Below are 71,882 nucleotides of genomic sequence, written 5' to 3'. Positions count from 1 at the left end.
GACAACGATGCTTCGATGGAGATCAAGGTGTCAAGCTGGTGACGATGGTGATCATGACGTTGCTTTGGAGATGGAGATCAAAGGCACAAGATAATGATGGCCATATCCTATCACTTATTTTGATTGCATGTGATGTTTATCTTTTATGCATCTTATTTTGCTTAGTACGGCAGTAGCATTATAAGATGATCTCTCACTAAAAATTTCAAGGTATAAGTGTTCTCCCTGAGTATGAACCGTTGCGGCAGTTCTTCGTGCTGAGACACCACATGATGATCGGGTGTGATAAGCTCTACGTTCATATACAATGGGTGCAAGCCAGTTTTGCACACGCGGAATACTCAGGTTAAACTTGACGAGCCTAGCATATACAGATATGGCATCGGAACACTGAGACCGAAAGGTCGAGCGTGAATCATATAGTAGATATGATCAACATAGTGATGTTCACCATTGAAAACTACTACATCTCACGTGATGATCGGACATGGTTTAGTTGATATGGATCACGTGATCATTTAGATGACTAGATGGATGTCTATCTAAGTGGGAGTTCTTAAGTAATATGATTAAATTGAACTTTAGTTTATCATGAACTTAGTCCTGATAGTATTTGCATAACTATGTTATGTTGTAGATCAATAGCTCGCGATGTAGCTCCCCGTTTATTTTTGATATGTTCCTAGAGAAAAATAAGTTGAAAGTGTTGGGGAACATAGTAATTTCAAAAAAATTCTACGCACACGCAAGATCATGGTGATGCATAGCAACGAGAGGGGAGAGTGTTGTCCACGTACCCTCGTAGACCGAAAGCGGAAGCGTTAACACAACGCGGTTGATGTAGTCGTACGTCTTGACGATCCGACCGATCAAGTACCGAACGTACGGCACCTCCGAGTTTAGCACACGTTCAGCTCGATGACGTCCCTCGAACTCCGATCCAGCCGAGTGTTGAGGGAGAGTTTCTTCAGCATGACGGCGTGGTGACGATGATGATGTTCTACCGACGCAGGGCTTCGCCTAAGCACCGCTACGATATTATCGAGGTGTAATATGTTGGAGGGGGGCACCGCACACGGCTAAGAGATCAATGATCAATTGTTGTGTCTATGGGGTGCCCCCTGCCCCCGTATATAAAGGAGCAAGGGGGAGGCCGCCGGCCAAGGAGGAGGGCGCGCCAAGGGGGGAGTCCTACTCCCACCGGGAGTAGGACTCCTCTTTCCTTGTTGGAATAGGAGAAGGGAAGGGAGAAGGAGAAAGAAGGAAGGGGGCGCCCCCCCTCCCTAGTCCAATTCGGACTAGTCCATGGGGAGGGGTGCGGCCACCCTTTGGGGCCTTTCTCTCCTTTCACATATGGCCCATTAAGGCCCAATACGAATTCCCGTAACTCTCCGGTACTCCGAAAAATACCCGAATCACTCGGAACCTTTCCGAAGTCCGAATATAGTCGTCCAATATATCGATCTTTACGTCTCGCCCATTTCGAGACTCCTCGTCATGTCCCCGATCTCATCCGGGACTCCGAACTCCTTCGGTACATCAAAACATAAACTCATAATATAACCGTCATCGTAACGTTAAGCGTGCGGACCCTACGGGTTCGAGAACTATGTAGACATGACCGAGACACCTCTCCGGTCAATAACCAATAGCGGAACCTAGATGCTCATATTGGCTCCCACATATTCTACGAAGATCTTTATCGGTCAGACCGCATAACAATATACGCTGTTCCCTTTGTCATCGGTATGTTACTTGCCCGAGATTCGATCGTCGGTATCTCGATACCTAGTTCAATCTCATTACCGGCAAGTCTCTTTACTCGTTCCGTAATACATCATCCCACAACTAACTCATTATTCACAATGCTTGCAAGGCTTAAAGTGATGTGTATTACTGAGTGGGCCCAGAGATACCTCTCCGACAATCGGAGTGACAAATCCTAATCTCGAAATACGCCAACCCAACAAGTACCTTTGGAGACACCTGTAGAGCACCTTTATAATCACCCGGTTACGTTGTGACGTTTGGTAGCACACAAAGTGTTCCTCCGGTAAACGGGAGTTGCATAATCTCATAGTCATAGGAACATGTATAAGTCATGAAGAAAGCAATAGCAGCATACTAAACGATCGAGTGCTAAGCTAACGGAATGGGTCAAGTCAATCACGTCATTCTCCTAATGAGGTGATCCCGTTAATCAAATCACAACTCATGTCTATGGCTAGGAAACATAACCATCTTTGATTAGCGAGCTAGTCAAGTAGAGGCATACTAGTGACACTCTGTTTGTCTATGTATTCACACATGTATTATGTTTCCGATTAATACAATTCTAGCATGAATAATAAACATTTATCATGATATAAAGAAATAAATAATACTTTATTATTGCCTCTAGGGCATATTTCCTTCAGTCTCCCACTTGCACTAGAGTCAATAATCTAGTTCACATCGCCATGTGATTTAACATCAATAGTTCACATCACCATGTGATTAACACCCATAGTTCACATCGTCATGTGACCAACACCCAAAGGGTTTACTAGAGTCAGTAATCTAGTTCACATCGCTATGTGATTAACACCCAAAGAGTACTAAGGTGATCATGTTTTGCTTGTGAGATAATTTTAGTCAACGGGTCTGTCACATTCAGATCCGTAAATATTTTGCAAATTTCTATGTCTACAATGCTCTGCACGGAGCTACTCTAGCTAATTGCTCCCACTTTCAATATGTATCTAGATCGAGACTTAGAGTCATCCAGATCTATGTCAAAACTTGCATCGACGTAACCCTTTACGACGAACCTTTTGTCACTTCCATAATCGAGAAACATATCCTTATTCCAGTAAGGATAATTTTGACCGTTGTCCAGTGATCTACTCCTAGATCACTATTGTACTCCCTTGCCAAAATCAGTGTAGGGTATACAATAGATCTGGTACACAGCATGGCATACTTTATAGAACCTATGGCCAAAGCATAGGGAATGACTTTCATTCTCTTTCTATCTTCTGCCGTGGTCGGGCTTTGAGTCTTACTCAATTTCACACCTTGTAACACAGGCAAGAACTTTTTCTTTGACTGTTCTATTTTGAACTACTTCAAAATCTTGTTAAGGTATGTACTCATTGAAAAAACTTATCAAGCGTCTTGATCTATCTCTATAGATCTTAATGCTCAATATGTAAGCAGCTTCACCGAGGTCTTTCTTTGAAAAACTCCTTTCAAACACTCCTTTATGCTTTGCAGAATAATTCTACATTATTTCCGATCAACAATATGTCATTCACATATACTTATCGGAAATGTTGTAGTGCTCCCACTCACTTTCTTGTAAATACAGGCTTCACCGCAAGTCTGTATAAAACTATTCCTTTGATCAACTTATCAAAGCGTATATTCCAACTCCGAGATGCTTGCACCAGTCCATAGATGGATCGCTGGAGCTTGCATATTTTGTTAGCACCTTTAGGATTGACAAAACCTTCTGGTTGCATCATATACAACTCTTCTTTAATGAATCCATGCAGTTTTGTTTATCCATTTGCCAGATTTCATAAAACGCGGCAATTGCTAACATGATTCGGACAGACTTAAGCATCGCTACGAGTGAGAAAATCTCATCGTATTCAACACTTTGAACTTTGTCAAAAACCTTTTTCCGACAAGTCTAGCTTTGTAGATAGTAACACTACTATCAGCGTCCGTCTTCCTCTTGAAGATCCATTTATTTTTTATGGCTCGCCGATCATTGGGCAAGTCAATCAAAGTCCATACTTTGTTCTCATACATGGATCCCATCTCAGATTTCATGGCCTCAAGCCATTTTGCGGAATCTAGGCTCACCATCGCTTCTTCATAGTTCGTAGGTTCGTCATGGTCTAGTAACATAACCTCCAGAACAGGATTACCGTACCACTCTGGTGCGGATCTTACTCTGGTTGACCTACGAGGTTCAGTAAAAACTTGATCTGAAGTTTCATGATCATCATCATTAACTTCCTCACTAATTGGTGTAGGTGTCACAGGAACCGGTTTTCTGTGATGAACTACTTTCCAATAAGCGATGAGGTACAGTTACCTCATCAAGTTCTACTTTCCTCCCACTCACTTCTTTCGAGAAAAACTCCTTCTCTAGAAAGGATCCATTCTTAGCAACGAATGTCTTGCCTTCGGATCTGTGATAGAAGGTGTACCCAACTGTCTCCTTTGGGTATCCTATGAAGACACATTTCTCCGATTTGGGTTTGAGCTTATCAGGATGAAACCTTTTCACATAAGCATCGCAACCCCAAACTTTAAGAAACGACAACTTTGGTTTCTTGCCAAACCACAGTTCATAAGATGTCGTCTCAACGGATTTAGATGGTACCCTATTTAACGTGAATGCAGTTGTCTCTAATGCATAACCCCAAAACGATAGTGGTAGATCGGTAAGAGACATCATATATCGCACCATATCTAATAAAGTACGATTACGATGTTCGGACACACCATTACTGTGGTGTTCCAGGTGGCGTGAGTAGTGAAACTATTTCACATTGTTTTTACTGAAGGCCAAACTCGTAACTCAAATACTCTTCTCCACGATCAGATCATAGAAACTTTATTTTCTTGTTACGATGATTTTTCGCTTCACTCTGAAATTATATTAACTTTTCAAATGTTTCAGACTTCCGTTTCATTAAGTAGATATACCCATATCTGCTCAAATCATCTGTGAAGGTCAGAAAATAATGATACCTGCTACGAGCCTCAATATTCATCAGACCACATACATCTGTATGTATGATTTCCAAAAAATCTGTTGCTCTCTCCATAGTTCCGGAGAACGGCGATTTAGTCATCTTGCCCATGAGGCACGGTTCGCAAGCATCAAGTGATTCATAATCAAGTGATTCCAAAATCCCATCAGTATGGAGTTTCTTCATGCGCTTTACACCAATATGACCTAAACGGCAGTGCCACAAATAAGTTGCACTATCATTATCAACTCTGCATCTTTTGGCTTCAATATTATGAATATGTGTATCACTACGATCGAGATCCAACAAACCATTTTATTGGGTGTATGACCATAGAAGGTTTTATTCATGTAAACAGAACAACAATTATTCTCTAATTTAAATGAATAACCGTATTGCAACAAACATGATCAAATCATATTCATGCTCAACGCAAACACCAAATAACACTTATTTAGTTTCAACACTAATCCCGAAAGTATAGGGAGTGTGCGATGATGATCATATCAATCTTGGAACTACTTCCAACACACATCGTCACCTCGCCTTTTACTAGTCTCTGTTTATTCTGCAACTCCCGTTTCGAGTTACTACTTTTAGCAACTGAACCAGTATCAAATACCGAGGGGTTGCTATAAACACTAGTAAAGTACACATCAATAACATGTATATCCAATATACCTTTGTTCACTGCCATCCTTCTTATCCACCAAATAGTTGGGGTAGTTCCGCTTCCAGTGACCAGTCCCTTTGCAGTAGAAGCACTTAGTCTCAGGCTTAGGTACAGACTTGGGCTTCTTCACTTGAGTAGCAACTTGCTTGCCGTTCTTTTTGAAGTTCCCCTTCTATCCCTTTGCCCTTTTCTTGAAACTAGTGGTCTCGTCAACCATCAACACTTGATGTTTTTCTTGATTTCTACCTTCGTCGATTTCATCATGAAGAGCTCGGGAATTACTTTTGTCATCCCTTGCATACTATAGTTCATCATGAAGTTCTACTAACTTGGTGATGGTGACTAGAGAATTCTGTCAATCACTATTTTATCTGGAAGATTAACTCCCACTTGATTCAAGCGATTGTAGTACCCAGACAATCTAAGCACATGCTCACTGCTTGAGCTATTCTCCTCCATCTTTTAGCTATAGAACTTGTTGGAGACTTCATATCTCTCAACTCGGGTATTTGCTTGAAATATTAACTTCAATTCCTGGAACATCTCATATGGTCCATGACGTTCAAAACGTCTTTGAAGTCCCGATTCTAAGCCGTTAAGCATGGTGCACTAAACTATCAAGTAGTCATCATATTGAGCTAGCCAAACATTCATAACGTCTGCATCTGCTCCTGCAATAGGTCTATCACCTAGCGGTGCATCAATGACATAATTCTTCTGTGCAGCAATGAGGATAATCCTCAGATCACGGATCCAATCCGCATCTTTGCTACTAACATCTTTCAACATAATTTTTTCTAGGAACATATCAAAAATAAACACAGGGAAGCAACAACGCGAGCTTTTGATCTACAACATAATTTGCAAAATACTATCAGGACTAAGTTCATGATAAATTTAAGTTCAATTAATCATATTACTTAAGAACTCCCACTTAGATAGACATCCCTCTAATCCTCTAAGTGATCATGTGATCCATATCAACTAAACCATGTCCGATCATCACGTGAGATGGATTAGTTTCAATGGTGAACATCACTATGTTGATCATATCTACTATATGATTCACGCTCGATCTTTCGGTCTCCGTGTTCCGAGGCCATATCTGCATATGCTAGGCTCGTCAAGTTTAACCTGAGTATTCTGCGTGTGCAACTGTTTTGCACCCGTTGTATTTGAACGTAGAGCCTATCACACCCGATCATCACGTGGTGTCTCAGCACGAAGAACTTTCGCAATGGTGCATACTCAGGGAGAACACTTTTATCTTGAAATTTTAGTGAGAGATCATCTTATAATGCTACCGTCAACCAAAGCAAGATAAGATGCATAAAAGTAAAACATCACATGCAATCAATATAAGTGATATGATATGGCCATCATCATCTTGTGCATGTGATCTCCATCTCTGAAGCACCGTCATGATCACCATCGTCATCGGCGCGACACCTTGATCTCCATCGTAGCATCGTTGTCGTCTCGCCAACTATTGCTTTTACGACTATCGCTACCGCTTAGTGATAAAGTAAAACAATTACATGCCGATTGCATTTCATACAATAAAGCGACAACCATATGGCTCCTGCCAGTTGCCGATAACTCGGTTACAAAACATGATCATCTCATACAATAAAATATGATCAATTGGAGTTGAACAAAGGTATATTGGATATACATGTTATTGATGTGTACTTTACTAGTGTTTATAGCAACCCCTCGGTATTTGATACTGGTTCAGTTGCTAAGAGTAGTAACTCGAAAGGGGAGTTGCAAAGTAAACATAGACTAGTTAAGGGCGAGGTGATGATGTGTGTTGGAAGTGATTCCAAGGTTGATAAGATCACCATCGCACACTCCCTTTACCTTCGGGATTAGTGTTGAACCTAAAATAAATGTTATTTGGTGTTTGCGTTGAGCATGAATATTATTGGATCATGTTTATTGCAATACGGTTATTCATTTAAGTCAAAGAATAATTGTTGTTCTATTTAAATGAATAAAACCTTCTATGGTCATACACTCAATATAAATGGTTTATTGAATCTCGATCATAGTGATACACATATATTGAAGCCAAAAGATGCAAAGTTAATAATGATAGTGCAACTTATTTGTGGCACTGCCGTTTAGGTCATATTGGTGTAAAGCGCATGAAGAAACTCCATGCTGATGGGCTTTTGGAATCACTTGATTATGAATCACTTGATGCTTGCGAACAATGCCTCATGGGCAAGATGACTAAGACTCCGTTCTCTGGAACAATGGAGCAAGCAACTGACTTATTGGAAATAGTACATACTGATGTATGCAGTCCGACGAGTGTTGAGGCTCGCGGCGGGTATCGTTATTTTCTGACCTTCACAGATGATTTGAGAAGATATGGGTATATCTACTTGATGAAACATAAGTCTGAAACATTTGAAAAGTTCAAAGAATTTCAGAGTGAAGTGGAAAATCATCGTAACAAGAAAATAAAGTTTCTACGATCTGATCGTGGAGGTGAATATTTGAGTTATGAGTTTGGTATTCATTTGAAACAATGTGGAATAGTTTCGCAACTCACGCCACCTGGAACACCACAGCGAAATGGTGTGTCCGAACGTCGTAACCGTACTTTATTAGGTATGGTGCGATCTATGATGTCTCTTACCGATTTACCACTATCGTTTTGGGGTTATGCATTAGAGACAACTGCATTCACGTTAAATAGGGCACCATCTAAATCCGTTGAGACGACACCATATGAACTGTGGTTTGGCAAGAAACCTAAGCTGTTGTGTCTTAAAGTTTGGGGCGGCGATGCTTATGTGAAAAAGTTTCAACGTGATAAGCTCGAACTCAAATCGGAGAAATGTGTCTTCATAGGATACCCAAAGGAGACTGTTGGGTACACCTTCTATCACAGATCCGAAGGCAAGATATTCGTTGCTAAGAATGGATCCTTTCTGGAGAAGAAGTTTCTCTCGAAAGAAGTGAGTGGGAGGAAAGTAGAACTTGAAGAGGTAATTGTACCTTCTCCCTAATTGGAAAGTAGTTCATCACAGAAATCAGTTCCAGTGATTCCTACACCAATTAGTGAGGAAGCTAATGATGCTAATCATGAAACTTCAGATCAAGTTACTGTCAAACCTCGTAGGTCAACCAGAGTACGGTCCGCACCAGAGTGGTATGGTAATCCTGTTCTGGAAGTCATGTTACTAGACCATGACGAACCTACGAACTATGAGGAAGCGATGATGAGCCTAGATTTCACGAAATGGCTTGAGGCCATGAAATCTGAGATAGGATCCATATATGAGAACGAAGTGTGGACTTTCGTGGACTTGCCCGATGATCGGCAAGCCATTAAGAATAAATGGATCTTCAAGAGGAAGACGGACGCTGATAGTAGTGATACTATCTACAAAGCTCAAATTGTCGAAAAAGGTTTTCGACAAGTTCAAGGTGTTGACTACGATGAGATTTTCTCACTTGTATCGATGCTTAAGTCTGTCAGAATCATGTTAGCAATTGTCGCATTTTATGGAAAATGGATGTCGAACCTGCATTCCTTAATGGATTTCTTAAAGAAGAGTTGTATATGATGTAACTAGAAGGTTTTGTCGATCCTAAAGGTGCTAACAAAGTGTACAAAGCTCCAGCGATCCATCTATGGACTGGTGCAAGCATCTCAGAGTTGGAATGTACGCTTTGATGAGTTGATCAAAGCATATAGTTTTATACAGACTTGCGGTGAAGCCTGTATTTACAACAAAGTGAGTGGGAGCACTACAACCTTTCTGATAAGTATATGTGAATGACATATTGTCGATCGGAAATGATGTAGAATTTTATGGAAAGCATAAAGGAGTGTTTGAAAGGAGTTTTTCAAAGAAAGACCTCGGTGAAGCTGCTTACATATTGAGCATCAAGATCTATAGAGATAGATCAAGACGCTTGATAAGTTTTGTCAATGAGTACATACCTTGAAAAGTTTTTGAAGTAGTTCAAAATGGAACAGTCAAAGAAAGAGTTATTGCCTGTGTTGCAAGGTGTGAAGTTGAGTAAGACTCAAAGCCCGACCACGGCAGAAGATAGAGAGAGAACGAGAGTCATTCCCTATGCCTCAGCCATAGGTTCTATAAAGTATGCCATGCTGTGTACCAGACCTATTGTATACCCTGCCCTGAGTTTGGCAAGGGGGGTACAATTTTGATCTAGGAGTAGATCATTGGACAGCGGTCAAAATTATCCTTAGAGGACTAAGGAAATGTTTCTCGGTTATGGAGGTGATAAAGAGTTCGTCGTAAAGAGTTACGTCCATGCAAGCTTTGACACTGATCTGGATGACTCTAAGTCACAATTTGGATACATATTGAAAGTGGGAGCAATTAGCTAAAGTAGCTCCGTGCAGAGCATTGTAGACATAGAAATTTGCAAAATACATACAGATCTGAATGTGGCAGGCCCATTGACTAAACTTCACTCACAAGCAAAACATGATCACACCTTAGTACTCTTTAGGTGTTAATCACATGGCGATGTGAACTAGATTATTGACTCTAGTAAACCCTTTGGGTATTGGTCACATGGCGATGTGAACTATAGAGTGTTAAATCACATGACGATGTGAACTATTGATGTTAAATCACATGGCGATGTGAACTAGATTATTGACTCTAGTGCAAGTGGGAGACTGAAGGAAATATGCCCTAGAGGCAATATTTAAGTTGTTATTTATATTTCCTTATATCATGATAAATGTTTATTATTCATGCTAGAATTGTATTAACCGGAAACTTGATACATGTGTGAATACATAGACAAAACAGAGTGTCCCTAGTATGCCTCTACTTGACTAGCTCGTTAATCAAAGATGGTTAAGTTTCCTAGCCATTGATACGTCTCCAACGTATCTATAATTTTTGATTGTTCCATGTTATTATATTATCTGTTTTGGATGTTTAATGGGCTTTAATATGCTCTTTTATATTATTTTTGGGACTAACCTATTAACCAAAGGCCCAGTGCCAGTTTTTTCCTATTTCAGTGTTTCGCAGAAAAGGAATATCAAACGGAATCCAAACGGAATGAAACCTTCACAATGATCTTTCTTGGACCGAAAGCAAACCAGGAGACTTGGAGATGAAGTCGGAGACGCAACGAGGCGGCCACGAGGCAGGAGGGCGCGCCCCCCACCCTCGTGGGCCCCTCGTAGCTCCACCGACGTACTTCTTTCGCCTATATATACTCTTATACCCTAAAAACATTAGGGGAGCCACGAAACCACTTTTCCACCGCCGCAACCTTCTGTACCCATGAGATCCTATCATGGGGCCTTTTCCGGTGATCTCCCGGAGGGGGAATCGATCATGGAGGGCTTCTACATCAACACCATAGCCTCTCCAATGATGTGTGAGTAGTTTACCACAGACCTTCGGGTCCATAGTTATTAGCTAGATGTCTTCTTCTCTCTTTTTGGTTCTCAATACAAAGTTCTCCTCGATGTTCTTGGAGATCTATTTGATGTAATACTTTTTGCGGTGTGTTTGCCGAGATCCGATGAATTGTGGATTTATGATCAAGATTATCTATGAATAATATTTGATTCTTCTCTGTATTCTTAGATGCATGATTTGATATCTTTGCAAGTCTCTTCGAATTATCGGTTTAGTTTGGCCTACTAGATTGATCTTTCTTGCAATGGGAGAAGTCTTTGGCTTTGGGTTCAATCTTGTTGTGTCCTTTCCCAGTGACAGTAGGGGCAGCAAGGCACATATTGTATTGTTTCCATCGAGGATAAAAAGATGGGGTTTATATCATATTGCTTGAGTTTATCCCTCTACATCATGTCATCTTACTTAATGCGTTACTTTGTTCTTATGAACTTAATACTCTAGATGCATGTTGGATAGCGGTCGATGTGTGGAGTAATAGTAGTAGATGCAAAATCGTTTCGGTCTACTTGACAAGGACGTGATGCCTATATTCATGATCATTGCCTAGATATTCTCATAACTATGCGCTTTTCTATCAATTGTTTGGCAGTAATTTGTTCACCCACCCTAATATATGCTATCATGAGAGAAGCCACTAGTGAAACCTATGGCCCCCGGGTCTATTTTACATCATATTAGTTTTCCGTCAACTTGCATCTAGAGTATTAAATACTATGAGAAGTTTGATTCCTTATGATTGTTTTAAGATATGAAGATGGTGATATTAGAGTCATGCTAGTTGAGTAGTTATGAATTTGAGAGATACTTGTGTTAAAGTTTGTGATTCCCGTAGCATGCATGTATGGTGAACTGTTATGTGATGAAGTCGGAGCATGATTTATTTATTGATTGTCTTCCTTATGAGTGGCGGTCGGGGACCAGCGATGGCCTTTTCCTACCAATCTATCCCCCTAGGAGGATGCGTGTAGTACTTCGTTTCGATAACTAATAGATTTTTGCAATAAGTATGTGAGTTCTTTATGACTAATGTTGAGTCCATGGATTATACGCACTCTTACCCTTCCACCATTGCTAGCCTCTCTAATACCGCGCACCTTTCACCGGTATCATACACCCACCATATACCTTCCTCAAAACAGCCACCATACCTACCTATTATGGCATTTCCATAGCCATTCCGAGATATATTGCCATGCAACTTTCCACCGTTCTGTTTATTATGACACGCTCCATCATTGTCATTTTGCTTTGCATGATCATGTAGTTGACATCGTATTTGTGGCAAAGCCACCGTTCATAATTTTTCATACATGTCACTCTTGAATCATTGCACATCCCGGTACACCGCCGGAGGCATTCACAGAGTCATATTTTGTTCTAAGTATTGAGTTGTAATTTTTGAGTTGTAAGTAAATAAAAGTGTGATGATCATCATTATTAGAGCATTGTCCGAGTGAGGAAAGGATGATGGAGACTATGATTCCTCCACAAGTCGGTACGAGACTCTGGACGGAGAAAAAAAATAAAAAAAAAGAGGCCATAAAAAAGAGAGAAAGGCCCAAATAAAAAAATGAGAGAAAAAGAGAGAAGGGACAATGTTACTATCCTTTTACCACACTTGTGCTTCAAAGTAGCACCATGATCTTCATGATAGAGAGTCTCCTATGTTGTCGCTTTCATATACTAGTGGGAATTTACATTATAGAACTTGGCTTGTATATTCCAATGATGGGCTTCCTCAAATTGCCCTAGGTCTTCATGAGCAAGCAAGTTGGATGCACACCCACTTAGTTTCTTTTGTTGAGCTTTCATACACTTATAGCTCTAGTGCATCCGTTGCATGGCAATCCCTACTCACTCACATTGATATCTATTGATGGGCATCTCCATAGCCCGTTGATACGCCTAGTTGATGTGAGATTATCTTCTCCTTTTTGTCTTCTCCACAACCACCATTCTATTCCACCTATAGTGCTATGTCCATGGCTCACGCTCATGTATTGCGTGAAGATTGAAAAAGTTTGAGAACATCAAAAGTATGAAACAATTGCTTGGCTTGTCATCGGGGTTGTGCATGATTAAATACTTTGTGTGATGAAGATAGAGCATAGCCAGACTATATGATTTTTTAAGGATAACTTTCTTTGGCCATGTTATTTTGAGAAGACATGATTGCTTTATTAGTATGCTTGAAGTATTATTGTTTTTATATCAATATTAAACTTTTATTTTGAATCTTATGGATCTGAATATTCATGCCACAATAAAGAGAATTACATTGAAAATTATGTTAGGTAGCATTCCACATCAAAAATTCTGTTTTTATCATTTACCTACTCGAGGACGAGCAGGAATTAAGCTTGGGGATGCTTGATACGTGTCCAACGTATCTATAATTTTTTATTGTTCCATGCTATTATATTATCTGTTTTGGATGTTTAATGGGCTTTAATATGCTCTTTTATATTATCTTTGGGACTAACCTATTAACCGAAGGCCCAGTGCCAGTTTCTGTTTTTTTTCCTATTTCAGTGTTTCGCAGAAAAGGAATATGAAACGGAATCCAAATGGAATGAAACCTTCGCGATGATCTTTCTTGGACCGAAAGCAAACCAGGAGACTTGGAGATGAAGTCGGAGACGCAATGAGGCGGCCACGAGGCAGGAGGGCGCGCCCCCACCCTCGTGGGCCCCTCGTAGCTCCACTGATGTACTTCTTTCGTCTATATATACTCTTATACCCTAAAAACATCAGGGGGAGCCACGAAACCACTTTTCCACCGCTGCAACCTTCTGTACCCGTGAGATCCCATCTTGGGGACTTTTCCGGCGATCTGCCGGAGGGGGAATCGATCACGGAGGGCTTCTACATCAAGACCATAGCCTCTCCGATGATGTGTGAGTAGTTTACCACAGACCTTCGGGTCCATAGTTATTAGCTAGATGGCTTCTTCTCTCTCTTTGGTTCTCAATACAATGTTCTCCTCGATGTTCTTGGAGATCTATTCGATGTAATACTTTTTGCGGTGTGTTTGCCGAGATCCGATGAATTGTGAATTTATGATCAAGATTATCTATGAATAATATTTGGTTCTTCTCTGAATTCTTATATGCATGATTTGATATCTTTGCAAGTCTCTTCGAACTATCGGTTTAGTTTGTCCTACTAGATTGATCTTTCTTGCAATGGGGGAAGTGCTTAGCTTTGGGTTCAATCTTGCGGCGTCCTTTCCCAGTGACAGTAGGGCCAGCAAGGCACGTATTGTATTGTTGCCATCGAGGATAAAAAGATGGGGTTTATATCATATTGCTTGAGTTTATCCCTCTATATCATGTCATCTTGCTTAATGTGTTACTCTGTTCTTATGAACTTAATACTCTAGATGCATGCTGGATAGCGGTCGATGTGTGGAGTAATAGTAGTAGATGCAGAATCGTTTCGGTCTACTTGACACGGACATGATGCCTATATTCATGATCATTGCCTAGATATTCTCATAACTATGCGCTTTTCAATCAATTGCTCGGCAGTAATTTGTTCACCCACCGTAATATATGCTATCATCAGAGAAGCCACTAGTGAAACCTATGGCCCCTGGGTCTATTTTACATCATATTAGTTTTCTGTCAACTTGCCAATTTCTTTCGCTGTTTATTTTGCAATCTTTACTTTCAAATTTATACAAAAAAATACCAAAAATATTTATCTTACTATCTTTATTAGATCTCACTTTTGCGAGTGACCGTGAAGGGATTGACAACCCCTTTATCGCGTTGGTTGCAAGGTTCTTGATTGTTTGTGCAGGTACTAGGTGACTTGCGTGTAATCTCCTACTGGATTGATACCTTGGTTCTCAAAAACCGAGGGAAATACTTACGCTACTTTGTTGCATCACCCATTCCTCTTCAAGGGAAAACAAACGCATGCTCAAGAGGTAGCACCATAGACATGTGTTGTCATTTGATGAACGGGATCACATCATTAAAGAATGATGTGATGAACAAGACCCATCCGTTAGCTTAGCATAATGATCGTTTAGTTTCATTGCTATTGCTTTATTCATGACTTATACATGTTCCTCTGACTATGAGATTATGCAACTCCCGAATACCGGAGGAACACCTTGTGTGCTATCAAACGTCACAACGTAACTGGGTGATTATAAAGATGCTCTACAGGTGTTTCCGATGGTGTTTGTTGAGTTGGCATAGATCGAGATTAGGATTTGTCACTCTGAGTATCGAAGAGGTATCTCTGGGCCCTCTCGGTAATGATCATCACTATAAGCCTTGCAAGCAATGTGACTAATGAGTTAGTTGCGGGATGATGCATTACGCGACGAGTAAAGAGACTTGCCGGTAACGAGATTGAACTAGGTATGATGATAGCGACGATCGAATCTCGGGCAAGTAACATACCAATGACAAAGGGAACAACGTATGTTGTTATGTGGTTTGACCGATAAAGATCTTCGTAGAATATGTAGGAGCCAATATGAGCATCCAGGTTCCTCTATTGGTTATTGACCGGAGATGTGTCTCGGTCATGTCTACATAGTTCTCGAACCCGTAGGGTCCGCACGCTTAACGTTCGATGACGATTTGTATTATGAGTTATGTGATTTGATGTACCGAAGTTTGTTCGGAGTCTCGGATGAGATCACGGACATGATGAGGAGTCTCGAAATGGTCGAGAGGTAAAGATTCATATATTGGAAGGTTGCATTCGTACATCGGAATGGTTCCGAGTGATTCGGGCATTTTTCCGGAGTACCGGGAGGTTACCGGAACCCCCGGGGAAAGATATGGGCCTTATGGGCCATAGGAGGGAGGCTAACCAGCCCACAAGGGGCTGGTGCGCCCCCCACAAGGGAGGAGGCCGAATTGGACTTGGGAAGGGGGCGCCACCCCCCTTTCCTTCTCCTACTCCCTCTCCTTCCCCTTTTTCCCCTCCGGTAGAAGGAAAAAAGGGTGGGGCCGAATCCTACTAGGACTGGAGTCCTAGTAGGACTCCCCTCTCCCTGGCGCGCCCCTTGTTGGTCGTCCTCCTCCTCCCCTCCTTTATATACGGGGGCAGGGGGCACCCCAAAGACACACCAAAGTTTCTCTTAGCCGTGTGCGGTGCCCCCCTCCACAGAAACACACCTCGGTCATATCGTTGCAGTGCTTAGGCGAAGCCCTGCGCCGGTAACTTCATCATCACCGTCACCATGCCGTCGTGCTGATGAAACTCTTCCTCGACCACAGCTGGATCAAGAGTTCGAGGGACGTCACCGAGCTGTACGTGTGCAGATCGCGGAGGTGCCGTGCGTTCGGTACTTGATCGGTTGGATCGTGAAGACGTTCGACTACATCAACCGCGTTACTTAACGCTTCCGCTTTCGGTCTACGAGGGTACGTGGACACACTCTCCCCGCTCGTTGCTATGCTTCTCCTAGATAAATCTTGCATGATTGTAGGAAAATTTTGAAATACTACGTTCCGTAACAGTATTAAATAGCATAATGGATCTGAACATATAATCTTTCACCAAATAAACCATATAGTAATCAACTACAAGATGTAATCAACACTACTAGTCACCCACAAGCACCAATCTATAGTTCCGGTAACAAGATTGAACACAAGAGATGAACTAGGGTTTGAGATGAGATGGTGTTGTTGAAGATGTTGATGGAGATAGCTCTCCCCAAGATGGGAGAATTGTTAGTGATGATGATGACGATGATTTCCCCCTCCGGGAGGGAAGTTCCCCCGGCGGAATCGCTCCGCCGAAGGGCAAAAGTGCTCCTGCACAAGTTCCGCCTCGAGACGGCGGCGCTCCGTCCCGAAAGTCCTCCCCTTATTTTTTTTCTAGGTCAAAATGATCTATATACCAGAAGATGGGCACCTGAGGTGGGCCTGGGTGAGCACAACCCACCAGGGCGCGCCCAGGTGGGTTGTGCCCACCTAGTGGGCCCTCTCTGGTAGTTATTTGCTCCAATATTCATCATATATTTGATAAAAAAATCTTCGTAAAGTTTCAGCTTGTTTGGAGTTGTGCAGAATAGATGGCCTGACGTAGCTTTTCCAGGTCCAGATTTCTAGCTGCCAGAATTCTCCCTCTTTGTGTGTATCTTACATATTATGAGAGAAAAGGCATTGGAATTACTCAAAAAATATTATTATGAATTAAAACATCATACATAATAGCAGAAAAACATGATGCAAACTAGACGTATCACTAAGTCCTTTGCGAAAAAGAAAAAGAAAACACTCCCGCTACTGAGAAATTCACGGGAGCACCAACGCGCGGGGGAACGCACCTGACTAGTCCTTTCCAACCGTCCGATTGCTTTCATATTCGTAAACGTTTTAAGTATTAGACATTTAATTAGTATAGGCTAGGTCCATCCATGCATGTGCATCCTATCTCTCATGCCTTTTCTGTTTCATCTTTTTACTTTTAATCTACTATTCTCTCCGTCTCAAAATAAGTATCTCAAATTTAGTATAATTTTATACTAAAGTTAATACAAAATTGAGACACTTATTTTGAGACGGAGGAAGTAGATTTTTCGTCCCTCAACTCTTTCGAGAGTATAGAAATGATCCATGAACTATAAAACCAGCAAAATTTGGTTCCTTAACTATTCAAACCGGATAAGTTTAGTCCCTCATACCGCTTTGACAGTTTTTTTCTGATGGGGAATAGTGTTGACTGAAACCAGATACATCGTACAGGCTGGACTGTCACATCAGCGTGTACAAATGTGCAGGGTCCCACCTGTCAGCCTCAGGGAAGAAATAAAATAGCTTAAAATAAAATGTGTCCCTGAGGTTTTGAACTTAAGACCAGAAAACGCCAGATCAGTAGGATATATGAAACTTTTAATGAAGCTGAATTCTATTTCTATCCACTTCATGTCAGGTGCGTTTTGATAAATAATAAATAAAATATATTTGTCCGCATCAAAAAAAGCTTAGGGTGTGTTTGGATGCAAAGTATTTTTGCAGTTTTTTGGGAATACTGTGGTTTAAGAAAAAACCTTGGTATTAAATACTTTGAGCTGTTTGGACGAAAGAAATATTGTAGTTTAAGATACCGTGGTATTTCTCATACCATGGTTTTCTTGCAGTATCTAAAAAAGAGGTCATGGTCTCTTTTTTAAAAACTGAACCGAGCGAAAAGTCAGCATCTCCGACTCCTCATCATTATCTGTTAATCGTAGTGTAATTTTATATCCTGATTCTTAGGCGTATTTGTTAGGTGATTAACTTGTGTTCCGTTGGTCTCTGGAGTCCATGTTCTTTTGGCCGTTGTTACCAGCGATTCCTCTGTCCGATCAGTGATCTAGCATGCATCTATTGAGTCGCGCTAGCAGCTAGAAGAGGCCGAGGGGACTTGGCTTGCATGGCATGACTGCGTGCACTGAACGACCGCTTTTACATGCTTAAGTGTAGTTGAGTTAGTTGCAGTCAGCCAAAAATTACAAGAAAACAACATTTGCCAAACGAGTGGGTGGTTTCGGCAAAACAGAAAAAAACATGGTTTAGACAAACCAAGGTATTCATTACCCTCGCGTTGAAAAGCTGAGGTTTTGGATTACCACGGTTTTAAAAAGACAGTGCTGCCAAACTAGGCTTTTACTCGCTGGGTAGCTAGCCCGTGCTTGCACTTAGCACGGCGTTCCCCGTTCGAGTCAGTCGACCAATGTTATATTTTTTGCATGTCTTTTACTTTTTTACAGCACATACGTTCAAATGATCCCACTGTTCCAAACAAAAATCAGTCCACGTCAGCAAAAATCAGCTAAAGTGATATGAGGGACTAAACTTATCCGGTTTTAAAAATTAAGGGACTACAGTTCGCTGGTTTTTAGAGTTGAGGGACCATTTCTATACTTCTGAAAAAAATTAAGGGACGAAAAATATACTTATCCCAAAGTCAAAATTAAGTTTCGCTCACATATTTGTGTTTGTCGAGAACTTTCGAACAAGACCAATTTTAAATACATTTCGACCTCTTTTCTTAGAAAAAAAATACTGAGTTTCAAATACTGAAACTTGATAATTGTAACATTAAGTTTTACCAAGTTTCGTATGCTTTTAGGGTTTTAGGGTTATGGGCTTAGGGCTTAGGTCTTTATTTATCAATTTTTAAACTTTTAATAGTTGAGACTTACCCGGCTGCCTGATTTGGCTCGCGATCCGCAAAGTCGTTGGATTCTAGAGGGCACACCAAGTTTTAAGTTTCAGTTTCTAAAACTTACGATTTTCTCATTTGCTCGTATCAAGTCTCGGTAGTTGAAACTTAACAATCTTTTAAAAACTTGTCAAAAATGTACTCCCTTCAGCCCATAATATAAGACGTGTCATATATTGTGGAATGGAGGAAGTATCCAAAATGGATCTTATTTGAAAGTCCTCGTCATAAAAAACACAAATATGCAAATGAAATATAAATTTGATTTTGGTTTAAAAGATATATAGATTCAAATTTGAATGCTAAAAGAAATAGCATGGGATGTGGAATGGGTGGAGTTCTCAAAAGCTGTATACATGGACCTCGTCTAAGGTAATTAAGGGCTAATAAAACACATGCAACACCAAACCAGTTTATGAATCACGAGGCAATCGGACAGCCGCAAATCTGTGTTCCACCGCAACTGCTTGCCACAAATCCTCTCCCTCCGCTACCGCCTGCTCCATCCGTCACGCACGATGTCATGACATTTCAGCGGAGCAAGTTGAACCTGCATATTCCGCTTCGAAAAGGAAAAATGCTTTCCGCCAGCATGCACGCGGGGTAGCGTAGTTGTTGCGAGCTTGAGGCCAACTCCACCACGCGACCTCATCCTGTCCGGCCCCGTCCGTTTAGGGTAAAAGGGACAAACGAGGTGGCCCAGCGCGCGACGGCCGGGACCCATCTGGTCCGTTTTGTGTCCGGACCGACCCATTTTGAGCTCAAACATGCGCGGGTTTGGATCGCGGCGGACAGCAAACAGACGCGTCGCTCGTCCGCGTCGGGGCCGCGTGGCAGGCGGCCACCTACCTCCCACCACCGGAGATCAATGCGCATGCGCGGCCGGCCTCGCCTGTCATCCGCCCATGCGAACGGTCGCGGTCGTTCTTAAATGGGGAAGCCGTGGACCGGTTGTCGTCCACACTTCCCCACTCCACCCCGCGGCCTCCTCGAAACCCGACAACCCCAAACCCCCAAACCCTAGCCTCGAACTCGCCGCCGGCCGCCCGCAGCCATGGGGCTATGGAACTACGGCCACCACGGGAAGCACGACCGCGAGGCTGGCTCCTCGTCGGGGCGCCGCCGCGGCTCCGTGAAGAAGGAGGAGCCCGCATCACCGCCGCGTCGGGCCCCCGTGCCGCCCGCGTTCTCCATCGCCCCCACGGTCGCCGGCGAGCGCGACCGCCACTACATCGAGGCAGCTGTATGCCGCCGCTATTGGGAGACGAGGACGCCGCTCCCTGGAGCGACGTCCACCTCCCCAATAATTGGCACTTGTCCGTCGACCGCGTGCCGATCCCGCCGGTCCCGTTGAGTGGCCGAGCTCGCCGCCAGGAGATCGAATGCCGCCGCCTCCTCCTCCCGGACGACCTGTACTACGACGACAGGTACGCCCCGGACTCGCCCCTGTGGGACACTGTTGGGGATCGTTGCAGAAATTTAAAATTTTCTACCCATCACCAAGATCCATCTATGGAGTTTACTAGCAACGAGAGGGAAGGAGTGCATCTACATACCCTTGTAGATCGCGAGCGGAAGCGTTCAAGAGAACGGGGTTGATGGAGTCGTACTCGTCGTGATCCAAATCACCGATGACCGAGTGCCGAACGGACGGCACCTCCGCGTTCAACACACGTACGGAGCGGCGATGTCTCCTCCTTCTTGATCCAGCAAGGGGGAAGGAGAGGTTGATGAAGATCCAGCAGCACGACGGCGTGGTGGTGGAAGTAGCGGGATTCCAACAGGGCTTCGCCAAGCACTGCGGGAGGAGGGAGATGTGTCACGGGAGGGAGAGGGAGGCGCCAGGGCTTGGGTACTGCTGCCCTCCCTCCCCCCTCTTTACCCTGGGGGGCGCCGGCCCTAGGAGATGCAATCTCCAAGGGGGGCGGCGGCCAAGGGGGTGGCTTGCCCCCCAAGCCAAGTGGGGCGCCCCCCACCCCTAGGGTTTCCAACTCTAGGCGCAGGGGGAGGCCCAAGGGGGCGCACCAGCCCACCAGGGGCTGGTTCCCCTCCCACTTCAGCCCATGGGGCCCTCCGGGATAGGTGGCCCCACCCGGTGGACCCCCGGGACCCTTCTGGTGGTCCCGGTACAATACCGGTGACCCCCGAAACTTTCCCGGTGGACTTCCTATATATAATTCTTCACCTCCGGACCATTCCGGAACTCCTCGTGACGTCCGGGATCTCATCCGGGACTCCGAACAACTTTCGGGTTACCACATACTAGTATCTCTACAACCCTAGCGTCACCGAACCTTAAGTGTGTAGACCCTACGGGTTCGGGAGACAGGCAGACATAACCGAGACGACTCTCCGGTCAATACCCAACAGCGGGATCTGGATACCCATGTTGGCTCCCACATGTTCCACGATGATCTCATCGGATGAACCACGATGTCGAGGATTCAATCAATCCCGTATACAATTCCCTTTGTCAATCGGTACGTTACTTGCCCGAGATTCGATCGTCGGTATCCCAATACCTTGTTCAATCTCGTTACCGGCAAGTCACTTTACTCGTACCGTAATGCATGATCCCGTAACCAAACACTTGGTCACATTGAGCTCATTATGATGATGCATTACCGAGTGGGCCCAGAGATACCTCTCCGTCATACGGAGTGACAAATCCCAGTCTCGATTCGTGCCAACCCAACAGACACTTTTGGAGATACCCGTAGTGCACCTTTATAGCCACCCAGTTACGTTGTGACGTTTGGCACACCCAAAGCACTCCTATGGTATCCGGGAGTTGCACAATCGCATGGTCTAAGGAAATGATACTTGACATTTGGAAAAGCTCTAGCAAACGAACTACACGATCTTGTGCTATGCTTAGGATTGGGTCTTGTCCATCACATCATTCTCCTAATGATGTGATCCCGTTATCAATGACATCCAATGTCCATAGTCAGGAAACCATGACTATCTGTTGATCAACGAGCTAGTCAACTAGAGGCTCACTAGGGACATGTTGTGGTCTATGTATTCACACATGTATTACGATTTCCGGATAACACAATTATAGCATGAACAATAGACAATTATCATGAACAAGGAAATATAATAATAACCATTTTATTATTGCCTCTAGGGCATATTTCCAACAGTCTCCCACTTGCACTAGAGTCAATAATCTAGTTACATTGTGATGAATCAAACACCCATAGAGTTCTGGTGTTGATCATGTTTTGCTCTAGGGAGAGGTTTAGTCAACGGATCTGCTACATTCAGGTCCGTATGTACTTTACAAATATCTATGTCTCCATTTTGAACACTTTCACGAATGGAGTTGAAGCGACGCTTGATATGCCTGGTCTTCCTGTGAAACCTGGGCTCCTTGGCAAGGGCAATAGCTCCAGTGTTGTCACAGAAGAGAGTCATCGGGCCCGACGCATTGGGAATAACTCCTAGGTCGGTAATGAACTCCTTCACCCAGATTGCTTCTTGTGCTGCCTCTGAGGCCGCCATGTATTCCGCTTCACATGTAGATCCCGCCACAACGCTTTGCTTGCAACTGCACCAGCTTACTGCCCCACCATTCAAAATATACACGTATCCGATTTGTGACTTAGAGTCATCCAGATCTGTGTCGAAGCTAGCATCGACGTAACCCTTTACGACGAGCTCTTCGTCACCTCCATAAACGAGAAACATATCCTTAGTCCTCTTCAGGTACTTCAGGATATTCTTGACCGCTCTCCAGTGTTCCATGCCGGGATTACTTTGGTACCTACCTACCAAACTTACGGCAAGGTTTACATCAGGTCTGGTACACAGCATGGCATACATAATAGACCCTATGGCCGAGGCATAGGGGACGACACTCATCTTTTCTCTATCTTCTGCCGTGGTCGGGCATTGAGCCGTGCTCAATTGCACACCTTTCAATACAGGCAAGAACCCCTTCTTGGACTGATCCATATTGAACTTCTTCAATATCTTGTCAAGGTACGTACTTTGTGAAAGACCAATGAGGCGTCTTGATCTATCTCTATAGATTTTGATGCCTAATATATAAGCAGCTTCTCCAAGGTCCTTCATTGAAAAACACTTGTTCAAGTAGGCCTTTATGCTTCCCAAGAATTCTATATCATTTCCCATCAACAGTATGTCATCCACATATAATATGAGAAATGCTACAGAGCTCCCACTCACTTTCTTGTAAACACAGGCTTCTCCATAAGTCTGTGTAAACCCAAACGCTTTGATCATCTCATCAAATCGAATGTTCCAACTCCGAGATGCTTGCACCAGCCCATAGATGGAGCGCTGGAGCTTGCATACCTTGTTAGCATTCTTAGGATCGACAAAACCTTCCGGCTGCATCATATACAATTCTTCCTTAAGAAAGCCGTTAAGGAATGCCGTTTTGTCGTCCATTTGCCATATCTCATAATCATAGGATGCGGCAATTGCTAACATGATTCGGACGGACTTCAGCTTCGCTACGGGTGAGAAAGTCTCATCGTAGTCAACCCCTTGAACTTGTCGATAACCCTTAGCGACAAGTCGAGCCTTATAGACGGTCACATTACCATCCGCGTCTGTCTTCTTCTTAAAGATCCATTTATTTTCTATGGCTCGCCGATCATCGGGCAAGTCAGTCAAAGTCCATACTTCGTTTTCATACATGGATCCTATCTCGGATTGCATGGCTTCAAGCCATTTGTTGGAATCTGGGCCCGCCATTGCTTCTTCATAGTTCGAAGGATCACCGTTGTCTAACAACATGATTCCCAGGACAGGGTTGCCATACCACTCTGGTGTGGAACGTGTCCTCGTGGACCTACGAAGTTCAGTAGTAACTTGATCCGAAGTACCTTGATCATCATCATTAGCTTCATCTCTAGTCAGTGCAGGCACCACAGGAACATCTTCCTGAGCTGCGCTACTTTCCGGTTCAAGAGGTAGTACTTCATCAAGTTCCACTTTCCTCCCACTTACTTCTTTCGAGAGAAACTCTTTCTCCAGAAAGGACCCGTTCTTGGCAACAAAGATCTTTCCTTCGGATCTGAGGTAGAAGGTATATCCAATGGTTTCCTTAGGGTATCCTATGAAGATGCATTTTTCCGACTTGGGTTCGAGCTTTTCAGGTTGAAGTTTCTTGACATAAGCATCGCATCCCCAAATTTTAGAAACGACAGCTTAGGTTTCTTCCCAAACCATAGTTCATACGGTGTCGTCTCAACGGATTTCGACGGAGCCCTATTTAAAGTGAATGCGGCAGTCTCTAAAGCATAGCCCCAAAATGAGAGCGGTAGATTGGTAAGAGACATCATAGATCGCACCATATCCAATAGAGTGCGATTACGACGTTCGGACACACCATTTCGCTGAGGTGTTCCAGGCGGCGTGAGTTGTGAAACTATTCCACATTTCCTTAAGTGTGTGCCAAATTCGTGACTCAAATATTCCCCCCCACGATCTGATCGTAAGAATTTTATTTTCCTGTCACGTTGATTCTCAACCTCACTCTGAAATTCCTTGAACTTTTCAAAGGTCTCAGACTTGTGTTTCATTAGGTAGACATACCCATATCTACTCAAGTCATCAGTGAGAGTGAGAACATAACGATAGCCACCGCGAGCCTCAACACTCATTGGACCGCACACATCAGTATGTATGATTTCCAATAAGTTGGTTGCTCGCTCCATTGTTCCGGAGAACGGAGTCTTGGCCATCTTACCCATGAGGCATGGTTCGCACGTGTCAAATGATTCGTAATCAAGAGACTCTAAAAGTCCATCAGCATGGAGCTTCTTCATGCGCTTGACACCAATGTGACCAAGATGGCAGTGCCACAAGTATGTGGGGCTATCATTATCAACCTTACATCTTTTGGTACTCACAATATGAATATGTGTAACACTACATTCGAGATTCATTAAGAATAAACCATTAACCAGCAGGGCATGACCATAAAACATATCTCTCATATAAATAGAACAACCATTATTCTCGGATTTAAATGAGTAGCCATCTCGAATTAAACGAGATCCTGATACAATGTTCATGCTCAAAGCTGGCACTAAATAACAATTATTGAGGTTTAAAACTAATCCCGTAGGTAAATGTAGAGGTAGCGTGCCGACGGCGATCACATCGACCTTGGAACCATTCCCGACGCGCATCGTCACCTCGTCCTTTGCCAGTCTCCGTTTATTCCGCAGCTCCTGCTTTGAGTTACAAATATGAGCAACCGCACCGGTATCAAATACCCAGGAGCTACTGCGAGTGCTGGTAAGGTACACATCAATAACATGTATATCACATATACCTTTGGTGTTGCCGGCCTTCTTGTCCGCTAAGTACTTGGGGCAGTTCCGCTTCCAGTGACCACTTCCCTTGCAATAAAAGCACTCAGTCTCAGGCTTGGGTCCATTCTTTGGCTTCTTCCCAGCAACTGGCTTACCGGGCGCGGCAACTCCCTTGCCGTCCTTCTTGAAGTTCTTCTTACCCTTGCCTTTCTTGAACTTAGTGGTTTTATTCACCATCAACACTTGATGTTCCTTTTTGATCTCCACCTCCGCTGATTTCAGCATTGAATATACCTCAGTAATGGTCTTTTCCATCCCCTGCATATTGAAGTTCATCACAAAGCTCTTGTAGCTTGGTGGAAGCGACTGGAGGATTCTGTCAATGACCGCGTCATCCGGGAGATTAACTCCTAGCTGAGACAAGCGGTTGTGTAACCCAGACATTTTGAGTATGTGCTCACTGACAGAAATATTTTCCTCCATCTTACAACTGAAGAACTTGTCGGAGACTTCATATCTCTCGACCCGGGCATGAGCTTGGAAAACCATTTTCAGCTCTTCGAACATCTCATATGCTCCGTGTTGCTCAAAACGCTTTCGGAGCCCCGGTTCTAAGCTGTAAAGCATGCCGCACTGAACGAGGGAGTAATCATCAGCACGCTGCTGCCAAGCGTTCATAACGTCTTGGTTCTCTGGGATGGGTGCGTCACCTAGCGGTGCTTCTAGGACATAATCTTTCTTGGCAGCTATGAGGATGATCCTCAGGTTCCGAACCCAGTCCGTATAGTTGCTGCCATCATCTTTCAGCTTGGTTTTCTCTAGGAACGCGTTGAAGTTGAGGGCAACATTAGCGTGGGCCATTTGATCTACAAGACATATTGTAAAGATTTTAGACTAAGTTCATGATAATTAAGTTCATCTAATCAAATTATTCAATGAACTCCCACTCAGATAGACATCCCTCTAGTCATCTAAGTGAAACATGATCCGAGTTAACTAGGCCGTGTCCGATCATCACGTGAGACGGACTAGTCAACATCGGTGAACATCTTCATGTTGATCGTATCTTCTATACGACTCATGCTTGACCTTTCGGTCTTCCGTCTTCCGAGGCCATGTCTGTACATGCTAGGCTCGTCAAGTCAACCTAAGTGTATTGCGTGTGTAAATCTGGCTTACACCCGTTGTATTCGAACGTTAGAATCTATCACACCCGATCATCACGTGGTGCTTCAAAACAACGAACCTTCGCAACGGTGCAGTTAGGGGGAACACTTTCTTGAAATTATTGCGAGGGATCATCTTATTTAAGCTACCGTCGTTCTAAGCAAATAAGATGTAAAACATGATAAACATCACATGCAATCAAATAGTGACATGATATGGCCAATATCATTTTGCTCCTTTTGATCTCCATCTTTGGGGCACCATGATCATCTTCGTCACCGGCATGACACCATGATCTCCATCATCGTGTCTTCATGAAGTTGTCACGCCAACGATTACTTCTACTTCTATGGCTAACGTGTTTAGCAATAAAGTAAAGTAATTTACATCACGTTGTTCAATGACACGCAGGTCATACAAAAATAAAGACAACTCCTATGGCTCCTGCCGGTTGCCATACTCATCGACATGCAAGTCGTGATTCCTATTACAAGAACATGATCAATCTCATACATCACATATATCATTCATCACATCCTTTTGGCCATATCACATCACACGGCATATGCTGCAAAAACAAGTTAGACGTCCTCTAATTGTTGTTGCAAGTTTTTACGTGGCTGCTATAGGTTTCTTAGCAAGAACGTTTCTTACCTACGTAAAACCACAACGTGATATGCCAATTTCTATTTACCCTTCATAAGGACCCTTTTCATCGAATCCGTTCTGACTAAAGTGGGAGAGACAGACACCCGCTAGCCACCTTATGCAACTAGTGCATGTCAGTTGGTGGAACCTGTCTCACGTAAGCGTACGTGTAAGGTCGGTCCGGGCCGCTTCATCCCACGATGCCGCCGAAACAAGATAAGACTAGTAGTGGCAAGAAAAATTGACAACATCTACGCCCACATCAAGTTTGTGTTCTACTCGTGCATAGAAACTACGCATAGACCTAGCTCATGATGCCACTGTTGGGGATCGTTGCAGAAATTTAAAATTTTTCACGCATCACCAAGATCCATCTATGGAGTTTACTAGCAACGAGAGGGAAGGAGTGCATCTACATACCCTTGTAGATCGCGAGCGGAAGCGTTCAAGAGAACGGGGTTGATGGAGTCGTACTCGTCGTGATCCAAATCACCGATGACCGAGCGCCGAACGGACGGCACCTCCGCGTTCAACACACGTACGGAGCGGCGACGTCTCCTCCTTCTTGATCCAGCAAGGGGGAAGGAGAGGTTGATGAAGATCCAGCAGCACGACGGCGTGGTGGTGGAAGTAGCGGGATTCCAACAGGGCTTCGCCAAGCGCCGCAGGAGGAGGGAGATGTGTCACGGGAGGGAGAGGGAGGCGCCAGGGCTTGGGTACTGCTGCCCTCCCTCCCCCCTCTTTATATAGGGCCCCTGGGGGGCGCCGGCCCTAGGAGATGCAATCTCCAAGGGGGGGCGCCGGCCAAGGGGGTGGCTTGCCCCCCAAGCCAAGTGGGGCGCCCCCCACCCCTAGGGTTTCCAACCCTAGGCGTAGGGGGAGGCCCAAGGGGGGCACACCAGCCCACCAGGGGCTGGTTCCCCTCCCACTTCAGCCCATGGGGCCCTCCGGGATAGGTGGCCCCACCCGGTGGACCCCCGGGACCCTTCCGGTGGTCCCGGTACAATACCGGTGACCCCCGAAACTTTCCCGGTGGACTTCCTATATATAATTCTTCACCTCCGGACCATTCCGGAACTCCTCGTGACGTCCGGGATCTCATCCGGGACTCCGAACAACTTTCGGGTTACCGCATACTAGTATCTCTACAACCCTAGCGTCACCGAACCTTAAGTGTGTAGACCCTACGGGTTCGGGAGACATGCAGACATGACCGAGACGACTCTCCGGTCAATAACCAACAGCGGGATCTGGATACCCATGTTGGCTCCCACATGTTCCACGATGATCTCATCGGATGAACCACGATGTCGAGGATTCAATCAATCCCGTATACAATTCCCTTTGTCAATCGGTACGTTACTTGCCCGAGATTCGATCGTCGGTATCCCAATACCTTGTTCAATCTCGTTACCGGCAAGTCACTTTACTTGTACCGTAATGCATGATCCCGTAACCAAACACTTGGTCACATTGAGCTCATTATGATGATGCATTACCGAGTGGGCCCAGAGATACCTCTCCGTCATACGGAGTGACAAATCCCAGTCTCGATCCGTGCCAACCCAACAGACACTTTCGGAGATACCCGTAGTGCACCTTTATAGCCACCCAGTTACGTTGTGACGTTTGGCACACCCAAAGCACTCCTATGGTATCCGGGAGTTGCACAATCGCATGGACTAAGGAAATGATACTTGACATTTGGAAAAGCTCTAGCAAACGAACTACACGATCTTGTGCTATGCTTAGGATTGGGTCTTGTCCATCACATCATTCTCCTAATGATGTGATCCCGTTATCAATGACATCCAATGTCCATAGTCAGGAAACCATGACTATCTGTTGATCAACGAGCTAGTCAACTGGAGGCTCACTAGGGACATGTTGTGGTCTATGTATTCACACATGTATTACGATTCCCGGATAACACAATTACAACATGAACAATAGACAATTATCATGAACAAGGAAATATAATAATAACCATTTTATTATTGCCTCTAGGGCATATTTCCAACAGACACTTGGTTCCAGGACGAGCACGACATGCGGCGGGCGTCCTTCTTCACCGGCACGTTGACGGGGCCGCGGCGGCCACGTCCAGAGCACCGAGCGGCTGCTCCCCAGGTGCGTGGGCGTACGCGGGTGCGCGGCCTCACGCCCACTCCGTCGCCATCGCCATCTCCGTCGCCACCACCACCTCCTCGCATGACAGCGGAGGAGGAGGCCCGTCTTATGGCGCGTGTCATGAAGGACTCCATGCGCACGCACGATGAGCGGCAATGGGAGGGCCTCGAGGAGATGACGGCCCTCTCCGCGGCCGGCGACGTCGCCATCCCCGAGCTGGAGATGGTGGGACGCCTCGGCGTGGGAGGAGGTGGTGCGGGCACCTGCCACCTTCCAGCCCGCCGCCCCCGTGCACCACGGTCTGCCGGCCCACCTCTGGATACCGCCGGACTACGTCGACCTCGTCAGCGACAACGACGACACCGGCGGCCACTGAAGACGGCGACAACCGCGGCATCGACGGGCGCGGCAGGAGCGCGCGGGCGGCGTTTTTTTATTTTGTTTCTATGTTAATTATGGCACTGGGCCGTTTAAGTGAACCGCGAAACTGGGCCGTTTTGTGGCCGTGACCTAAACTTATGTTTTAAGTTTTTTTAGCCGTGTTTATTTATTTATTTTAGTTTTCCTATTCTTTAATCACGTTCAACACGGACATGATTTAAGATGCGGCCGCACGTTAGGCGCACCTACGATCCAACGGACAGACGCGGATATGGGCGAACTCATTGTCGCCCTAAAGGGACAAAATCTGACCAAACTGAACGTCGTTTGGGGTCGTGTGATGGAGTTGGCCTAAGCAAAGATGGAACCCGTATGACAGGATCTACATACTATCTTGTCACGGTACAAGGGAATATCCAACGTATATGTCGACCCCCTCGAAACATGTACCTCGAATATTCGCACACCGCGCGCGGCACTGCGCAAGGCAACGTACGTTTGACGCAGAGTAGCCTTAGGAGTTAGGAAGAAAACGGCTATTCATGGAACGATTACATCATTACATACAGTACATGCGAAATATTTGGTGCCCGAAATGTTACCCCCTTTTTGTTCTTTTTTTGCGGAAGTGTTATCCTTCTGTGTCACGTAGTACTACTGATCTAGCACTGCTGCTAGAAGCATGCACTCACTTTCTTTTCCCACACGCAACAAAAAGCTCGACGGAACAATACGAAAACCAGGAAATGTCCGAAAACTGCATGCGCCTGACGGCATGCAGCCCAACGGAGGTACTCCTAGTTTTGCTACCGTGTGTATGCACGCTTGTCAATCGTGTTTGCCTGGCAACTTCACCTTTTAACTCGTACTACAAGAAACGTACGTGGACACTGCGGGTGAGTGAGACAGTTCAGTTCACTTCCCTGGCCAGTTCTTACCTGACTGAGCTGCGAGCTCTGTCCTGCCCAAGAAGACGCCGCGATCGATGTACTAGCGAGCCTCATCCTCGTCACGCGCCCAACAGGGCAGCATGATTACATGGACATGTAGTACCAGCCCTACAATAATGCCCGCACATGGTGGACCAAGCTTGGCGTCAGTAAGAAAAGAGTTCGTAAAACAGCACCGGAGATCCACGAAACGGATTGGCCCGTACGTGAACCGTATGGAGTACTATTATACTATAAGCTCATCGTGGTTTACGTGACGGGAAAACTCGCCCAAGTCATGAGCGACTGGATCAGTCATCACCACCCGTGCGACTAGCTGCTCGAATCTCTCCAATAACAATGCGTGCCACATGGAAAGATGACATGGATGCGTTATCCCGTCGCTGTAGATTAACAGCAACCCAACAAAAAAAAACAAGATGATCGTGGCCGTCTCAAGCGCCACGAGTAGCACAAAAGTAAGCAGAAAGCCCCAAAGGCCCAAACGGAAAAGAAAGGCCGGCCACGCGCCAACTGGGCAGGCAGACAGTGACATGCACCTTCACCGGCTTCACGGTCTCGCATCCTTCCTTCCCTACTACTCTCCTCGCCCACCTCCTTTTTTCGTTGCGATTATTACGCTTGCAAGGCACCTAATCGGCGTCCTGCACACACTGTCCATCGCTTTCTTAACCATCCCAGATTCCCAGTGAGCAGTGGTAACTTGCCGTGGTGTCCCTCCTCCTCGCCTCGATCGTGCGTGTGTGTGGGCGTGGCCGCTATATATCCACGTGCGCACTGGCCATCGCTTTCTCGCTACACCTTTGTTAACGAACCGCACTGCCGCCGTCCCCGTCTGCCTCCGGCCATCAACCATGGCGAGGAGTTCCATGGCCGCGGTGCTCGCCGTCCTGGCCGTGGCGGCGCTCCGGTGCGCGCCGGCCGCCGCGGAGCTCCCGCTGGTGGAGCACCCGGCCAAGAACGACGGGTCGCTCAGCCTGCTCGTCATCGGGGACTGGGGCCGCAACGGCACCTACAACCAATCCAGGGTCGCGGACCAGGTACGCGACGATCCTTCCTCGGCCCGATCTCCTCTTCCTCTTGGTCCGCCAGTAGGATTGTACTACGACTTTAGCTCGTAACCGCGCGCCGCGGTAGGGTCGTTGCGATTGGATGGATGGGGAATGAAAACCGCCTGGCGGTTGGTCCACTTGGCATTTCGGTTATTGTTTATCGGAGGAAGGGGTCGTCTTGATCTTCTGCCTCCATCGTGCGTGCGTGCGTCTCCGAGTTTGGCGGGCAGAGCTGCTGCTGAGTCATGGCCTCATGGGGATTCTGCTTTGTTGGTGTAGATGGGGAAGGTCGGGGAGAGGCTGGACATCGACTTCGTGGTCTCCACCGGCGACAACTTCTACGAGGACGGCCTCACGGGCGTTCATGACCAGCAGTTCGAGGAATCCTTCACCAATATCTACACCGCCCAGAGCTTGCAGAAGCCGTGGTATCTCGGTAAGCTTCATTGATCTACTCCCTCCGTTCCTAAATATTTGTCGTTCCCAAATATTTGTCTTTCTAGAAATTTTAACAAGTGATTACATATGAAACAAAATGAGTAAATTTACACTCTAAAATATGTCTACATACATCCGTATGTTGTAATCCATTTGAAATGCTTAGAAAGACAAATATTTGAGAACGAAGGGAGTATCATCTCCATCTTTTTTCAGAGAAATGGGAAGCTTTTCCGTGCTTTCTCACGTGCTGCTGCTAAGGCCTGGACGTTTTTGTTCCTTTCAGTTCTTGGAAACCATGACTACCGGGGCAATGCGCTTGCACAGCTTGACCCAGTCATGCGCAAGCTCGATGAGCGATTCGTTTGCATGAGATCATTCATTGTCAATGCAGGTACATGGTCATATTTTGTTTGAACTGAGAAAAGGATTTTTATATTTGTTCATTTCGTAAAAAAAAAAAAGATGCTATACTTGTAAAAAACAACATGAGACTTGACTATCATTCATCCCTGTTCTCTCAGAGATCGTGGAGTTCTTCTTCATCGACACTACTCCATTCCAGCTCAAGTACTGGACTCACCCTAAAGACAGTCACTATGACTGGAGAGGAGTGGCGCCTCGAGAAAACTACATAGCTAATCTGCTGAAGGTGCACACATTGAATAAAGATTCTCATCCATGTTAGTTACAAAGCAAAATAAATTCACACTCCTCCGTAAATTCTACAATCTAGGATTTGGATGAGGCAATGAAGAAATCAACTGCAAAGTGGAAGATCGCTATTGGGCATCATACCATCAGGAGCGTCAGTGATCATGGGGACACCAAGGAGCTCCTGCAATTGCTTCTTCCAGTCCTCAAGGTAATTCATAAGTAGCCTCACTATTAGTACTATATCAAAAAGCCCAGAAAAAGGATCCTTTTATGACACTTTCATGCCCTTCCAGGTTAACGGCATCGACTTCTACATCAATGGGCACGACCACTGCCTGGAACACATTAGCAGCAGAGACAGGTTAACATGGTTTGATAAACATTGTTCTTTTTAGTACAGAGCAGTAAGGCATTAAATTCACGCTTGTTGAAGTTGTCTAACCTTAACGCACGCGCTTCTGTTGTACCAGTCCGATCCAATACTTCACTAGCGGAGGCGGTTCAAAAGCATGGAGGGGAGTCTACCAGCCAAATGATGATAAGCTCCAGTTCTTTTATGATGGGCAAGGGTTCATGTCCCTCCAGCTAAACCAGGACCAAGCTGACTTCATCTTTTATGATGTTTCTGGGAAAGTCTTGTACAAGTGGAGCTCGCGCAAAACAAACTACTTCCAGCCCTCCATCTATGTCACTGCAGAATGAGGGAGATGCAGATCATGGCAGGAGAATTAGTTTGGTAGCGCTATTTGTGAAAGAAATTGAATGTGCCACTGTGGTAACAGTGGTAAAGGTAATAGATTGGTATTTAGTATGGTGTGTGGTTCAGCGCTGAAGAAATATTGAACTGGCTGTGAATTGTCTACAATAAAGGAGCAGAGATGCTCAGTATGGTGTCCATTGGTTCTGATGCATACATAAGTTGCAGGGATCTATTGATGCGATGTGCATTTAGAGAAATATATGCATAAACTCTAATATTGTACCCTGCACTCGAAAAATTAAATGAACTGTAGTATCTGGCGGTGACCTTTGCATACTGGTATCAGGATTCAACAAGAGTGCAAAGACCATTTTCTTCAGCTTTCACAAATAAAGGGCACTTGTTTGTGTGTGGAAGAGAGAATGCATGGGGATCTGATGAGCTGATATTTCAAATTTTCAAGAACCAATGAAACAAGTTTAAATTAACCAATGAATGGTCTACCATAATGTTTCAGACCATCAGAGAGATCCCCTTAACAGGTCGTGCATTAAGTTTGGAGACTCAGATTGCAGAGGCCCCTAACTGCATTTTCAAGTGTTCCATGACACGAAAAGTTGCCAAGAAAATATTACTTCAGGCATGCAAATTACAAGTACCAGAATAACTTTGTGGCAAAAACTCGCAAATGTTGCCAAGAAAATATCACTTCAGACACGCAAACTACAAGTACCAGAATAACTCTGGCAAAAACTCAGCAACCAAGAAAATGGTAACCAGCTTGAGAGGTAACAGGCTAACAGCAGATAGAACGTTCTATAAAACAGAATAGGTCTATATTAAGCCACATGAAAGCTATCTGAAATACATATATCAAGGAACGGTCTTCCATAATGTTTTAACACCAGTGAATCCATCTTAGAGAGATTACCCCAATGAGCAACAGTTAAATCAAAAACTCTCCACGGCCTTGTCAGACGTAATGCTACCTACCATCATTGTTATGTTGCTATAATTTTCATTTTTGTAAGGGCAGTGTTTAGTTCCCTTCGCCACATACCTGGGTGGGCTCGGAGGGATCTACAACAAAAATGGTTCCATTGGACAGCCAATTTGGCAAGAATATCGACAACTTTCTCTTCAATTCTTCTGAATAATTCTCCCACATAGCAAGAGCTAACACAACATCATCCCATTCAATAACAGAATCCACATTGCCATATGATCCAAATATGGTTTGTGCAAGTCCATGGTTACACGGTAATGGAAGTTCCGTTCCACTTGACCGTTGTACTTGTATAGTAGGATAGCAAACTGTTTCTGAACCACCAGTAGTCTGGTTTCTCCTTGATGCCAGCTCAGGTGCTTTCCAGTAGTAAAACTGAACCACCTAATTAATGAATTTGAAATGAATGCAACTCAATTAGCAGAAAAGATGCCAGATGTGACCTAGTTGAAAGATGTAGGTAAGTCGTTTGTATAAAAAAAAATTGTTCATGATCAGTGTCAACAAGCACATTCACTGAGCAATAAACTGATACTTCAAAATCAAGTTCTACAATCCACAGTGACGTTGGAGTAATGGCATGATAAACTTGCAGGAAATGAGTGGCCAGAAAAAAACATTCAACAATCTTAAAAGGTATAATATAATAATGCACTTGATAAAATTTCTTCACATATTCTTCAGCAGTTTTGGCATCCCTTGGGTTAAGTTTCTTTGGCACATATACTATGATAAAACAGCGCTATTAGGAATTAGTTTAAAAGGGTCTTTTGACAGCGATGTTCTTAAGCATTTGGATCTTTTCAAGCTTCTGATCGGCCTTCTACATGCATGAGATGGAAAACTAAATATTCCAGAATTGCGTATGACTAAACTCAGCTTTATAAGAAGATTTTCATCAGGTTCACTGATTTACAACAGGAAATCAACTAGTCCCAAAACTCTGTAGAAGTAGACTATTTCTTGGAACTTTAGTACTTTACTATCATCCACTTTCTGTAATAGCATCTGAGCAGTTAGATGGGCTGCGAAACATTCTTGACCAAGTTATTTTGCATAATTACATAGACTGTTGATCTTGCATTTGGGGCACTAATGACTTAAAATGCTTCAAAGACATACACACTGATTACAGGATGCACTGAATTTTGCCATGATTCAGTTGGGCATGGAATAATAAATGTAGGTTGCAACATAGTACAAATTCTGACAGATTCTACTAGAGGAAACTAAATACCAAAGCAATGTTGAGAAAGAATGAGGGACTGTTTGGTTCGCTGCCCTCAACTGCTAAGCCAAAACATTGGCGTTGACTGACACGTGGGCGTCCATTTGGATCAGCTACTATTTCTTTGGCACGCCCAGCCCGTCCACCCTCCCTACAACTGATTTCACACCAATTTGTTGGCGAAACCAGGGCGCGCGAATCGGTCGCCAATTTTTTGGTCGGCCCGCGATTTGGCAGGGCGGACATGGGCAGCAACCAAACAGCCCCTGAGTTATTTGTTGAATTGAATTTTTTGTGCCCTTGTAACATGGATTGCCAAGAAGATTGGTTTCACCTACTCTTGACATGTAACTTCGGCAAGGGACTGTTGGGCATTCACCAATAAGTATGTTACAACAAGCCAACTTATCATTTATCAGCGGCAATGAGACAAAGATTCTTTATAAAAACTATTCGCTCCTCACTGCTGGCATATCTTGTTTCAAAAGAATATATGCATATGATCTTATTGCACTTAATCTGACCGCAGAATCAAATCCACTCAAAAAGGAAAGTATGCAGAATGTGGTTACCTGAAGAGCATGCAAGCTGTTGGCAAATATCTTCCCAAAGACATCATCTGCTCTCCCAATTCGCAGTGGCTTCCCAAGCAACTCTATGGGGTCATCAGCTGGTGCAGCAGATGTACTCTTACTGTCTTCATCGCTGCTTGCACGAAAACTAAACCCAAGAATGTGCATTCTAGCACATCGTATGTCAAAGCCAGACTGATCGTAGGAAAACCAGTACATGTTATCTGAGGCCGGCAAAGGAATGTAAGAGTTCTGATCAGCTGGCTCATAGCTCAGTGATGTCTGGGATAGAAAACTAAGGAGCTTTGGATCCTCGTCAAAGGAACTATCTCTAGTGAACCAAAGAGTAAGTGTGAGCCTTTCACCCTCAGTTACCTGTAAAAGACTTGCTATAGTTTGTTGATAAAAAGAAAAATTCTTGTGTAAAACGTCAAAAGACTGAGAATATCTTGAGGAAAAAACAAAGGCTACGAATGAATTGAGTTTTGCAAAGCCTGTGCAAGGGGAAAAGAGAAAATATTTTACCATGAAATTAGTTCGCAATCAACCGTTGCTACAGCTGACTTTAACACACTGTCCCCATTTGTTTCATAAATAGAAAACATTAAAAATAATAGAGAACTCTTATTGTATCTAAATAATGGCACAAAATATGATAACCAACATCAGTGAAGGAGAATAGGCATGCTTATACTACAGGAAAAAGAATCTGATCCACACAGAAAACAGAAACGTACCTCATCTACACAATGGACATTACGATTATCAGCAGTGTAGATGACAGCATCCTGAAAACAATATTAATTGTCATAAAATGAAAGAAATTATCCAATAGATTTTAGCCGGTGGAAGATAATATCCACATCAATGATTCTGAAGAAAAATGCATGTAGTGTGTGCTGCTTACACCAGCAACTGGAATAACAGAGGAGGGTTCACCATCCTGAAACTTCAACAGTCCACCCTTAAAGTCCTTTCCATGATTGTTCAAGTAGCAGACAGCCTTTTTAATTGAATCCAGAAGAGGGAAATAAAGTCAGCATGAGAAAGATCACATCTAAAAGAAGCAGAAAAGCAAGTGATCGGTGTGGGCAAAAACTTATTTGTGATCATCATAGCAGAACTAAGAAAACCTCTCCATGTTATGAATGACTTCAATATCTAATCACAATGATAATACACATATCAAAGCATATTTCCAGTGTGTGTTGGTTCTTAACAAACTCATAGTTTCATGGTGATCATTTCTTACATTGTTTATGGAATTGGCAAGCATTTGCAGTAGTCTATTAATGCAAAGCAGGATACATAATGGCATGTTGTTGTTTTACAGCAATACATAACAACATGCTCCTTGTGTATGGTTCGCCAATAAGTAGGCAAATGGGAACTAAATCAACCAAAATGATAGTTAAGCAACTAAGAATTGTGTGATATCACTGTCTCGGAATTAAAAATTCGAGATACAAGGAGAAACCATGCAAACTGACTGAATCCCCCAAATCAAATTGGTCCTCACCGTGAAGGCTCTTTGCCTAAGGTAAGGTTTGTTGTCGTCACTGTGCCATCCAATAGAAGCACCCTTGCACCAACTGCATGCCCAATATAGAGGTTTTGTATAAGGAGAGAATTATAGTGTCAAGTTATGTCAGGTCTCCTACATAAACTACCTTCAAGGTTTATGCGCACCATTAATAAGGTGACAACATTTTCTATAAGGGTTATTATGCATTCGTATAAAGTTAGTGGAGTCATGAGGGTACTGAGCATATATGTAAAATTGATCTGCTCCAAGGAAACATGCTGATACCAATGTGAAACTACTAGGATCGACCAGACAGCATGACATGAAAGAGGTGATGCGACTGTTCAGCACCTGACTAGTCCGGTGAACTCGACGAAGAGGTCGAAGTGGCAGGAGAAGAAGGACTCGACGGCGTCGCGCAGTCGCTCGCGGATGGGCACGAAGGGGAGGAGTAGGTGGCCGCAGCCGGTGGCAGCTAGATGCGGCAGCGATGTAGACACCACCGAAGGCCGGTACCCCGCCGTCCCGCAGCTCCGGTGCACGAACTCCAGCTCCTGGACGCGGTGGCCACCGTATGAGACGGTCGATTCGGATCGCAACAAGCTGGAGTTTAGGGCTCGGAGGAGGAGGGTTTAGGGGGAGGAGCGTGTGATATACCTTGCAGGTCTCGGGGGAGAGGAATCCAGGGAGAAGGAGGCGGACGTTGTCCTCGGCGGCGGTCGGCGGCGGCGAAGCGGCGGTGGTGGCCATGGTTGGAAGAGACTGGAGATGTGGAGGGGAGAGAACAGACCGTGAGACCGGTGGGCCCCGCGGAAGAGGTCTTTGACCACGCTGACTACTCTATCGACGAAATTGAGCAGGATTCTGTTCGAGGCGCACAGGACGAAGGGATATACAGTAGTCGCTCATTACCTGTGCAAAAAAAAAACGATAGTCGCTCATTTACGGCAAAACACAGGGTGCCCTATGCATATTTTCCATGGGGAAGAGGTTGATCAATCCTGTCCTATAGTCCAGATCTAACGCCCGAGATGGTACGGGATGACCGTATCATCTGATGAGCCGTATCATCAGATATCGACCCTAGAGATTCAGCCATGCATCAAGAGAACGTATCAGGTGTACCAACTCAATTCATGCACCAAATGCTCTGTTGCTATATGAGCCATTGGATGGAAAACAAAGGGATATGATCAGGTTGGTAGGTGGATTGTTGAAACATTGCAGTCGACCCACATCTCCCTCTCCTCTAAATAACTCTCCATGTTCAATTTTTTTACTTCAAACAAAAAAGGGATCATATATTTTAAGCGAATCTTTTGATTTCAGAAACGTTTTGACTGCCTTCTTTGTTTTGACGAGATCTTTGAATCAAGATTAATATTAGGTATATTTTTGAAAATTCATATTTTTTGTCTTTTGGAACTTAACTCGAAACTTAACTGATTTTTTTATACAAGTTTTGTAATTTGTCTATGAGAAACATCCGCCTCTCTCACACGTGGGTCTCGCATGCAACATGCTTCTGGTACATCAAGTTTTGAGTCAAGTTTCAAAAAAGCAAAAAAATAATATTTGTTAGAAACATATTCAACATTGATCTTATTTCGAAGATCTTGTCAAGAAAAATATGACGGTCAAAACGGATCTGAAATCAAACATTCAGTTCAAAAAATATGAATCATTTTGTGTTTGGGCCAAAAAAATAAACATGCAATTTTCTGATGGGAGTGTGGGCTGTAGTGTGCGGGTTAATTTCTACAAAGTACAAGGTTGTCTCCGCAAAAAAGTCGTAGTCCAACTTTTGACCATAATCTAGCCCATTTCTTTTTCATCTAAGGGCCCAGAATCCACCGGTGCATTGGGTGCAAAAATTGGCTTGGTGCACAGGATACATTCTCCATGCATCAACTAGCGGTTCTACTGTGCGTAATGTCAGTGGCATGTTCTCCCTCCGTTTCGAAATATAGGTCGCTGAAGATATCCTTCCGACCAGGTGAAAACGATGGATTTTACATCCTGCCCCTACTTTGAATCGGTATCCCCATCGTCGTCTTCCTCCACCCCAGGATTTGAATCCTCCGTCGTCCACCCCTGTCGTCGCCCGCCCCTGCTTCTCCTCAGCGCTCCCAGGCCCAGGTCCCCTGCTTCTCCTTGTCTCCAGCAGCAGCGATCCGGAGGCGGATCCAGCAGCATGCCCAGGTCACAGATCCTAGGTCCTCAGCGCTCCAGCAGCAGCCATCCAGGGCCTTCTTCTCCTGGGCGTGCTCCTTCTTCTCCTACAACAGCAGCAACAGCAGGTCAATAACAATAGCAGCAACTCCTGGGAATGCTTCAATTTAGTCCATTTCTTTGATCAACAACTTATGCTAAGGACGCCTTGCTATCGAACTTTGGAAAATACAGTATGAATATGAGAGCAATAGCAGCAGTTTGACAACAGAAACTAAACTACAAATGCAAGTTAACTGAACATTTTGATCTACTGCAAGTTCATTGATCTAGCTACTGGAGTACTTCATTTTAAGCTACTGAAGCTACTCTAACTATCCCAGTTTACTCTAACAGAGACTGAACTAAGCAAGCACTACTGCTTGCAAGTCCTACACTAAACTAAGCAATCATGATTTCTAACAGCAGCAATCATCATCAGCAAGTCCTAACTTAACAGCAGCAAAGAGAATAAGAGAAGAAGAGAAGAGAGGAGAAGAGAAGAAAAGAGATGAGATGAGAAGTTTCTGTTAATGAAAAAAGAATTACTCCTCTCTTCAAATGAATCAAATGAGTAGCTCTACACTGCATGTTTAATTAAAGTAACTGAAAATGTTTGAGTTAATTTAAATTAACAGAAAAGGGTTGTGTTGATCAGTTAATAGAAAAAGGTTTTATTTAAAGTAACTGAAAAAGGTTTCAGTTAAATTGACAGAAAAAGGTTTCAGTTAACTGAAGGGAGGTTCCATTTACTCCATTTACAGTACTCCTAATGCTTGTACTGCAGTAAAACTACTCCTAATGCTACAACAGTTAACAACAACTGAAATTACTGTAATGTTCAAAAATTACAGTACATACTCCACTGAATGTTGCTGAAACTTAATAGAGGCAAGAAAATATGCTTCATTTCAGATAAATTTTGATAAATCCAGTGTGACAACTTCATTTCAGTCAAATTTTGACAATCCAGTGTTACATGCTAACAGCAGTAGCTTAGTTACAGAATTAGGAGTAGAAGTTGTTACAGGCTAGTAGCAGCAGCTTCACATTAACAACTTAATTTCAGACAAATTTATAACTTCATTTCAGAATTAGGAGTACAACTTCATTTCACTGAATCCAGTGTTACAGGTTAGCAGCAGTAGGAAGGGAACTGCAAGATTAACAAAGCTACTCTAAAGGACGATTCATGACTAACAAAGGTTGGCCTCGGCGAAGCTGCACATTCATGACTAAGCTACGGAAGATCAATAAGCTACAGAAGTTGGAGTAACAGAAGCTACAGAAGCTTCATGAGAAGATTCATAAGGAGATTAACAAAGACGTGCAAGATTAACAAATCAACCACGGTGTTGGATGGATGGATGGACGATGGAGGAGATTACCATGAGGACGACAACGCCGTGGCGTGGCGGGGCAGGGCCCCCGCTACCAAGGTGGGGGCACCGTCAGGACAACGACGCCGCTCCACATCCAACGCCTCCATCGCTCACATACAACACCGGCGCACGTCTCCGTCGCATAGAAGCTCATCACCAGCGCAAAAAAACCTCAATCTTTTCACCATGGGACTCACCGGCGCATGTAGACTGGGTGGCGGGGTGGTGGGGAGAAAGGGGGTAGTGGGGAGAAAGGGGGTGGTGGAAGAGGGCCGGCGACGTCGAGAGGGAGAGGCAGAGGGGAGGCCGACGTCGAGAGAGAGAGGCCGCTCGCGATGGTGAGAGGCCGCCGGTGAGCGGATATGTGAGGGAGAGAGCAATGGGGAGAGGGAGGGAGCCGCTGGAGAACGAGCGAGTGGGAATGGTGCGAGTGTGAGTGAGCGAGCGGTGGAAGGGCAATTTTGGAAAGTGACGAAATTTCGTAACATGAAGAAAATTACACTAGAAAAGCTTAAACGACCTACAGTTCCGAAAAGAGGGAGTAGCAGTTTACCCGTAAAAAAGGTGGCATGCAGCGGGGTAGAAACGCACGCACCGCCTCAACACGTCGCTTAGGAAAAGTGGAAGGAAGGAGCTATGGGCCCCCACCTGGACACGTGGTTCGCAGGGGAAGCGGCTGATGCGTGGGCGTGATCAGCCGTTTGATTTTAAACCCTTTCCTTAAGAAAAACGTTTAGTTTAAGCCGGATGATTTTCGTCTCGCGTAAACCGCCTCTTACGCGCGACACGCGTCCCCGTGGAGGCCCACCAACCTCCCACCATTTCCTTATCTCCAGCGCGGAGGCACGCAAGCCATCCATTCTTTTTCCTCTTTCTCTGAACGAGTTCCCTTCTTTCCTATTACATCTTCGCTACTACTCCTCTCCGCCATGGATTGGATAACTCTCAAGCGGCCGTGATGTGAAGCAAGGACGGCCGCTGGCTCAGCCCGTGGTGGGATGCGGCGCTCACCGGCGCTGCAGGGGGACACCCGCGCGACGCTCACCGGCGTCCTTTCCCTGCTGCTGTCCGCGCCTCTCCGCCATTGGCGTGCTGCCCCCAAGCTACTGCCCAAAGCCTGTGCATCTCTCCGTGCATGGACGTGTTGTCCCCAAGCCACTGCCCACAAGCCCATACATCCACCATGGATGCGCTGTCCCCAAGCCACTGCCCCAACCCAAGCCAGTGCATCTCTCCGCCATGGAATTGTCCCAAGCCACTACCCCAAGTCGTGCTCTTCATCTCTCCAATGAAGCATTCACTCCGTTGCAACCTCGTCGGCGCTTCTGGCGTTGCAAGTCAGATGGGGCGGGGAGCTACAGGCGGCACCGGCGCTGCGATGCAACCTCGTCGGCGCTGCTATGCAGCTCTCCCGGCGCACACTACAGGATGCACTAGCGCGGAGATGCAACCTCGTCGGCGCTGCAATGCAGCTCTCCTGACGCACGCGACAGGAGGCACCGGCGCAGCCTCGTCGGCGCTGCTATGTTGCTCTCCTGATGCACGCGACAGGAGGCACCTGTGCTGCAGACCGGCGTCTGATGAGACGCACTCGCGGTACTGCAGACGACGATGGAGCGCCGCCGTCGTGGCTGCAATGGAGCGCCTCGTGGGTCTTTGAAGGTCTGTCGGGGCTGCAATGAAGCGTGCCGGGGCTACAATGAAGGCGGCCGGAGTTGCAATGAAGCTCTACCATGGCTGCAATGAAGCGCGCCGGAGTTGCGTTGAAGCTCGTCGGTGCTTCAATGGAGCGCCGTCGGGCATCGTTGGTGCTTCACGCCTATTAGTGCTGCCATGGAAGCTGCTGCACTGAAGCTTTTTGCTGTGCTCGGTGCTGCTCATGCACCCGGTGGCTCCTGCTGATTGATGCGCGGTAGCCGGTGGCTCCGGTGCTGCGAGGTCGCTGACGTAGAAGTCACGGGTGCAGACCGTCGGTGTGGCTGTGGTGGATGGAAAAATAGAAGAAAGAAGAGCAGAGGAAGAAAGACGAAGCCTCCCTTGTCTCTTTGGTTCGATCGGACGGCCAAAGTATGTCAGATCGGACGGTCAGCTCAGAAATATCATCCGGCTGATTTGTAGCAGCAGCCTTTCCTTAATGGATAGGAAACCTCGGGAGCACCTCACCTCCGGTTACAAAACGCACGCAAAGAAACCAGACATACCAATTTTCACACCACGTACGCATCTGCCTTCGTCTTCCAAAACCCCTCCAGCAACGCCGTACCACACAGCGCCACCGTTCCATGGCCACGGAGGCCATGGCCGGCGCCGTGAGGGACCTGGCCGCCCTCTCCATGCGGTTCCTCCTCCACCTCGGCGGCAACCAAACCAACCTGGCCTTCTCCCCGCTGTCGTTCCACTATGTCCTCGTCCTTCTCGCTGCCGGTGCCACGGGCGACACCCTCAACCAGATCGTCTCCTTCCTAGGCCCCTCCGGCGGCATGGCGCACGCATCCCTCGCGTCCCATGCAGCCTCTGCTTTCCTCGCTCGGGGCAATGGCTCGGAGCCCGACGTCCGGTGCGGCGTAGGCCTTTGGGTGGATTCGTCGCTCCGGCTTAGGCCTGCCTTCGCAGACATGGTCGCCTCCCGGTACAATGCCACAGCTCAAGCCATGCCTTTCCAAGAAAAGGTGATTTATCTATATGAGCATTGAGCAATATGATTTATTTCTCCTGTTATTGCGAATTTTTTGCTGGCTAGATTTGATCACCGCTTATCTGTCTGCATTAACTCTTTGGTGTGTCCAATCTCTAATGAAGCCTGACGAGGCGAGAGTTGAGATCAACCGCTGGTTCGAGGACAGGACAGGCGGCCTGATCAAAGAACTCATGCCGGAGGGCCACCTCGACAGCGACACCGCCCTGGTCATCGGCAACGCGCTCTACCTGAGAGGCTCATGGCTGCGCCCGTTCGATCGCGAAGACACAGTGGACGGCGACTTCTTCTTGGCCGACGGGAGCAGTGTGCGCGTGCCGTTCATGACGAGCGGAATCCGCCAGCGCATCAGCTCCCATCCAGGCTTCAAAGTACTGCAGCTGCCCTACGATTCCGGCAGGGTCGGCGGCAGGCACAGCTTCAGCATGCACATCTATCTCCCCGACGAGCGCGACGGGCTGCAGGCGCTGATCCGCGAGCTCAGCTCCGACACGGGCGGGTTCCTGAACCGCAGCGCCCCCGCGCAGGCGGTGGAAGTGGGGTACTTCAAGATCCCCAAGTTCAAGGTGTCGCGCAAGGTGGAAGCGTCGGACCTGCTGAAGGACATGGGGCTGGAGCGACCGTTCTGCTTTTCACATGACTTCGCGGAGATGGTTGACTACTCGGAACCTCTCGCGGTGCGTAGCGTGCTACACGAGTGCGTGGTTGAGGTCGACGAGGATGGAACCATGGCCGCGGCGGCCACCGAAGCTCACATCATGACGGGCTGCTCCATCGGATGGGAGGAGCCGGTGCGTGTCGACTTCGTTGCAGATCACCCGTTCCTGTTCCTCATCAGGGAGGACGAGAGTGGCATAGTGCTTTTTGCAGGGCAAGTCGTCAATCCCGAGCTCTAGTTCTGCTGCCTAGAAATCCATGAGTGCTGTTGATCTAATAAAATCCATGAGTGCTAGCAGTGTTCTTCTCTCCCGTGTCGGGACTCGGGGTGGAATAATGAATAATAGACGGCCATTGTCAACAGCTTGCTTGATCCATAAATCTGCATCAGTCAAATTTGTTTAACGCAGTTTTAATACTTCCATATTGTTCTCCCGAAAATGCTAGAACTACCCCCCCCCCCCCCCCCCCCCCCCGCCCCCCCGATTTTCAGGGGTTTGTGGGCCGATTTTCTCCAATGCCCAATGACAAATAGCCAAGTGGAACAACCCCGTAATAATCCGGTATTAGTCCGTGTGTGTAGCATTACTACTGTTCTCCTCCACGGCCCCGCAAGTTATCTCCGTAGCGCACCTACTGATGCCCCTCCGCGTAGCGCACATAGCAGTAGAAGAGAGCGTAGCGCATCAATTTGACACCATGTTAATCGATCATAAAGATGTCGAACACCTTGCGCGCAGTGCTCGAGCTGGAGGAAGTGGAAGACCGAGGAAGGGTGAATAGGGTAGTGGTAAGCATATAAGTAGCTTACTCCGACAGTGGAAGGACACAGTTATTCCCGCGTGCTTGAGATGTTGAGTTAAAGCGATTGCTCGAGCGTGCATTAGTTCAGTTTTTTTTAATCGATGAGGAGCTCCTCGCTTGCAATTTTCGTTTGACAAACCAAACATGCATTCGTTCAGATATGAGCAACAGTTCATTTTCAACTTATGTATCCTGTAATTCTTTCTTCAGAGAGGTGCGCCTCTACTTGCATCACAGTTTGTGCATCCGGCAACTGGGCAACTGATACGCAGGTCGTCGTCTCACACCAAAGAGTAAAATACAAAAAACCACCGCGTTAGCGTCATAACTCTCGGATAACCATCACTTTATAAAACATAACACTTTGCACTGCACCGAAAATTTGACAGTGGTAAAAAACACTGACAATAGATGCTAAGCGGTTTGATGACATCACTAATCAGCCGGGCCCACTTGTCAGGCTGAGTTGGCAGAAAAAACGCCACATAACCAAATTGACTTGGTCTTCTTCTTCTTTATCGGCGACGGGTTACAAATACCCGCCGCCAGCTCGCCATCGAGCAGGAGCTCGGCGATGGGTTACACATGCACATAAGGCCAACTCCACCGCGGGACCCCATTCTGTCCGGCCCCTTCCGTTTGGGGTAAAAGAGACAAACCGGTCGGCCCAGCGCGCGACGGCCCGGACCCATCTGGTCCGTTTTGTGTCCGGGCCGACCCATTTCGAGCGCAAACATGCGCTGGGTTTGGGTCGCGGCGGACACCAAACGGACGCGCGCCTCATCCGCGTCGGGGCCGGCAGGCGGCCACCTACCTCCCACCCGCCCACATCAATGCGCACGCGCGGGGCGCCCCGCCTGTCATCTGCCCAGTCGAACGGTCGCGGTCCTTCTTAAATGGAAAGCCATGGACCGGTCGTCGTCCACACTCCCCCACTCCACCCCGCGGCCTCCTCGAAACCCGACAACCCAAACCCTAGCCTCGCCTCGAACTCGCCGGCCGGCCACCTCGCAGCCATGGGCCTGTGGAACTACAGCCGGAAGGGGAAGCATGACCGCGAGGCTGGCTCCTCGTCGGGGCGTCGCCGTGGCTCCGTGAAGAAGGAGGAGCCCACATCACCACTGCGTCGGGCCCCCGCGCCGCCCGCGTTCTCCATCGCGCCCACGGCCGCCGCCCCCCGCGACCGGCACTACATCGAGGCGGCCGTATGCCGCCGCTATTGGGAGACGAGGACGCCGCTACCCTGGAGCGACGTCCACTCCCCAACAACTGGCACTTGCCGGCTGACCGCGTGCCGATCCCGCTAAGCGGCCGTGCGCGTCGCCAGGAGATCGAGCGCTGCCGCCGCCTCCTCCCGGACGACCTCTACTACGACGAGAGGTACGCCCCCGACTCGCCCCTGTGGGACACTTGGTTCCGGGATGAGCACGGCATGCGGCGGGCGTCCTTCTTCGCCGGCACGTCGACGGGGCCGTGGCGGCCACGTGAGCACCGAGCGGCTCCTCCCCAGGCGCGCGGGCGTACGCGGGTGCGCGGCCTCACGCCCACGCCGTCGCCGTCGCCATCTCCTACGCCACCACCACCTCCTCGCATGACAGCGGAGGAGGAGGCCCGTCTCATGGCGCGTGTCATGGAGGACTCCATGCACACGCACGATGAGCAATGGGAGGGCCTCGAGGAGATGACGGCCCTCTTCGCGGCCGGCGACATAGCCATCCCCGAGCTGGAGATGGTGGCGAAGGAGGAGGTGATGGAGGAGCCGCCGGTGGCCGCGTTCCACCCGGGCCTGGTGGGCCAGGGGTGGAGCTGGTCGTGCACGGCAGACCAGATGGCGGACGCCCTGGGGGGCGTGAACTGGTGCCCCACGCCGCCGCGGTCACCGGAGCGGGACGCCTCGCCACGGGAGGAGGTGGTGCAGGCACCTGCCACCTTCCAGCCCGCCGCCCCCGTGCACCACGGACCGCCGGCCCACCTCTGGACGCCGCCGGACTACGTCGACCTCATCAGCGACGACGACGACACCGGCGGCCACTGAAGACGGCCACGGCCACGGCATCGACGGGCGCGGCAGGAGCGCGCGGGCGGCGTTTTTTTTGTTTTTATGTTAATTATGGTACTGGGCCGTTAAGTGAACCGTGGAACTGGGCCGTTTTGTGGCCATGACCCTTAAATTATATGTTAAGTTTTTTTAACAGCGTTTATTTACTTTTTGAAGTCATTTATTTTAGTTTTTCTGTGTTTTTATCACGTCCAACACAGACATGATTTGGGGTGCGGTCGCGCGCTGGGCGCACCCACGACCCAACGGACAGAGCCGGACATGGGTGAACCCATTGCCGCCCCAAAGGAACAAAATCGGGCCAAACCGGACATCCGTTTGGGGTCGTGTGGTGGAGTTGGCCTAAAGTGTTTAATAAAATGCTTCAAAAAAAGAGGAGGAGAAAGAAGAAGACCAAGTCAATTTACCTACGTGGCAATTTCTTTTGCCAACTCAGCCTGACGAGTGGGCTCGGCTATCAGTGACGTCATCAAACCGCTTAGCATCTACCGTCAGTGTTTTTTGGCACTGTCAAATTTTCGGTGCGGTGCAAAATGTCACGTTTTGTAAAGTGATGGTTTTCGGAGAGTTATGATACTAAAGCGGTGATTTTGTGCATTTTACTCCACACCAAAAGTTGATCTCAGGTGAAAAGTGAACACGAACATACGTCACCTTTTGCCGGCCGGTCCGCAACAACAACGGGAAATACGCTTTGGAGCTTGGTCGTATATACAACCTATATGGGGATTTTTTTAATAAATAAACAAAAGGCCAAAATAGTTTAGAAGTTTTTTTTAGAATAAACTTGACTCTCTTTCACACTAGTATATAAATTTTCACAAAAAAAAACCAAAGTTGACTTCAAGGCAAAACAGACAAAATTTATTTGCTATTATAAGTCACTATTTACACTATTTTAGCTAAAAAATTGTATTTTTGGAAAAGAAGTCAAATGGGGGTTTTCTTTTTGTGGAATTTTTCTCAAAAGTACAATGGAAGGTCAAGTTTATTTCCAAAATATTTTTAGAATTTTTTGACTTTTTGTTGAATTACGAAAAAAATTCATACAGGGTGTGGACACACCCAAACGTCCGCGGAAGTGAACATGCTTCTTGCTTTATTGTAAATAATAAATTTTTTCGAGAGCACGTCAAAAGCGTGCCTTAATTTTATAGAAAAAAGTAGAATAGACAATGTACAAGAAACCTAGGGATGAATGCTAACAAACACCCCCCCACACCCCCTAGCTAGCCTAAGCCTACTCTCTCACAGAAACCACTGAAACCTCCTCCCCCTAGGCCTACCGCCTTCCGCTCCTTCAACTCCCCAATAATGGCACTAGCCAGATCTGGAGCGTTCAACTGCTGGTTGGTCCTGTGGAAGACTCTCGCATTTCGCTGCTTCCATAATGCCCAGATGACCGCAATGACGACCGTATCGAAACCCCTACTCCAACTCGCTCTCTGCGTCAACTACCAATCCAAGAGGTGATCATGCGCGTCTGGGATGGTTGCCTGCAGACCCAAAACATCAAACATGGTATGCCACACTTCCCTTGCGTACACGCACTGGACCAAAATGTGCTCCGCATTGTCCTCCCCTTGGAGACACGTATAGCATGCCGAAGGCCGATCCTGCAACCCATGCCTCGCTCACCTATCTGAGGTCCAAATGCGATGTTGCACCGCCAACCAAGTGAAAAGTTTGCACTTGAGAAAAGCCCAACTTTTCCAGATGCATGAGGCATAAGGCACCGTAACTGCACCGAGACAAAGCCGTTGGTATGTCGACCGAGCCGTATAAAGGCCAGACGGATCCGCGGGCCACGAGAAGGAATCCTGACTGGAGGCGTCGCGCTATACCGTGCTCATTGCCAAGTTGAGATGGATGAGCTGCATGTGATCACCGAAGCTGAGATCACCCGATATATCTAACAGCCACCTCCCATTCTCCAAGCCATCCGCCACCGTTCTCCTGTTTATTGTCCTCGTTTCCACCTTGTCATGTATGAATGGTGCAATATCCTTAGCCGAGAATCCATGGATCCATCGATCCCGCCAAAACAGGACCTTAGTGCCATCACCCACCGAGATGTTAACTAGGCTGTCAAACACCGCGCGGGCATCTCTGTCCTCCATCATCGGCAGCCCGTGCCACGGCCTCTCAGGGTCCGTCCTTCGCAACCATTCCCATCTAACCCGTAGTGCTAGCCCTTGCATCTGCAGGTTCTGAATGCCTAGGCCACCCAGACAAGTAGGCTTACACACCGAGTCCCAAGCGATCAGACATTGCCCACCATTGGACTTATCCTTGCCGGCCCAGAAGAAGCCCCTCATCCATTGCTCAATCTCCTCAAACACCCATCCAGGAGCCTCCGCCACCATGAAGTGGTGTATCGGTTTGGCCGCGATAACCAATTTGACCAGCACAAGCCTACCCGGCCGATGCAACAGCCCCCTTTGCCAAGCCGGCGCAAATTTCTTCGCATGGTCCAACATGGGCTTCCACTTAGCCCGGGTGAGCTTCCTAGGCCAATTGCAGCCCCAGATACCTACATGGGAAGGCTCCCATGCGACAATGCAACACCGATTCGACACGATCCTTATCAGCATTATCTCCATGGATCATAATCTCCATTGATTTGTGATAGTTCACCCTCAATCCAAATGCCTCCCCGGACACCGAGATTTTGGAGAAGACCAGGCGAATATGCTTGCACAACATCGGGGAATTACATAATCGGGTAGCTCGCCTTCTTGGCGATCCCGCACAGCCCTCGAGGTTGCTGGACTCCACATTGGATGCACATGTATCCCTTCTCGCACCATGAAGTGTCGTATGAATTTTTGATGATCCAGTACGGCACTCCCTTGCAGTGGTGGAGCTAGACGTATTCTGCTGGGGGCCAATGGCAAAATACGAGTGTTTGGAGGGTCCAAAAGCTAAAGAAGTTTTAATCTAAGTCCTCCTAATATTTTTCCTTCATAAATTGGTTCAAAGCTGGGGGGGGGGGGGGGGGCACAGCCCCCCAGCACAACACATAGCTTCGCCATTGCTCCCTTGTCATTGGTTCCGTAGCCTACGACTGTGACGACGCGCTTAATCGCCACAAGGGCCCTTGAAGATGCCTCCGCGGTAGTTCTTGTAGGAATCATCCTTGGCCAAACGAGCCCGGCCACCACCGGCTGCGCCGCCACGGCGGTCATAGCCTGGCCTTCGTTTTGCCGACTATGATGTACCCCATGATTGTGACGGCGTGGATCCCCAGCTTTTGTTCCCTGCACTGGTCATGTCGAGCGATGAAGGGGTAGTCGCTATTCGCTGCGATCCCACCGTTCTTCCCAATCCAGCTGAATGCCGCCCGAGGGGAGTCCTTGTTGCAGCCGTTGTTGCTCTTGTCGTAGTCGACGAGCTCCTGAGCCTTTGATGCCTTTTATATGCGCTTGTTTGACAGTAATAGAGCTCCGGGCCCTGATAATATCTCAGCTGAATTCTATAGGTACTGTTGGGACTTTGTCAAACCTGACATTATGCGCTTGCTTGATGCCTTTTATAACATCACTTTGGATGTTGCCCGTCTTAACTACGGGGTGACCACGCTTATTCCCAAAATGAATTATGCTAAAAAATACAACAATATATGCCCATTTGTCTCCTCTGTTGTCCTTACAAATTGATTACTAAGGTAATGGATAACATAGTGGCCATCTTCGTTGATAAACTAATTGCAAACACCAAAATGCCTTTATTAAACACAGAAACATTATGGATGGTATCCTTACTCCCCATGAGGTACTACATCACACACACCGCAAGAAGAAGATTGGGGTGGTGCTTAAACTAGACTTCGAAAAAGCTTACAACAAAATCAATTGGGATTTCCTCCTTGAATGCCACAAGAACCGTGGATTTGGACCTACGTGGTGTGGCTAGGTCAAAAAGATCCTAAACAATGGGACGGTGAGTATAGAACTGAATAAAGAAACATGTCCTTATTTCCAAAGTCACAACAGGGTGTGTCAAGGCGACCCGTTTTCACCTTTTCTATTCAACGTTGCTGTGGAAGCCCTCTGGAAAATGATTCTTAATGCTCAAAAGGAGGGCATGCTAACTAGCCTTGCTTCGGACCTGGTCGATGGGGGAGTGGCCATTCTACAATATGCCGATGATATGGTCATTTGCTTTGAACATGATAGGGAGATTGCGGTCAACCTAAAACTCCCACTATACATCTTCGAGCTCATGTCAGGGCTCAAAATAAATTTCCTCAAGAGAGAAATCATGTGTGTTGGAGGGGATGACGAGCTACTAACTTTCTACTCTGAACTATTCAATTGTCACATTGGGCACTTCCCTATGAAATACTTGGGAGTGCTAGTGAGCTACTCCACACTACGTGCCCTTGACTGGAGCTTTGTCGATGATAAATTCCTAAAATGTTGCGAATCCTAGATTGGTAACGCGGCATCCTCGGGAGGGAGGCTGACCCTCTTAACTCCTCCCTTACTAGTATAGTTTATTACTACATGTCTATGTTTTTGCTTCCTAAAATGGTCATTGAGAAATTGCATAAGCGTCGGAAAAAATTCTTTTTGCAAGAGAAGAATGGTTGTAAACGACACCACTTGGTGAAATGGACAAGGATATGTAGATCCAAGAACAAAGGTGGCTTGGGAGTGAAAGATCTCCATAAGCAAAATATTAGCCTGCTCACCAAGTGGTGGTGGAAACTTCAAACTCAACATGGTCTTTGGCAGGATGTGATCTGCACTAAGTACCTTAAAAACGACACGATGACCTCGGTGAAGAGAAAATTTGGAGATTCCCCGATCTGCAAACCCATTATGAAAGTAAAAGAATATTATTTGGCAGTGAGAGGGGTGATTCTGAACTCTAGCAACATTGCTAGAGTATGGGTTGATTCAGTTAGGGATATATCTCCTTTGCGAGCTAGGTTTCCCATCTTATACAATATCTGTAATCATTAGGAAATCACAGTAGCTGAATTCCAAAACTATGTTGGTGATGATCTCTTCAAGAGACGTCTTCATCCTCCCCTTATGGAATAGTGGAGGGTGCTCAAGACTTTAGTGGACTCTTGGTCCCTATCTTGTGAATCAGATCGGATTATTTGGACTATGGAAAAGAAGGCTTCTTGACCAAATCGGTCTATGCTTATTTGGAAAGACACCTAGTAGGTTGTGACTATAGATGGATTTGGAAAGCCAGGCTTCCTCTCAAGATCCAAATCTTCTTATGGCAGCTATTCCAGGATGCCATTCTGACGAGAGAGGTCATGAAGAAATGAAACGGGGCCGATAATCCCAGATGTTCGTTTTGTAGAGTTAAAGAAACTTCTCGGCATTTTTTTTTACTTGTCCAGTTTCCAGGGTAGTTTGGAGGACTATTGGGTGTGTGCTGGGCACCGAACAACCTCTCGCAATTCTTCTCCTGGTGTTATGTCTTTTTACCATATGGAGCAAAATTTTATACATTTGGCCTTGCTGCGATGTGTTGGGCGATCTGGAATTGCCGCAACCAAGTTACCTTTGAGCAAAAAAAATATAGGACCCCTTTTGATGTGATGTTCTTAGCTTATGGATTTCTAACTTACTGGGCATGTCTGATGACTAGAGCTGGTCATGAAGCCATGGAGTGAGGAGCCAAAGATTCTTAGGACGAATGCCTCGACTATGATGAGGATCTGCGCGGCTCTAGTCGGTCCAGGGATGGACTAAAAAGGCTCTTTCTCGTTGCTGCTATGGATATCTTCCTATGCGTCTTTTACTGTCCTGTTACTTTGATGATCAGTGCTCTACGCGAGATTTTGTTTCTAGCTCTCTTGTGAGCTTTCTCATGCGCCGTTGTTGGCTTCCTTTTGCTTGGTTAAAAACTATTACTGGTTTAGGTTAGGTTAGTTTGGTTTGAGGTGTCGCTGGGTTTCCGCCCCACGGTGAGTTGATTGATGACGAGTGCTTACAATGGGTTTCCCAGTGATGCCCTGAACCCGCTTTCCCCTTTCTAGTATCCTTAAAACAGCTGGTACAGACTGGTAAAATGTATTTCCGTTATGCTAAGTAATGGAAAGGGGTTATGCCCGGTTCAAAAAAAGCTCCTGAGCTGATAGCCGAAGAGATCTCCCCGTCTTGATGCAGTACAGGCCCTCGATGGACGCAGCGGTGGCCAAAGCCCAACAACACTCTGTATGAATAAACAAAATGCAAGGCAGATCATGTCACCAAGAAAGAAAGATTTGAATGTACTCCTAATAATGTACGACTAAGCATAAAGTTGAATCTGCTTACCGCAGGGTCCAATGGCAGCAGGAGGAGGGAAAATTTGGTGTTATGATCCTTTTGCGAAAGTTGAGTCAGATCTGACCCTGGTTCGAAAGTTTTTCGAGATCTGACTCTTTTTCCACCGCCGTGGTCGATGGCGGTATGGTATACCACTATTGGGTATAACAACCTACCGCTGAGGCCCTAAACGGTAGGGATGCATGTCCTACTTTAAAAAAATCTAAGTGTCAAATACAGTGCTTGTACCCACCTACCGCCAGGCACCTCGGCTGTGGGGTTGCACAGGCTACCGCCAGCCTGTTTGGCGGTAGGTCTGCACTGCGTTGACATGGATAAGTTGCCTACCGCCAGGGCCTCGGTTGTAGGCTGGTATACCCTACCGTCATCGAGCCCGATGGTAAGAAAATGGTCAGATCCGATTTTTTTTCAAACCAGGGTCAAATCTGGCTCAACTTCAGAGAGGGCAGACCATCCTTTAGTGTCAACATGATTCTGTCGAGGAAGCATGTGCAGGTCGTGGCCTATTGCCTAGTCCACTGTAGAAGGCAGATCGCCCTTCACCATCGCCACTTTCCGCTCCCAAAACATGCATGTGCAGGTCGCGGCCTTCTGGCGGCGGAATTGGTGTGGGTGGTGCATAGGACGAGAGCGAGCACTAAGCATAACTGTCGGATTCTGGGTTCTGGCAAACCCTTAAGGTTCGAACTTTGGGGTGCGCACGAAGAACCCTCGACACTCAGCAGGATCGAGCGTTTGTGGGACGTCACCGAGCTGAACGCGTGCTGATCGCGGAGGTGCCGTACTTTTGGTACTAGGATCGGTCGGATCGTGAAGACATACGACTACATCAACCGCGTTGTCATAATGCTTCCGCTTTCGGTCTATGAGGATACGTAGACAACACTCTCCCCTCTCGTTGCTATGCATCACCATGATAGATCTTGCGTGTGCGTAGGAATTTTTTTGAAATTAGTGTGTTCCCCAACAGTGCCATCCGAGCCAGGTCTATGCGTAGATGTTATATGTAGAACACAAAGAGTTGTGGGCGATAATAGTCATACTGCTTACCAGCATGTCATACTTTGATTCAGCGGTATTGTTGGATGAAGCGGCCCGGACCGACATTACGCGTACGCTTACGCGAGACTGGTTGTACGTTGTACCGACGTGCTTCGCACACAGGTGGCTGGCGGGTGTCAGTTTCTCCAACTTTAGTTGAATCGAGTGTGGCTACGCCCGGTCCTTGTTGAAGGTTAAAACAACACACTTGACAAAAATCGTTGTGGTTTTGATGCGTAGGTAAGATCGGTTCTTGCTCAGCCCGTAGCAGCCACGTAAAACTTGCAACAACAAAGTAGAGGACGTCTAACTTGTTTTTGCAGGGCATGTTGTGATGTGATATGGTCAAGACATGATGCTAAATTTTATTGTATGAGATGATCATGTTTTGTAACACAGTTATCGGCAACTGGCAGGAGCCATATGGTTGTCGCTTTATTGTATCAAATGCAATCGCCATGTAATTGCTTTACTTTATCACTAAGCGGTAGCGATAGTTGTAGAAGAAATCGTTGTCGAGACGACAACGATGCTTCGATGGAGATCAAGGTGTCAAGCCGGTGACGATAGTGATCATGACGGTGCTTTGGAGATGGAGATCAAAGGCACAAGATGATGATGGCCATATCATATCACTTATATTGATTGCATGTGATGTTTATCCTTTATGCATCTTATTTTTCTTAGTTCGGCGGTAGCATTACAAGATGATCTCTCACTAAATTTCAAGTACAAGTGTTCTCCCTGAGTATGCACCATTGCGAAAGTTCGTCGTGCCTAGACACCACGTGATGATCGGGTGTGATAAGTTGTACGTTCACATACAACGGGTGCAAACCAGTTTTGCACACGCAGAATACTCGGGTTAAACTTGACGAGCCTAGCATATGCAGATATGGCCTCGGAACGCTGAGACCGAAAGGTCGAGCATGAATCATATAGTAGATATGATCAACATAGTGATGTTCACCATTGAAAACTACTCCATCCCACGTGATGATCGGACATGGTTTAGTTGATTTGGATCACATGATCACTTAGATGATTAGAGGGATGTCTATCTAAGTGGGAGTTCTTAAGTAATTTGATTAATTGAACTTTAATTTATCATGAACTTAGTACCTGATAGTATTTTGCATGTCTATGTTGTTGTAGATAGATGGCCCGTGTTGTTGTTCCGTTGAATTTTAATGCGTTCCTAGAGAAAGCTAAGTTGAAAGATGATGGTAGCAACTACACGGACTGGGTCCGTAACTTGAGGATTATCCTCATTGCTGCACAGAAGAATTACGTCTTGGAAGCACCGCTAGGTGCCAAACCCACTGCAGGAGCAACGCCAGATGTTATGAACGTCTGGCAGAGCAAAGCTGATGACTACTCGATAGTTCAGTGTGCCATGCTTTACGGCTTAGAACCGGGACTTCAACGACGTTTTGAACGTCATGGAGCATATGAGATGTTCCAGGAGTTGAAGTTAATATTTCAAGCAAATGCCCGGATTGAGAGATATGAAGTCTCGAATAAGTTCTACAACTGCAAAATGGAGGAGAATAGTTCTATCAGTGAGCATATACTCAAAATGTCTGGGTATAACAATCACTTGATTCAACTAGGAGTTAATCTTCCTGATGATAGTGTCATTGACAGAATTCTTCAATCACTGCCACCAAGCTACAAGAGCTTCGTGATGAACTATAATATGCAAGGGATGAATAAGACAATCCCCGAGCTCTTCGCAATGCTAAAGGCTGCGGAGGTAGAAATCAAGAAAGAGCATCAAGTGTTGATGGTCAACAAGACCACCAGTTTCAAGAAAAAGGGTAAAGGGAAGAAGGGGAACTTCAAGAAGAACGGCAAGCAAGTTGCTGCTCAAGTGAAGAAGCCCAAGTCTGGACCTTAGCCTGAGACTGAGTGCTTCTACTGCAAAGGGACTGGTCACTGGAAGCAGAACTGCCCCAAGTATTTGGCGGATAAGAAGGATGGCAAGGTGAACAAAGGTATATGTGATATACATGTTATTGATGTGTACCTTACTAATGCTCGCAGTAGTACCTGGATATTTGATACTGGTTCTGTTGCTAATATTTGCAACCCGAAATAGGGACTACGGATTAAGCCAAGATTGGCTAAGGACGAGGTGACGATGCGCGTGGGAAATGGTTCCAAAGTCGATGTGATCGCGGTCGGCACGCTACCTCTACATCTACCTTCGGGATTAGTTTTAGACCTGAATAATTGTTATTTGGTGCCAGCGTTAAGCATGAACATTATATCTAGATCTTGTTTGATGCGAGACGGTTATTCATTTAAATTAGACAATAATGGTTGTTCTATTTATATGAGTAATATCTTTTATGGTCATGCACCCTTGAAGAGTGGTCTATTTTTGTTGAATCTCGATAGTAGTGACACACATATTCGTAATATTGAAGCCAAAAGATGTAGAGTTGATAATGATAGTGCAACTTATTTATGGCACTGCCATTTAGGTCATATTGGTGTAAAGCGCATGAAGAAACTCCATTCTGATGGACTTTTGGAATCACTTGATTATGAATCACTTGGTACTTGTGAACCATGCCTCATGGGCAAGATGACTAAAACTCCGTTCTCCGGAACAATGGAGCGAGCAACAGATTTGTTGGAAATCATACATACTGATGTATGTGGTCCGATGAATATTGAGGCTCGCGGTGGGTATCGTCATTTTCTCACCTTCACAGATGATTTGAGCAGATATGGGTATATCTACTTAATGAAACATAAGTCTGAAACATTTGAAAAGTTCAAAGAATTTCAGAGTGAATTGGAAAATCATTGTAACAAGAAAAAAAAGTTTCTACGATCTGATCATGGAGGAGAATATTTGAGTTACGAGTTTGGTCTTCATTTGAAATAATGCAGAATAGTTTCGCAACTCACGCCACCCGGAAAACCATAGCGTAATGGTGTGTCCGAACGTCGTAATCGTACTTTACTAGATATGGTGCGATCTATGATGTTTCTTACTGATTTACCGCTATCGTTTTGGGGTTATGCTTTAGAGACGGCTGCATTCACGTTAAATAGGGCACCATCTAAATCCGTTGAGACGACACCTTATGAACTGTGGTTTAGCAAGAAACCCAAATTTTCGTTTCTTAAAGTTTGGGGCTGCGATGCTTATGTGAAAAAGCTTCAACCTGATAAGTGCTACCTCTTGAGCGCTGCGTTGGTTTTCCCATGAAGAGGAAAGGGTGATGCAGAAAAGTAGCGTAAGTATTTTCCTCGGTTTTTGAGAACCAAGGTATCAATCCAGTAGGAGGCCACGCACGAGTCCCTCGCACCTACACAAACAAATAAATCCTCACAACCAATGCAATAAAGGGGTTGTCAATCCCTTCACGGTCACATACGAGAGTGAGATCTGATAGGATAATATTTTTGGTATTTTTATGATAAAGATGCAAAGTAAAATAAAAGGCAATAAAAATAACTAAGTGTAGGAAGATTAATATGATAGAAAATAGACCCGGGGGCCATAGGTTTCACTAGAGGCTTCTCTCGAGAGCATAAGTATTACGGTGGGTGAACAAATTACTGTTGAGCAATTGACAGAATTGAGCATAGTTATGAGAATATCTAGGTATGATCATGTATATAGGCATCATGTCCAAGACAAGTAGACCGACTCCTGCCTGCATCTACTACTATTACTCCACACATCGACCGCTATCCAGCATGCATCTAGAGTATTAAGTTCATAAGAACAGAGTAACGCTTTAAGCAAGATGACATGATGTAGAGGGATAAACTCATGCAATATGATATAAACCCCATCTTGTTATCCTCGATGGCAACAATACAATACGTGCCTTGCTGCCCCTACTGTCACTGGGAAAGGACACCGCAAGATTGAACCCAAAGCTAAGCACTTCTCCCATTGCAAGAAAGATCAATCTAGTAGGCCAAACCAAACTGATAATTCGAAGATACTTGCAAAGATAACCAATCATACATAAAAGAATTCAGAGAAGATTCAAATATTGTTCATAGATAAACTTGATCATAAACCCACAATTCATCGGTCTCAACAAACACACCGCAAAAGAAGATTACATCAAATAGATCTCCACAAGAGAGGGGGAGAACATTGTATTGAGATCCAAAAAGAGAGAAGAAGCCATCTAGCTAATAACTATGGACCCGAAGGTCTGAGGTAAACTACTCACACATCATCGGAGAGGCTACGGTGTTGATGTAGAAGCCCTCCGTGATCGATGCCCCCTCCGGCGGAGCTCCGGAAAATGCCCCAAGATGGGATCTCACGGGTACTGTTGAGGATATAACCCTTAGAGTCACCCGCCCGGCGGAGCCGGGTTACACATAAGGATCATCACCTAAAGCCCGGCGCCAAGCGTGAAGACGGTGGGCCAAAGATGGGCTTAAGACCCGGAGATGGCTTAAGGCCCGTAGTTACAACCGTCATTATGGTAGAACTTGTAGTATAAGGCAAGAATAGTTGAGAGTCTGAGCCGGACACTCTTATGAGCCGGCCGGGATTCTCAGAAGCTGCTGGGCGTCAACCTTTCTATATAAAGGGACGACTCGGCAGCGGTTTAGGAAAAAAGAAAGATCTCGTCGAGAGCCAGGCATAGCAGTTAAGCTCCCTGGTCATCAAAACCCTAATCAATACCATCTCAACTGGACGTAGGCTTTTACCTTCACCGTAAGGGGCCGAACCAGTATAAACCCTCGTGTTCCTTGTCCCGTTTAACCCCTTCAAGCTTCCTAGCGGCGATGGCTCCACGACTAAGTCCTAGCTTGAGGACATCTGCCGTGACAATTCCACGACAGTTGGCGCCCACCGTGGGGCCAGCGCACGATGGATTTGAGTTCTTGAAGGGCAGCTTCGAAGGGCTGAAGGGATACGCTGTGGGCCGGATGACCAGGAGTCGTCGCGGCAAGCTCTACATCGACGATGCAAGCTGGGGCCCCGACGCCGGCTCAATTGAGTACGGATACCGGGTCCCCTTCGGCGGAATTCATGTTTTCATTGGCAAGATTGGTGAGCCGGGCCCTGAGCCGGATCTCTGCGCCGATCTCATCGAGACGGCTCAGCGCGCACGATCCGCCCGGGCCCTGCCTGCCTTGAAGCATGCTTTTGTGGGATGTATCCATGGAGGGCTCTCTGGTGGATCTGGATCTGGTGATGAGACGGCCGCCGGCTCTGACGGCGAATCATCCACAGATGAGTCGAACTCGTTGTATCAGCTTCAAGATGGCAGGCTAATGGGTTGTTCCGATGGTGACAGTATTCCGGACCCGTTTGAGCCGCTGAGCCGGGTTGGAATCTTCATGGCCGGTGCGCAGCCTGTTCAGAACCCTGCTGCTGGGGCGGGAAACCCGGTGCCCTCACCGGCTCAGGTGCTGATGGATCTCACGGATAAGATGACGGCCCTGTTGACCGCCGCGGTTGACCCGGCGGATCAAGCTCAGCATGATGCGGAGGTGGCGCAGTTGAAGTTAGATCTAGTGAAAGCCAAGGAGGATCTGGCAGCGGAAGGGATCAGGATGGCTGCGGAGAGGGCGGCTCTCGACGCCCAAACTCAGTTGATTCAGGCGCAGTCCTTCCGGCTCACGATGGATCAGAACGCGTCCAATGAGGTCATGAGAAGGAGGCATCAAAAGGCCCAATCTCGAGTCCCTCCGGTCTACGATCCTCGAAACCTCTTCAACACGCTAGGTGCAGGGTCCAGTAACCCACCAGGGATCATAGTGCCCGGGTCTGGGACCCCTGTTCAGCCATAAGTGATGGGGCCTCCCCGGGTGAGCCCTGCCCCGCCTCAGTATGTGCCGATACCACCGGGTCATTATGCTAACCCGCTGGAGAACATGGTCGCCGCAGCAGCACGGCTGGCGGCCCTCCCAATTGACGGCGACTCTCCAACGGCTATTGAAACCCGCCGGGTCAGGGAACTCCTTCAGACAACGCTGGCACAGCAAGAGGCGTACTCTTACAGCCGGGACAGGATCCACTCGACCCCTCGTCCAGGCTGGAGCCCGAGTTATAGCAGACACATGGTCTCAGCGACCGGCTCAAGTAATGTCCGACGCCATGACCCGCCCCCTGGCCATGGCCCGGCTCATAACGGAGCTTTTCACGCAGCAGACCAAGACAGAGCGCGGCAAGAGGCGGAGCAGGTGCCTCAGTTGACGGCTTACCAGACTCCCCCGGCTTATCCGACGACTTCCGTCGACGTGGGTATCCCTACCAGGACTGGAGGTGTCCCTTGTTTAGTGCCAGCTCTCCGCAATGAGCGTCTACCCAAGGACTTCAAAGGCCCTAGGAAGGTGCCTAATTACACGGCTGACTTACAACCCGGGGCCTGGATCGAAAGTTACGAGATGGCCATGGAACTGCTGGAGGTCAGTGAAGCGGCGATGGCCAAGTACTTCACCATGATGCTGGATGGGCCTGCCCGCACTTGGTTGAAAGCGCTACCGCCGAATTCCATCGGGTCTTGGGCTGAGCTAAAGGCCCGGTTCATACAAAACTTCAAAGACACCTGTAGGTAGTCTATGTCAATAGTGGATTTGACTAACTGTAAACAGCAGGAGGGTGAGTCTACGACACATTGGGTTCGCCGGGTCAAAGAGATCATACATTCATCGGCTAAGATGGATGCCGGTTCTGCAGTCTTAATGTTGGAGCAAAATTGTCGTTTTCTGCCCCTGAAAATGAAGCTCGGGCGGCTTAAGCGCGACTGCAATGATATGGGTACGCTGATGGCGGCTCTCGTCAAGTATGCCGATTCTGATAGTACCAAGGACCCCGCTTCAGACGATGAAAGGACAGGGAAGGGAAAGAAGAACGGCAATGGCAAGGGTCCTCAGCATAACCCGGGGAACCAAGGAAGTGGCAAGCGTAAGGCCGACGGCAGCCTAGAGTTTGTGGCCAACGCCAGCTCACAGGGTAATAGCCAGAGATGCAAGGGGAGGCCCCCTCCCCGAGCCGGCGGGTCAGGCCCGACGGTGGAGCAACTGTTGAATGAGCCCTGTCCAAGGCATGGCTCTAGAGAGAGGCCAGCTACTCATCTATGGAAGGATTGTGCAATCATGAAGGCTTTTAAGAATTCCAACGCCTTCAACGGCAACAATGGCCCGAGCGGTGGCTCAGGCGCCGGCGGCTTTCATGGCCCGGGCGGCGGCTCAAATTCTAATCCTCAGAACGGTCAAGGGGGCTTTAATCAGCAGTCTGGCCAGGGTCATCAACAACAGCAGGGGGGTTATCAGACCAATCCAAAGCAGCTTAGCGATGGACAGTATCATGTGTTTACCACCAGTCTGTGTAAGCGAGATCAGAAGCTTCATAAGAGGGCTGTGAATGCTGTTGAGCCGGCGGTTCCACGCTACTTACGGTGGTCTGAGCAGCCTATAGTGTGGAGTAGGGAGGATCACCCTCCCCGGGTGGATAATCCGGGTCACTTGGCCTTGGTGGTGGCTCCTCAGGTGGGAGGATATAAGTTCACTAAGGTGCTCATGGATGGAGGCAGCAGCATCAACATCCTCTATTATGAGACTTTCCGTCGTATGGGGTTGATTGATAAGAACCTCAGCCAGTCAAACACTATTTTCCATGGTGTAGTACCTGGTAAGTCGGCTTATCCAGTCGGCAAGATCGAGTTGGAAGTGGCCTTTGGAGACGAGCACAACTACAGGGTGGAAAAATTGACCTTTGAGGTGGTCAAGATAAGAAGCCCGTATCATGCCATATTCGGGCGGCCGGCTTACGCCAAGTTCATGGCACGGCCGTGTTACGTGTATTTACAGCTCAAGATGCCGGGTCTCAATGGGACCATTACGGTTCATGGCAGCCAGAAGGTGGCCTTGGAGTGCGAGGAAGGCGATGCAGCTTATGCAGAATCTGTTTGTGCAACGGAGGAGTTAAAATTCTACAAGGACAATGTTGACCCAACAGATATGACCTCTCTGAAAAAGCCGACTACGGAGCATGAGCCGGCAATGAAATTTAAGTCGGCTGATGAGACTAAACTTGTTGATTTCGTTCCAGGTGATTCATCTCAGCAGTTTAGCATCAGTGCCAATCTGGATCCAAAATAGGAAAGCGCGCTCATCGAATTCATCCGTGAGAATAGGGACATTTTTGCATTGAAACCTTCTGACATGCCAGGTGTACCTAGAGAACTCGCTGAGCACACTCTCAATGTTGATCCGAAATGTAAGCCGGTCAGGCAATTACTTCGGCGGTTTAATGAAGAGAGGCGGAAAGCTATTGGTGAAGAGGTGGCCCGGCTCTTGGCGGCCGGGTTTATTGTTGAAGTCTTTCACCCAGAGTGGTTAGCTAACCCGGTGCTCATGCTCAAGAAGAACGGCACCTGGCGGATGTGTGTGGACTACACGGACTTAAACAAGGCGTGTCCGGCTGATCCTTTTGCCCTTCCCCGTATTGATCAAATCATTGATGCTACGGCGGGTTGTGAGCGCTTAAGCTTCTTGGATGCTTATTCCGGATATCATCAGATTAAAATGGCAGTTAAGGACCAGGAGAAGACGGCGTTCATCACTCCCTTTGGAGCCTTCTGCTATGTGTCTATGCCCTTTGGACTCAAGAGTGCACAGGCGACTTATCAGCGTTGCGTGCAGAACTGTCTTCATAACCAGATTGGGCGCAATGTTAATGCTTATGTGGATGATATTGTCGTTAAATCCAGGAAGGAGGAAACCTTGATAGATGATCTGAGGGAAACCTTTGATAATCTCCGGGTCTACAAGATGATGCTTAACCCGACCAAGTGTGTTTTTGGTGTTCCTGCAGGCAAGCTCTTGGGTTTCTTGGTTTCTAACAGAGGCATTGAAGCTAACCCAGAGAAGATCAAGGCCATCACTTCCCTGGCTAAGCCGGCGTGTATAAACGACGTTCAACGCTTGGCGGGTCGCAACGGTGCTTTAAGCCGGTTTATAAGCCGTTTGGGTGAGAAGGCCATGCCATTATATCAGTTGATGAAGAAAACTGATGACTTTGTCTGGAATGATGCGGCTAATACTGCTTTTGAGGATTTGAAGAGGCAGCTGGCAGAGCCCCCAGTCCTTGCTGCTCCGGTTGACAAGGAGCCTTTATTGCTGTATGTGGCTGCTAATACGCGAGCCGTCAGTGTGGCTGTGGTGGTGGAGCGCAAGGAAGAAGGTAAGGAGCAAACGGTTTAGCGGCCGGTTTATTATGTCAGCGAAGTGCTCATCGAGTCCAAGCAGCGGTATCCGCATTGGCAGAAGCTTGTTTATGGTGTGTTCATGGCAAGCCGGAAACTTAAGCATTATTTCCAGGGTCACCCCATCACTGTGGTCAGTTCTGCCCCCCTTGGAGATATCATTCAAAACAGAGAGGCCACAGGGAGAGTGGCTAAGTGGGCTATAGAGCTCGGACCTCATGGTCTGAAATACATGCCACGCACTGCTGTTAAATCTCAGGCCTTGGTGGATTTCATCAATGATTGGACAGAGCTACAAGTGCCCGAACAAAAGCCGGATAACACATATTGGACTATTCACTTCGATGGGTCCAGGCAATTGGAGGGCTCGGGGGCTGGAGTCGTATTGGCTTCCCCTAAAGGTGACAAGTTCCATTATGTGCTACAATTGATGTTTCCTTGCACCAACAATGCAGCTGAGTACGAGGCCTTGCTCCACGGTCTTCGGATGGCTAAGGAGATGAGCTTGAGCCGGGTAAGGTGCTTTGGCGACTCAGGCTTGGTGGCTCAACAAGTATCAGGAAAGTGGGACTCCAAGGACCCTCTCATGGCAGCTTATCGCCATGAAGTTGATGCCATTGCTGGGCACTTTCAGGGTTATCAAGTAGAGCACATCGATCGCAGGAAGAACGAGGCGGCGGATGCTTTAAGCCGGCTGGGCTCTCAGCGAAAACCGGTGCCGCCTAATACTTTCCTGGACGTCCTGCATAACCCTTCTGTTAGGTTGCCTACAGAGGAAGACTTGGCTGTCCCTGACCCGGAGGCACGACTGGTGGCGGCTCTCCACATCATCCCGGACTGGACATTGCCCTATCTGGCTTACATGACCCGGGGACATTTGCCTGAGGATGAAACTTTGGCCAGACAAATAACCCGGCAGTCTAAGTCAATGGTTGTTATCAATGGTGAGTTGCATCGCCGCAGTGTTACGGGAGCGTTCCAGCGCTGTGTCTCCCCCGAGGAAGGTCAATACATCTTGCGTGAGATTCATGAAGGGGATTGTGGCCATCACGCCGGCTCAAAGTCTCTTGTGGCCAAGGCTTTTCGTCATGGTTTTTATTGGCTGACGGCTCATGCTGATGCGGAGGACCTGGTCAGTAAATGTGATGGTTGCCAAAGGTTCTCGCGACGGGCTCATGGGCCGGCTCAGGAGCTGAGGATGATCCCAATTACTTGGCCCTTTGCGGTCTGGGGGCTTGATATGGTTGGGCCTTTTAAAAGGTCCAAGGATAAGAAGACCCACCTCTTGGTGGTAGTTGACAAATTTACCAAATGGGGTGAAGCGGAGCCAGTTAGCAAGTGTGATGCAGCCATGGCAGTTCAGTTTATGAAAAAGGTGATCTTTCGTTTTGGCTTTCCACACAGCATTATAACTGACAATGGTACCAATCTATCCAAAGGCGCCATGGAGGAGTTTTGCCAACGAGAGCATATTCGACTTGATGTTTCATCAGTGGCTCATCCTCAATCCAATGGTCAAGCTGAGAGGGCTAATCAGGAGATTCTGAAAGGCATCAAACCCCGGCTTTTGGTCCCTTTACAATGGACGCCGGGTTGTTGGGTGGAGGAGTTACCCTCCGTGTCGTGGAGCATCAACACTACTCCTAACAGGTCTACAGGTTTCACGCCTTTCTTCATGGTTTATGGAGCGGAAGCAGTTCTCCCCAGTGACATCCGTCATGACTCACCTCGAGTGGCGGCTTATGTGGAGGTGGATAATGAACAGGCGCGCCAAGATGCTCTTGACTTGTTGGACGAACAGCGTGATGTGGCAGGAGCTCGCTCAGCGATTTACCAACAAGACCTGCGCCGTTATCATAGTCGCCGGGTTAAATCCCGGGTCTTCCAGGAAGGCGATCTGGTGCTCCGGCTCATCCAAGATCAAACAGATGCGCACAAGCTATCCCCGCCTTGGGAAGGGCCCTTTGTGGTCAGCAAGAATTTGCACAACGGGTCATATTACCTCATTGACATTCGGGAGCACAAAGATTCACGTAAGTCGGAGGAAGAGACCCGTCGGCCGTGGAACATAGCTCAGCTTCGGCCTTATTGCACTTGAGCCACCGGCTCTCATAATGTACATATTTCTCTAAGCCATGTATATATTATGATAAGCAATAAAGCAGGACCTCTGTCCTTTTTTCTCCTCTAAAGGTGAACGTGTTGTTTTCATTGCAAGATCACATGATAACTTGAAGGGGGGTCCGGCTTATGATCGTATTCGAATCTAGCCATACGCAATATAGTCACTTGGGGGCTTCCTGTTCAAACATAGGTCGTATTCGAACCAAAGAGAACATAGCTGTCGATACCCATTTGATTGGCAAAGTGCCGAGCTCATTGGGGAGTTTTCTTTGATCATATCTGAATCACAGTTCAACCCCCTTTGGGAACCGACGTGGATCGTATTCGAATCAGCGTCGTTAAACAATTCTTAAAGTCACTTGGGGGCTTCCTGTTCAAACATGGGTCGTATTCGAACCAAAGAGAACATAGCTGTCGGTACCCTCTTGATTGGCATCGCCACACCCATTGGGGGCTATATGATCGCATTCGAATCCTAGCATAACCCCTTTGGGACGGGTCTCTGGTCGTATTCGAACCGGAAGCCCCTAAGTTTTTCTGATTTATAGCAAGTTCTTCTGATTATTTCAAGTGTGCACGGCGGGTCTCACTTTGCCGGCTTAACTTTGATTCACAGTACTAGTCAAACACAATCGGCGTTATTAAGACTGGTAAACCGGAATTGAGGTACCAACCTTATTACCCGGGTTCTATAAGCCGGAAGGGGGCTTGCAGGCCGGTAAGTGTGTTATTACGGGTATATCAAGAGGACCAATCTTTTGTGATTCATATTCCGGGTTATATGTATAAAGACTATGATTCTCAGTGCGGTAAGCTGCCTAGAGACTTGTGATTTGTTTTTCTATGCAGGATAGTAAAAGACAACTATTTTTAGCTTAAGGAACATGAATAACATTTATGACCCGGAGGAATATAAGGAAACAACTTCAAATGGAACTAAGCATTCAGCACGTGCACGATGGCACGACAAAGTTAAAATGGTCCTATTCTATTACAAGACTCATCGAGTCCAAAAGGGTGAAGCATTGTTTGGCTAAACCGCCTACAGAGTTAAGATGCTTGCTGGGTTGAGGCTTCCGGCTCATCCCTCTCCGCTCCTCCGGCTGTTCCCAAGACCTGGAAAGTTGACGATTTCCAGTCAATGCCGCTTAGAGCTTCAAATTGAGCTTCCTCGTCAATTAACCCGGCCGGGTCAATTTCCAGGGCAAAGGTGTGCTTACGAGTCGGCGGGACTAAGCTGATGGCTTCATAACGCGGAGTGGGGATCCTCTGATTCTCTGCATCGTAACCCGGCTGGTACTTGGTCAGATCCGTGTCATTTCCAATCAGAGTGGCCACCGGGCGTACGATCTTCACGCAGGCTGCAAAGTCCCTTTGGTCGAAGGGGGTGCCGTCTTCCTTCAAGCTGGGATAGCCAAGGGCAATGTCCGCCGGGTCTAATTCTGGAAGGAACGCCTTGGCCCGGCTCAGAGCAGCTATGGCTCCGGATCTTGCGGAGGCCCGTCGCAGCTCTTGGACACGCTGAGGAAGAACGGCAAGCCGGTGAAGAACTTCCGCCAGGTGAGTCGGCACCTCATTGGATAGGGCCACCACGGCCAAGGCGCGCTGTGACCCGGTGTAGAGTTGCTCCACCAGGGTGTACACGGCCTTCAACTTGGTCACCACACTTTGGTTGAGGTTGGCGCTTCTGGGACCTGTTTAAAAGAGTAAGGTAAGCCGCTGGCAATGATGGGTTATGAGACATAAAGATTATACACTGGACGAGAGCCGGTGGAATGACTTACCGAAGATTGCGGCAACCATCTAGGACACGTGGCGCTTTAAGCCGGAGAGTTCGGCCGCTTCTCTGTCAGAGCCTTCTCCGCCTGTTCGGCCCGGCTCACCAGAGTAGCCTTCTCTTCGGACCAAGCTTTCCGTTCAGCTTCAAAATCCTTTTTCAGCTTCTCTTGAGCAGCAATACTGGACACAAATTTGGCGTTGGCCTTCCGGGTCTCAGTTTCTTGCGTCCTCAGGCGGGTCTTCAGATCGGAGATGTCAGCTTCAAACTTCTTGCAAGCAGCCTGCATAATTTCTGGGTTATAGGATGAACAGTTATTATGTAATTTTAAAGTCCCAAGCACTTTCCAAGCAAAGACACTTGGCACTTGGGGGCTAATGCATATCGAACGTTTCTATTTACAGATTACCGGTTCATGCGAGTAAGCCGGAAGATAAGTCTACAACATATTCTATCATAAGTAGTAGACTTGGGGGCTAGAGTATGGTAAAGATAACAAGATAACTATGCAGTAAGCAAGAAGAGTGGTACCTCAGACTTCTGCTGAATCTGATTCACCATGTCGATCTCTAAATCCCGGCTCTTGTGCACCCGACTGACATAGCCGGAGACGATCTCTTCGATGCTCAGATTGGCATAGTCGGTGAGGTCCAGATTGGCCCGGCGCCGCTCTAGCAGCTCTTCCTTGGCGGAGCACTTGGACAGCGCAGTGGGTCTCCCCGGCTCAACAAACTCCGTCCGGGTGATTACCACGTCCAGGTCATCGGCCGGTTGAGCCAGGCTGGAGGTCTCCGGGTTAGCAGAAGTTTCTGCGATTGGCTTGTCGGTTGGAGCGGCGGCTGCAGGAGCAGAGGCAACTGGCGGTTCTTGAGCTGCAACCTCCAGTTCAGGTAAGTTTGGCTCTTCGACCGGCTTGTTATTTTTCGCCCTCTTGCTGAGCTTTGCCTGGGCACTGAAAGGACAAAAAGGTTAGTACAAAAGTAGGAGTAAAGATAAGCACAACAAGAGATGATCATAATTACCCGGGTACGGTCTTGAAGGCCGGCAGGTTTGATTGCATCGAGTCACCAGAGGAGGGTGAGGTTTCCTGATAGTTTGAATCGGAAGAATTGAGCGGTTGACGTATAACACCCGCCAAAGGATGAAAAGGGTACAAGTGGGAGATAACCTCGGTCCGGCGTTTCCTCGACGCGTCAGGTAAACCGAAGGAGAGGTCAGCGTCCTTGTTGGTCCGGATGTGCCGCCGGCTCTCATGAATCTGTTGCTTCAAAAGAAATTGAGGATCTTGATAAGCTAAAGGATGTGAAAATCTTACTTTCCGGGTTACCCTTCGGACTTTCAGCCTTGGCAAGGGCTCCGAGTCGGAGGAAAGTGTCATTACCTCTTCAACCACCGGGTTACTTGCTCCGGTGTCACCCTGTTGATGAACAGTATTGATAAGGTGGACAGAAATAAACAACAAATACAACAAGAGCTTACAGGCTCAGGGGTTACCTCTGACTCGGAGCTGTCGCTTAGTTGCAGCAGCTCTGAAGCAGTAGGCCTACTTCCCTTCTTGCGGGGAGCGGCTCTCTTGGCGGCTTTCTTAGCCTTCCTGGCCTTCTTGGCCGCCTCATGGTCATATTTGACCTTCCAGAATTTGTCATCAGCCTGAAAAATACAATGACGATTTCTTAAGGTTCGGATGAAAGTTATCTACAGAAGAAAATAAGATGTTCAGATCAGCGGCTTACCGCTGGGGCCGGGTTGGTCTTGCAGAAGGGGCTTAAGCCGGTCCTCCCGCAGTCTGCCAAGCTCTCGTTCAAGAGAGCCTTGGTCATGTCCTCAGCAACGTCTTCAGGAAGATCGTTGCGGCTGTGTCTCAGGGGGTCATCTTTCCGGCCCGTGTACTCACACATTAAGCCGGGGCGGCGGCTTAAGGGGATCACCCGCCACGAGATCCAGACTCGGACCAGATCAATGCCATTAAGGCCATTTCCCAGGAGAGCCTTGATTTTGTTGATGGTGGGGATCAGAGGTTGGCGCTCCGCCTGAGTTAACTTGTCTGACAGAGGGTGAGTTGGTTCCAGACGCGAAGGGCGAAAGCCGGGCAGCGGGCTCTCGTCAGCCGGCGACGTGTCTTGGCAGTAGAACCACATCTGGTTCCAGTCCTTTGGGTGGCTTGGCGGCTCGGCGTAAGGAAAAAGGCAGTCTCTCCATCGCTGAATGGAGATTCCACCAAGTTCTAAGCTCGGCCCGTTGGCGCACTCATTCTGGCGATTCAAATAGAACAGCTCTCTAAAGAGCAGAAGGCTGGGCTCCTCTCCAAGGTAGACCTTGCAGAACACTTGGAAGTTGCATATGTTTGACACCGAATTGGGTCCTATATCTTGTGGCCGCAGGTCAAAGAAATTCAGTACATCTCTGAAGAACTTTGAGCCGGGCGGTGCGAAGCCCCGGCTCATGTGATCCGCAAATATTACCACCTCCCCGTCCTTTGGCTGTGGTCTCTCCTCTGACGGGTCAGGGGCACGGTAAGACATGACGTCCTTCTTGGGCAGGTAACCCGTCTTCACAAAGTCTGCTAAGGTTTCGTCGGTGACGTTGGACCTCATCCAGTTGCAAGTGATGGGTGCTTTGGGAGCTTTGGGAGGCATGGTGCAAGTCGGAAGCCTATGATAAAAGGGAATGTCCAGTTTAATTATAAGCCGGAGGGAAGTTACAGTTCAATGTTTAAAGTGGCGGCTTATGAAGGGGCCTAATGACATATGGCTAAATGCATCGGGTTATCTAAGCCGCTGAAGGAAGCGAGAGTAATTCAAATTGTCTACAGCGTATTATAAATGAGCCGGCAAAATTTCACGGCGCGTGGCTTCTTTGAGCCGGAAATCTAAGCCGCCATAGCTCAGCAGATGCAGTTTTTTACTAAGTGTGGTGAAAACAAGTTTCACAGATCGTGGTGAAAATTTTGGATCAAAATGGTTGAATAAAAGGAAAGATTTCTAGACCTAAAACAGACGCCGAGGAAGTTCATAAGCCTGAACAGAGCCTGTACGCAGTAAGAAGGGATCTATGAACATTGGAATGGGCGTAAAACAACTACCGCAGCAGCCCTATGCAGTTGGAGATCAAGAAAGGCGGTAAAAATAAAAACTACCGGGACTTGCGAGGAACGGCGAAGAACACGGGAAGAACTACGGAAGCCTAATGTGGATCTACTCTACGGAGTGGCGAAGACTTACGGGTGCTGGTGAGTCGCGGGGATCGCCGCCGTTTTCTCTGGACGCAACAGGTCGATGCAGCGGCCGGAGTCGGTGAGGACGAGAAGACCCGCGGTGGCAACGGCGATGGATCTCGAGCGGAGGAACAGTGGCGCGAGGAGGAAGACGGGCTGCTGGAGGCTCATCGGGCCGGACTACTTATAAGGGCAAGCTCATAAGTGAGCATGAGAAACGAGGAGGCCACGACGCGGTTATCTCACCATAAAAACGCCTCGATTTTCGGGATGGCAGTAAAGATAAGATCCGTTGCGGATATGGTGGAGTAAAAAATGGAATTAATGGAAGATGACGTCACGGCGGATTACCCGGAATCCAGAGGATGACGTCACACCGGGTTATGGCCTTCACACAATTGTGAGCCGGAGCTTTTCTGTCGAAAGAGTTGAAGATTGACATGAGCCGGCTCAAATCAATCTGGGGCCTAATGTTGAGGATATAACCCTTAGAGTCACCCGCCCGGCGGAGCCGGGTTACACATAAGGATCATCACCTAAAGCCCGGCGCCAAGCGTGAAGACGGTGGGCCAAAGATGGGCTTAAGACCCGGAGATGGCTTAAGGCCCGTA

General features: G+C 47.0%; 3 protein-coding genes and 1 long non-coding RNA gene across 4 annotated transcripts; 2 read left to right on the top strand and 2 right to left on the bottom strand.

Annotated features, from left to right (window-relative positions):
* The first annotated feature begins 31,234 nt into the window (after positions 1–31,234).
* Positions 31,235–33,665, top strand: LOC109740268 (purple acid phosphatase 3). The gene is made up of 7 exons (XM_020299306.4): positions 31,235–31,661; positions 31,953–32,109; positions 32,398–32,505; positions 32,636–32,763; positions 32,848–32,976; positions 33,062–33,129; positions 33,239–33,665. The coding sequence occupies exons 1-7, from the start codon at positions 31,476–31,478 to the stop codon at positions 33,468–33,470; spliced, it is 1,008 nt and encodes a 335-aa protein (XP_020154895.1). The 5' UTR covers positions 31,235–31,475; the 3' UTR covers positions 33,471–33,665.
* Positions 33,666–34,282: 617 nt separating this feature from the next.
* Positions 34,283–38,665, bottom strand: LOC109740267 (uncharacterized). Its single transcript, XM_020299305.4, has 7 exons — positions 38,457–38,665; positions 38,151–38,353; positions 37,794–37,866; positions 37,182–37,277; positions 37,012–37,062; positions 36,275–36,649; positions 34,283–34,858 (listed from the first exon to the last, which is right to left on the bottom strand). The coding sequence occupies exons 1-7, from the start codon at positions 38,547–38,549 to the stop codon at positions 34,508–34,510; spliced, it is 1,242 nt and encodes a 413-aa protein (XP_020154894.3). The 5' UTR covers positions 38,550–38,665; the 3' UTR covers positions 34,283–34,507.
* A 783-nt stretch (positions 38,666–39,448) lies between these two features.
* On the bottom strand, positions 39,449–41,825 carry LOC120963046 (uncharacterized). Its single transcript, XR_005754732.2, has 2 exons — positions 41,399–41,825; positions 39,449–40,078 (listed from the first exon to the last, which is right to left on the bottom strand). It is a non-coding gene; the product is annotated as an uncharacterized lncRNA (long non-coding RNA).
* A 416-nt stretch (positions 41,826–42,241) lies between these two features.
* Positions 42,242–45,125, top strand: LOC109740237 (serpin-Z1). Its single transcript, XM_020299275.4, has 2 exons — positions 42,242–44,061; positions 44,192–45,125. The coding sequence occupies exons 1-2, from the start codon at positions 43,675–43,677 to the stop codon at positions 44,981–44,983; spliced, it is 1,179 nt and encodes a 392-aa protein (XP_020154864.1). The 5' UTR covers positions 42,242–43,674; the 3' UTR covers positions 44,984–45,125.
* Positions 45,126–71,882: the final 26,757 nt, after the last annotated feature.

The sequence above is a fragment of the Aegilops tauschii genome, chromosome 4 (assembly GCF_002575655.3).
Source record: "Aegilops tauschii subsp. strangulata cultivar AL8/78 chromosome 4, Aet v6.0, whole genome shotgun sequence".
NCBI lineage: Eukaryota > Viridiplantae > Streptophyta > Magnoliopsida > Poales > Poaceae > Aegilops > Aegilops tauschii.
The sequence above is the reverse complement of the archived record's forward strand: the minus strand, read 5'-3'. Positions and strand labels throughout refer to the sequence as shown.

Coding starts and splice junctions, on each gene's coding strand:
- LOC109740268 (XM_020299306.4), top strand. CDS start 31,476: ATGGCGAGGAGTTCCATGGCCGCGGTGCTCGCCGTCCTGGCCGTGGCG. Junction 32,110..32,397: donor GCAGAAGCCGTGGTATCTCG/GTAAGCTTCATT, acceptor TGTTCCTTTCAG/TTCTTGGAAACCATGACTAC. Junction 33,130..33,238: donor CACATTAGCAGCAGAGACAG/GTTAACATGGTT, acceptor CTGTTGTACCAG/TCCGATCCAATACTTCACTA.
- LOC109740237 (XM_020299275.4), top strand. CDS start 43,675: ATGGCCACGGAGGCCATGGCCGGCGCCGTGAGGGACCTGGCCGCCCTC. Junction 44,062..44,191: donor CCATGCCTTTCCAAGAAAAG/GTGATTTATCTA, acceptor TCTCTAATGAAG/CCTGACGAGGCGAGAGTTGA.
- LOC109740267 (XM_020299305.4), bottom strand. CDS start 38,549: ATGGCCACCACCGCCGCTTCGCCGCCGCCGACCGCCGCCGAGGACAAC. Junction 37,278..37,793: donor TTAGGCAAAGAGCCTTCACG/GTGAGGACCAAT, acceptor TCAATTAAAAAG/GCTGTCTGCTACTTGAACAA. Junction 37,063..37,181: donor CTGTTATTCCAGTTGCTGGT/GTAAGCAGCACA, acceptor TATTGTTTTCAG/GATGCTGTCATCTACACTGC.